This window comes from Miniopterus schreibersii (assembly GCF_964146895.1).
Source record: "Miniopterus schreibersii genome assembly, chromosome: 10".
NCBI classification, from domain to species: Eukaryota; Metazoa; Chordata; class Mammalia; order Chiroptera; family Miniopteridae; genus Miniopterus; species Miniopterus schreibersii.
In genome coordinates, this window is record NC_138110.1 from 62,114,617 (window position 1) to 62,185,069 (window position 70,453).

The 70,453-nt window shown below is 45.4% G+C and overlaps 5 protein-coding genes across 6 annotated transcripts; 3 read left to right on the forward strand and 2 right to left on the reverse strand.

Annotated features, from left to right (window-relative positions):
- Nucleotides 1–2,170: 2,170 nt before the first annotated feature.
- Nucleotides 2,171–11,288, reverse strand: REM1 (RRAD and GEM like GTPase 1). Of its 2 annotated transcripts, none has more exons than XM_081149913.1 (5): nucleotides 11,200–11,288; nucleotides 9,829–10,208; nucleotides 8,667–8,749; nucleotides 5,215–5,416; nucleotides 2,171–4,039 (listed from the first exon to the last, which is right to left on the reverse strand). In XM_081149913.1, exons 2-5 carry the CDS (start codon nucleotides 10,169–10,171, stop codon nucleotides 3,768–3,770), a joined length of 900 nt encoding a protein of 299 aa, XP_081006039.1. In that variant the 5' UTR covers nucleotides 10,172–10,208; nucleotides 11,200–11,288; the 3' UTR covers nucleotides 2,171–3,767. The 2 variants fall into 2 exon arrangements, with proteins under 2 accessions (XP_081006039.1, XP_081006038.1); XM_081149912.1 differs by having other exon boundaries at nucleotides 9,829–10,212.
- Nucleotides 10,918–17,178, forward strand: DEFB124 (defensin beta 124). The gene is made up of 4 exons (XM_081149928.1): nucleotides 10,918–11,026; nucleotides 12,102–12,248; nucleotides 14,006–14,087; nucleotides 16,978–17,178. Exons 3-4 carry the CDS (start codon nucleotides 14,030–14,032, stop codon nucleotides 17,124–17,126), a joined length of 207 nt encoding a protein of 68 aa, XP_081006054.1. The 5' UTR covers nucleotides 10,918–11,026; nucleotides 12,102–12,248; nucleotides 14,006–14,029; the 3' UTR covers nucleotides 17,127–17,178.
- An 8,513-nt stretch (nucleotides 17,179–25,691) lies between these two features.
- On the reverse strand, nucleotides 25,692–32,882 carry DEFB123 (defensin beta 123; the record flags this gene model as incomplete). The annotated part of the gene is made up of 2 exons (XM_081149069.1): nucleotides 25,692–25,837; nucleotides 32,825–32,882. The coding sequence occupies 2 exons, from the start codon at nucleotides 32,880–32,882 to the stop codon at nucleotides 25,692–25,694; spliced, it is 204 nt and encodes a 67-aa protein (XP_081005195.1).
- Nucleotides 32,883–51,598: 18,716 nt separating this feature from the next.
- Nucleotides 51,599–52,731, forward strand: DEFB121 (defensin beta 121; the record flags this gene model as incomplete). The annotated part of the gene is made up of 2 exons (XM_081148329.1): nucleotides 51,599–51,656; nucleotides 52,598–52,731. 2 exons carry the CDS (start codon nucleotides 51,599–51,601, stop codon nucleotides 52,729–52,731), a joined length of 192 nt encoding a protein of 63 aa, XP_081004455.1.
- A 10,271-nt stretch (nucleotides 52,732–63,002) lies between these two features.
- LOC308562339 (beta-defensin 119-like) lies at nucleotides 63,003–64,409 on the forward strand (the record flags this gene model as incomplete). The annotated part of the gene is made up of 2 exons (XM_081148330.1): nucleotides 63,003–63,060; nucleotides 64,195–64,409. The coding sequence occupies 2 exons, from the start codon at nucleotides 63,003–63,005 to the stop codon at nucleotides 64,407–64,409; spliced, it is 273 nt and encodes a 90-aa protein (XP_081004456.1).
- Nucleotides 64,410–70,453: the final 6,044 nt, after the last annotated feature.

Sequence of the window (70,453 nt, forward strand, 5' to 3'; positions counted from 1 at the left end):
TTATACCAGGCTGCTCCAGACTTGCTGTACTGAAAGGCGGTGCAACAGAGATGAGCCCTTAACAGCACGGGACTTAATTTCTCTGGTTCAAATCTTGGCTCTGCTATTGGCTAACTGTGCAATCTTGGCAGGGTATTGAACCTCTCTATGCTATAGTTTCTCCATCTGAAAACTGGCATGGTCATAATATTGATCAGGTTTGAAGATTTAATATATGAAAAGCGCTTAGTACAGCACCTGATACATAGTAAGAATGATGTAACTATTTGCTGTTGTTATTATTACATGACCTTGAGCAATTCATCTCCTTTCTCTGGGCCTCAGTTTCCCCCATTGTACAATGAAGATAGCAGTTTCTCCCTGATCTGAGAGTAAATCCTGACTACCCTTTCTTGCTGTGTGGTCTTGGACACATTTCTTGGGTTCTCTTGGCCTCTATATGCTCATCTGTTAAATGGTATCTACTAAGTAGATGGTTGTGGCGATGATGAGATGAGAAAATGTGTAGCAAGCATGTAGCATGGGGCCTAGCACACAGAAAGAGCTAAAACAAAGTTAGCTTTTGTGTTTTTGGTTTGTTTTTATAGATGAAAAAGAACTTTCTAAACTATAATTGGCTGTGTCCCTGGGAGGATATTGTGGTTTTCTCACATGCTTTCCCAGCCATGCCTTATTCAGACTCCTAGAATCAGAGAGCTCAGGATTGGAAGGGCCACTTTACAGATGGGCTAATTAATCCATTCAACAAATATTTACTGATTACCTATTATGAGCCAGGCACTGTTGTAGGTGCTCAGGAGAGAGCAGCATTGAGGGCCTTGCCCTCATGGAGCTTTCATTCCTGTGGGGGAGGCAGACAGTAAACATGAGTGCATGAATATATGATATAAGTTCAGATTCAATCCCTTTATTTTACATATGGGGAAACTGAGGCTCAAGAGGGGAAGACATTTTCCTAAAGTTCTCCAGTGTCATAGCAGGGCAAAGACTTCAAGCAAGTCTTCACAGCCTCAAGATATCCTGCCCTTAACAAACCCTGGTTTCCCCAAGGTTTTACTATATAATAGCAGGAACCAACATTTAGTGAATCTTCCTAGATGTAGGAATTGTTTTAAGGACTTTACACATCATAAGTCATTTAATCCTCACATCAACCCTGAGGGAGAGAATTGTCATGAATCCTATTTTATAGACAGGGAAACTAAGGCACACAGAGGTGGAGGGGAGCAGGGTTTGAACACAGACCCCCTGGTTCAGGGCCCATAACCTCAACCATATGCTATCCTGCTGTGCTGTCTGCACCCCTCCCATCCCCACCCCCATCTACACTCTTTCTTTCTTTCTTTCTTTCTTTCTTTCTTTCTTTCTTTCTTTCTTTCTTTCTTTCTTTCTTTCTTTCTTTCTTTCTTTCTTTCTTTCTTTCTTTCTTTCTTTCTTTCTTTCTTTCTTTCTTTCTTTCTTTCTTTCTTTCTTTCTTTCTTTCTTTCTTTCTTTCTTTCTTTCTTTCTTTCTTTCTTTCTTTCTTTCTTTCTTTCTTTCTTTCTTTCTTTCTTTCTTTCTTTCTTTCTTTCTTTCTTTCTTTCTTTCTTTCTTTCTTTCTTTCTTTCTTTCTTCCCTCCCCTTCCATTCCCCCAATTCTGGTCTTAGTGATTTCTTGCCCACTCTGAGGAGCCTCAGGTAAGCCCTCACCCTCTCTGGCCCTTAGTTTCCCCAGCTGTGAACTGAGTGGATTGGATTGGATTGTCTTCAGAGCCCTCTATGACCACCCTGACGTTTAGCTCCTTTTAAGTTTGTAATTATTTTAGTCACTTACTTGTTTTCCAGTCCGCTTTCCCCCAGTGAGCCCCAGGAATAGCGTTTTACTCATTCTGTTCACCGCGATCTCCCCAGAGCCTGGCACTGTCCTGCACTTAGTAGGCCCTTGATAAATATTTGTGGATGGAGAAGGAAATGATATGATAGTCCTCAGTTTTATCAGAAATAGCTCCTGTGCTCTCTCCCTGGCCCCTCTTCCTTTCTCAGCCTGCGGGGGGGCCTCCTCCTTCCCTCCTCTCTTCCCTCCCTCCCTCCCTCCCTCTCACCTCCCAGGGCCAACTCAGGCCCTCCATCCGGCCTGCATTTTTCCGGGTTTGATATCATTTTTTCCACTCTCCCGGCTGCTGCAGGCTGTCTCTGCCAACTTTCCACAACTATAGCCCCTCCCCCACGACCACAGGCTGAGGACAGCTTGGGGTGGGGGAAGACCCCCCCCTTCCCTTCCCCAAGCTGGAGTTGGGGTGGGGAAATAAGTGCCATCAGTGCCTGGCTGGCAAGACGGCTGGGGGGGGGGGGGTTGTCACAGCGGGAGGCTATGGCTTGCCTGCCCTTGCTTTACTCTTCCTTGGCATGGTGTTCCTGGCGGCAGGGACAGGGCCCACGTCGGGGCTGAGGCATCTGGAAGGGCAGCCATTTGGGGGCAGTGGTGTCAGGCATCAGGGACACGATGGTCCAAACTGTTTACATCTTGTTCTCTCAAATTAGTGACACCCCTTCACCTTAGGCTGGAAACTCCTGACCTGACCCCCAGACCCCATCCCCAGCCAGCCTGGATGCCTCACTACCTCCTACTTCCTGCGCAGACATAGGAGGAGGCTGGGCCCTGGGGTCTAGTCCTCGCCGTCACTGGCTGGGTGGCCCTGGGGTGTTCACCTCCCCACTCTGGGTTTCAGTTTCTATATTCAGAGAAATGAATGAGTTGGACTAAATTGGGGGTCCATCCTGGGGATAAACAGATTGAGTTTCATGAAGCCTAATTCTCCTCTTTAAATTGTATACAAAATTGTGTTTGAAAGTCAATTTCCCCGGGGACTCTATAGCTTTTTGTCACATTTTCCAAGAGGACCGCGGATAGGTTGGGTAGAGACTCTAGTCTGACAAGCCTGGATTGGAATCCTGGCAACTTCACTATGGCAGTTGTATGATCTTGAGCAGGACCCTACATTGTCCTGTGCCTCGGTTGTCTAATTATTACACAGGGGTTGTGAAGGTTAATTAACAGTTGTGACAGCTTTGTACACAGACAGCTCCCAACAAACAGCAGCTATTTTATTGCCAGGATGTGTGCTAAAATCCTTCCCAGATAATATTTTATGAACCTATCACCTAAAACATGGGCTACTGACAAAATAAGAGGTCATCACTGTGACAGCGCTCCACTGGGTCTTCCTCAAAAACTGGGGGCAGGGGTGGCGCCCAGTGGTTGGGACAAGGCCTGAACGCACAGTCGTTCCAATGGTTTTATTGACCGACCCTGACCCTGACCCGGTCAGCAGGCCAGCCCAGTCTGTAGCCAGTGTAATGGGAGAGTAGGAGGTGGAGACGCCTGGATGAACCCCAAAGACGTCTGGGCGTCCAGACGGGAGAACCTTCTGGTCTGTGGGTTTTCTTGGGGCGGGGGCGAAGTGGGGGGAGGGTTTCTAAGGGTTGCCCAGAGCCCAAGGATAAAGAAAAGGTTTTTTTTTTACAAAAATACATGAACCGCGTAAAAAAAAAAAAAAAAAAAAAATCTGTGCCCCGCTTGGGCTTCGGGCCCATAGTCTGTACGTTGCTTCCCAGGGCGGAGGGGTCCCTGAAGCCGTGGCTGCGGCAGATGCGCTGGCCCTCGGGGCAGAGGTTGGGTGAGGCGCACTGTGCGCGCCCCAGGTCCCTGCGCCTCTGCTCCTCGGTGGCGTGCGTGGAGCACGGTGCACCCCAGTGTCCCCCCAGCCCGGGCGCGCGGGCGGGCGGCCTCAGAGCACGGCCAGGTTGTGGCAGGACTTGGAGCGGGCCTTGAGCGCCCGGCGGCGGGCGCCGCGGGCCGTGAGCCGCGCCAGGAAGCGCCGGGCGCGCTGGCCGAAGCTGGCGCGCCGTCGGGGCGCGGGGGCTTCCCGGGCGGGGCTGTCCCGGCGGCGCAAGCGCAGTTGGCGCACCACGCCCTCGAAGAGCTCGGCCACGTTGTGCTGCAGCGTGGCGGACGTCTCGATGAACTTGCAGTCGAACACTACGGCGCAGGCGCGGCCCTCTGAGGGGCGGGGCCAGGCGGGAGGGAGGAGGAGATAAAGGCAGGAAGGGCGGGGTCAGTCTCGACCGGAAGCAGTTTTTCTTTTCCCAAAGCTGTGTGCTGGGGGCCAGGGGCTCAGAAATAAATCGGGTCTGGCTTTGAGACATTAGTTCACGGGCCAGTGACGGATACTGGTGGCAGAATGGGGCTGGGACGACAGGGAGCCTGGGACTAGGTAGGGAAGAGCCTTGAATGCCAGGTAAGCGGTCTAATCTGTGCACCAGAACTATCCGGGGAGAGATTCCGGTTCGGTAGGTTTGGGCTGTGGTCTGGAAACCTGCATTTTAACAGAATCTCCTGGGAATTTTGGGACGGCTGCTCACAAAGCACACGGCCTTCCATCTCCAGGGTGGACTTGGGCTCTGGTTTTCAGTGGCTGATGACCCTGTGGAAGTGGCCTCCTCTCTCTGGGTCTCAGATTCCATAATTTTAGATTGTTCCCTGTAAGTAGGGCCATTTTTAGATCTTTAGGAGTCCCACCTGCTATGTCAAACCTGTTAAAATATTCCCCATCCTTCTTTAAATACAAGTTATATATAACTTTAAACATTTTGGTGTGCAGTTGCTGGATGGCACAATATCATGTTTTATAGACAATTAAAGCTTTCTGAATTCATCAACTTCTCACTCTATTTTGCAGCCAACAATTGGCTTTTTCAGGTCTCAGATGTAAGCCCTTGAAAAGCCTGTAGGACTAGGCCTATCAGGCCTGGTGGATAAAGTGTTTCTAAGGGCATGGGGGAGGCAAAGGGGAATTTTTAAGCAAATAAGTGACAAGGTCAGATCTGGTTCTGGGAAACTCTGGCAGCTGTTGAAGAGAACTGATTGAGTGGGGATACAGAATGAGGGCGGGGGCTGGCCCAGGCTAGAGTGGAGATGGCGGGATGGGACAGAGGCTATGGGAATGGGGTGAATGGAATGCGGGGTTAAGGGGGGTGGACCTGACAGGGTTTTGGGATGGGTTTGGGGGAGTGAGGGAGGAGACAGGAATGGTTCCTAGCTGTCAGGCACAGGCAAGTAGATGCATAATGGGGCTGTAGGGTGGCACGCAGTCACAGACCAAGAGCACTAGAGGAGGAACAGTGACAGCGGGGCTGAGAGGAATATGGAGAAGGAGGGTTGACCAGCGGGCTCACCTTCCACGGAGACTTCCCGGCAGCGTGCCAGGTCCGCCTTGTTGCCCACCAGGATGATGGGCACATGGTCCGCCTGATGTGTACGCCGCAGCTGAATGCGGAGCTCAGAGGCGCTCTCGAAGCTGCCTCTGTCTGCGATGGAGTACACGATGACGTAGGCACTGCCCACCTGCAGGCATGACTCCTGGCTCCAGCTTTCGTCCTGTAGGGGAGGGAATCCAGGCCCAACCTCAGAGAATACCTAGGCCCTGGCTGAGAAAGGGGCTGGGATGGTCTAATGGGTGGGGTGGGGCTAAGGTTTATACTTTGGACAGGTTTGAGGAACAAATTCTCCCATAATTCCCTGTTCTCTCAAAGTAGTGACACTCTGATCCTCTCTGAGCCTGTTTCTCTGCTTGAAAGATTGGGCTAATGACACCACAAATGACACCACATCACTACATTCTCTCATTCATTGGTTCCTTTTATAGGCTGGCACTGGAGACAAAAAAAAAAAAAAAAAGTTTGTTCCTCTCTTTGCTAAGGAGGGTTTGCTGTTTAGATGTTCTGGCTTTGCCTGTTTAACGGGTTCAGTCATATTAGACAGTCCGTTTGGTCTTCTGCAGTCTCCTCAAAAGAGAAAAAAGGAAGGGAGAGAAGTGAGGATGGAGGCCGACTTCAAGGGAAAGCATTTTTTCAGAATGGTTTAAAAAATATCTTTATTGATTTCAGAGAGAGGAAGGGAGAAGGAGAGAGAAACATCAATGATGAGAGAGTCATTGATCAGCTCCTTCCTGCACCCCCCCCCCCACTGGGGATTGAGCCCACAACCCGGGCATGTGCCCTGACCGGGAATTGAACTGCAATCTCCTGGATCCTAGGTTGATGCTCAATTGCTGAGCCATGCCTGGCCAGGCTCAGTAACAACTTTGTAAGTGTTTAATAAGACACAGTTCCTGCCCTCCAAAAGCTCATGGTCTGGAAGGGAGGCTATGGAAATGGAGAGTTATAATGCACTGTGATAAGTACCCACATGCAAGTGGTTGGAGAAGCCATGGGGTTGGGGGAGGGAGGCCAGAACTCAACCTGGCAGAGTGTGGGGGGCTTCACAGTGGACCCATGAGTGGGTTTTGAAAGGATGAGCAGGTGGAGCAGGAGAGAAGTGAGTGGGTCAAGATTGGGAAATACTGACTGTGGTGGAGGAATTGTTTGTGAGAGAGAAAGAAGCCAGAAAAGTTATCTGATAACCAAATAAGATAGATGAATAGGAAAGCATCAGATCCATGGTCAATATCACTGTTAAAGGGGGTGAGTTTTCAACAGCCATATTGATTCTTCCGCAGGCCGCATAAGAGCGGGCTGAGTCAGATGGTTGAAGGTGCTCATTCTGAGATCTCAACCTTGACTATGGACAGGTTCCTTTTCCCCTTTGGGTCTCAGTTTCCTTATCTGTAGAGTGAGATGGTGGGTCTTGACCATTCATTCATTATACAAATATTTATGGAGGATTTGCTATATGATTAGGATCACAAAAGCCAGTTGCTGCATGGATTGGTGGCTAAGAATCTTTTGGGGACGTGATTAAAAAGATAGATTCCAGGATTCCACTTATACAGGCTCTTACTCATTAGGTCTGGAGGGAGGCCTAAGAATTTGATTTTTAATACTCTCTCCAGGTGACCCTGATGGTCGGCCAAGCTAGGGCACTACTGAGCCAAGGGTCCACCCAGTTCTGTCAGATTCTGCCTTGCTGACATCTAACCATCTAGGCCAAGGATGGAAGGAATGGAAGCTTATTCCAACAAGTCTGCTACTGTATGGGCGCTATTGGGAGCTGCCTTCACAGTCACCAACCAGGGAAACTGGTTCAGTTTCCTTATTTTACTTGTAGGAAAACCAAGGGCCAGAGAAGAGAAAACTCTCTCAAGGCCACAGAGCCAGTTAGACACAGAATTCCAGTTCCTGCCTTCTAGTCCAGTGTTCTGCTTCCTCTGTCTCGTGAATGGGACTCCCAGGCTGATCGCTCTTCTTAGTTCACTGGACCCTGCCCCATAGGATTCTCAACTGCATCCAAAAAGCAGCCCCTCCCTTACCAGCCTATGAGCTCCACGGGCCATAAAACATGTCTGCCTTATTTACTGCTGGGTCTCCAGTGTTCCGGCCCGTGCTACATACCATCAAATGTTTCTTAATGAACAAATGGGTGAAGGAGTGGACCCTCAGCTGGAGGTGAGAGGGTGATGCTCCCAGGGGTAGGGGGAGGGTGAAGGGACTACCCTAGTGCATAAAAGCGCAGGCTCTGGGTTCTTACAGATCTGGGTTTGAATCTCATTTGCTGAGAACTTTGGACACATTACTTAACCTCTCTGAGTTCTGATTTCCTCACCATAGAATGGGAATCGAAAGACACTCACTGTATAGTTTTTGTCTTGGCTGAACGTCATAAGTCCAGGGCTTAGCACAGGGGCTGACCCTTAGGAACAGGGTGCTCCATAAACGTCAGCTGCTGCTAAGAGAATCATCATCATCATTATGATGTTCATTTGGACCATGATTTCCTTTTATACTTGTCAAAAAGAATTGGCTACACAACTCCTTCATCCCTAGCCTCTGGGCCTGTCACTGAAGCTGCCAGTCATTTTTGTCAGTCACCCAACACTGACCTCCTAAACCTTCCTGCGGTCAGGTCCTCCCTGCGTGTTAGGGGAGGGACCTTCTCCTTAGAGAGGTGGAATCTCAGGTGGTTTTCAGATCCTTCTCTTGGTGTAGTTGTATTTCTTCAAAGTTCTATAGTGAGCATGTATTACTTGTATAGCAAGGAAAAAAGAAAATCAAACAAGGTAAGAAAAACAACAGGGACATGTCCCTGCCTGCTGCTTTCTTCCTGCTTGGGAAGGGGCTAGGGAAGGACACCCTTTGGTTTCCTTTTCCTTAGCTACTAAGTTATGATTAATAAGAATTGTCATTATTTATGATTCTTCACCCATGTTCAGCATTTTTTTCATGCTCCCAACTGTGCTCAACTCTGTGAAATTGCATAAGAACTTTTTAAAAAACCCCAACAGTTGGTAAATAAGACAGGAATGATGGACCCATTTATCAGGTGAGAAAACTGAAGCTCAGAGCAGGTAAGTCAACTGCATGCAAACTGGTAAAAACAAAGCCACACAACTGGTAAAAAAAAGAAAGAGGGGTTGAACCTCAGACATTTTGATGCTAAATTCAGTGTCCCTTCCTCTGCACAATGTAGGTGGGTGGAGTGGGATCAGGGTGCTAATAAGAGAGGGAGGCTTGCAGGGGAAGTAGCACATCCTGGGTGGCTATGGAGAGGAGACCAGTGGAGTGAGAAAAGGGGGTGAAGGTCATGAGGTTCTGTCTTTGGTTGGAAAGGCTGCTTAGGAGCTATGGATTTTGAAGGGGTCTGGTACTAGGCTTAGAACCCGTCCCCCCACATCCCGCTTGTTGTGCCATACCAGTTTCTCCGCCTCCCAGGTGTCCATGACCAGCAGTGTGGTGTCCTCTCCATCCACTGTGAGGGTCCTCTCGTACACATCTTCTGTAACAGAGGGAAGAGCTGGATCTCAGGGAGGAAGGGCAGTCCTGGGGAGGGTATGGGCCTCCCTAGCCCCTCTTTATGGTCACTGTACCCCCTCTATTTCTCCTTGAAGTGTTCACCACACTTGTGGGATGCCTGTTTCTCCAGATAGGTCAAGAAGCTCCAGGAGGAGCCCATGTCTCCCCAGTTGCCAGCATAGTATGTGGAACACAGTAGGTTCTGAGAAAGCTTTTGTTTTTGTTGCTATTGATTGAATGAGTGTGTGTGTGTGGGGGGGGGGGGTGTTTAAAGCTGGGCTGGGAATTCTCCAGTGCTGCTCTGTCCCTGGCATAGTGTATACTTCAGGCAGGTCATGTCACCCTCTCTGGGCCTCAGCCTCCCTCTCTGTCATGCCTACAGGTGCACATATGCACACCTCTCGTATGGGTTCTCACTCTCAGAGAGACCAAGCCTGGAGAAAGGGCCTGGCTAGAGTGTCCCCGCCTTCTCTCTGCGTTTAACCAACTCCCCACTCCACTCATTCTATGTCCTCTCAGCCAGTCCTGCAAAAGCCAGTCTTCACTTTCTCTGTCCTGCCCCATTCCCCATCATCCTAGAGCCCCCCAACCCTCTCAGCTCACTGCATCTCTTGGGAATAGAGGAACCCAGGGCCTAGAACTTGGAGTGTGAGAGTCTCCATTTTGGGCAGAATCTTAGTTTTGCTGCAGATCATGTTGGCCATGGGTGTTTGTCTATGGAGCTGGGATGATTCAAGAGTTGGGGGAGAGTTGGGGCTAGGGGTTTCTGAGGTAGGTGGAAGTCCACTATTTCTTTATACTTGAGACTGAATCCCATACCTCTCACACATGAAAACTGGCAAAATTCTCACTATCAAAGGAATTTCTCTCCCGTAGACCATTGCGCAGGCTGTGCCCTGCACAACTCTAGGGGGGCATAGTCACTTCATAGTCTATGTGAATGACGCCCCTTTGAGTTGAGCAGTGCACGAGCTGTACAACTGTTCTTGGCAGCTTTGTGTCCCTGATGACAGGGCTTTCACTCCTTTGGTCACATGCCAGCCCAGCTGACAGGGTTCCTACCTCCCAGATGTTCATGGAGCTCCCGCTCTTGCTTCCCTGCAAAGAGGCTGGCCAGGCTGGTCTTCCCTACGCCAGGATCTCCAAGCAGCACCACGCGGTAGAGGGCCTCCCAGGAGCCCTCAGAGTCGCTGGATTCAGAGGACCAGCCGCTGGGGGCAGGTGAAGGTTGCTGGGTGGGAGGGTTGAGGGAGGCTGACTGGCCCAGCCGAGGATGTCCGGATTGTGTGGAAGTGGAAGGTGCTGTGCACAGGCCAGGCTGGCGGCCCCGGGAGGACAGGGGCAGTGGAGTGCTGGCTCTCCGACGCAGGGGGGTCTTTGCTTCCTGCTGGGTGTTTAGTGTCATCCTTGGGAGGGGAACTTTGCTCCTTCCTTCCTTCCTTCTTTCTGTGAACAAGAAGGGGGAGTGGGCGGTGAGCCAGGTGCTCTGAGCCCCATCTTCTGTAGGGTCCTGATGAGTTGCTGAGATAGCTACCTCCAGAGCCCCCCCTTGTTCAAGTGGGAGGAGGAGGTGCCTCAGCTCCTTGGGGTGGGGGCTCTCCAGCTTCAGGCCCAGTCTCCCTGGGTGAGGCGGGGAGGGTGACACACACACGCATGCACACCCAGAGGCCGGCTCCCGTGCCTTGAGGATGACCCACTCCCCCAGACACACGCGCACAGGCCGGAGGGGCAGCGGCGGGTGGGATGTCCACACGCGCGCACACCCTGGTGGACGCAGCCCTGCCTCTCCCGTGCGGAACACGAGACCCCCGCGCGGGAAGGCGCCTGGATTGCCCCGTGCTCGGCCCCACAGGTCTCTTCCCCACGGCGGGGAGACGGGTGCGGAGCAGGGTTAAGGGCCCCTGGGGGGTCCCTTCCGCGGCCCCATCTCAAGAGCGCTGAGGAAGAGGCAGGAGTGGGTGGGCTGGCACCTGAAGGGCGCGGGGGTCCGGGGGTTCCCTCCGCCGTAACCCGAGCGCCCGGTGCTATGGGAACGACGTGTCCGGCCCGCCCCCTACGTGAAAAATTCAGCAGCCGCTGGCACTGCCTCCAGGGGCTGCTGGGGGGCGGGGGCAGGAGGCAGCCGGCGGGTTTGGGGACAGGACAAGGTCCCGGCAGCGGGTGGGGGGGGACCTCCGGGCCCGGGAGCGCATGTGCCGCTCCCGGAGTCCGAGTCCAAACTTGCCCAACGTGAGGGTCCTGGCTGGAGTTCCCCATCCGGGTAGGTTTCGTGCCCGGGACTGCCCCACCCCCGGGCCCCAGCTCGAAGGCCCCTCGCCCCGGGAGGCGAGTTCGAGCCCCCCTGCCCTGCCCGCGCCGCAGAAGCCCCCATGCGGGCGCCGGGCGGACTCCTCCAACTTCACCAAGTTGGCGGCGGGCCGCCCGGGCCTTTACCTCGAGGCGGGAAGGGGTCCAGGGTCCCCGCCCGCAGCTGCCGGGCGCTCCAGGCCGTACCACCGCTCGCTCGCAGCCCCTCCGGCCGGTCCCGCCCCGTCGGCCCCGCGGGGGCGGAGCCGCGACCCCGCCCAGCCCCGCCCCGCCCCGCGGGACAGCCCGGGGTCCCCGCCCCAGGCCCGCCGCGGGAGGACTGCGCACCGGGGTCAGCGGACTCGCCCCCTCCGTCTAGGGCGGGGCGGCAGTGTTGGGGTGGCGGCCGGAGGAGGAAGGGGGGCCTTGAGTGCCTGGGTCTGGGTCGCCTGGGCTCCAGCGGTGGGGCGCACCGCCAGCCTTGGTCCTACAGGAACCACTTGGGGAGCCTGTTGAGTGTTCAGAAGCCCAGGCCCCACCCTCTGAGACAGGGGCAGATTCAGCAGGCCGGGGGGGGGGGGGGGGGGGGGGGGGGGGGCGGGCATCTGCCTTTTAAGCAAGTGCCCAAGTGATCCTGATGCAGAGTCCCGGACCCCACTGCCGGAAACTCTGCTTTGAACGGACGGAGAATTAACTCTGGGAGGTGGGGGGAGAGGGGTCCAGGAGGTCTGCGCTGAGTTCTGAATGTCTTGTTTTTGCATCGTTCATTCATTCACCAGATTCTAGGTGAAGCCCCCATTACTGCACCGAGGGCTGTCCTGTACCTGGGAGAACGGCTGTCCACTCTTTGATTAATATTTATTGAGCACTTGCGCTGTGCCTGGTATGGTCTGAGCTCTTTGCCTGGATTAGTAGCTCATTTAATCCCGAGACAACACTAAGGTTTACCTGGGCCTGCGACTCAGGGTCTCTGCCTCTCAGTCTACTGTCCCTTTCTATCACGGTTCATGGCTTTTTAAATTTTGTATTTAAATCTTTTATTTTCCCAGGCATGTAGGAGGAGGAAAGAGACACTGTGATCTGGGTTATAGAAGAGGAGTTGGCTGCAGGGAACTGGTGAGCTTGGCCATTCATGGGACCAGGATCCAAGCTCTTGAGGAGGCTGCTTCCTTTTAGCTCATGAGGGACTGGAGCAGGTATGTATGTGAAGCCCATGGAGACTGGCTGTACCTGTGGGTGGGGCTCGTCATGGCTGAGGGGGTCCAAGTGTCCAGCTCAAAGCAACACCCACAGCAGTCTAGTCGACTGGCTGAAGCCCTTCATGCCTGGCTTCCTTCTGTGGGCCGGCCCTCTAAACTTCCCTTCCCCACCCACAAGATGGGCTGTGACTGGTGCAGTGTCATACATTGTCCGGGAGTGAGGCAACTTAGTTGAAGTCCCAGCTCTGCAACTCAATTGCTCTATGACTTTAGGCAAGTCACCTCTGTTCCTTGGATTTTAGTTTCTTTGTTTAAAACTGAAATCTGCAAATATTTGGTGATGGAAGATGATCTGACTTTGGGGGGTGGACATACAGTGTAATATACAGATCATGTATCAAAGAAATATACACTTGAAACCTATATGATCCTATTAACCAGTGTCACCCCAATACATTTAACAAAACAAACAAACAAATAAATAAATAATAAAGGGAAAAAATAAAACTGAAATCTAAACAAGTTGCACCCTTACTACAAAACTTAAACTTGTCTACACTACAAAAGCCTGAACTCGGCATTCAAGGCCCATTGTGAATAAAAGCAGGGCAAGGGGTTTGTGTGGTGTGTGCATGTGGGGTGATGGGAAAGCTGAAAGTTCTTTGATAAGTTGTTTTTTTTTTTAATTTTTATTTCAAATGTACATGGCAGTGAGAGAATAAAATATGGACCAACGCGAGCTTTTAAAAAACTTTTTATTATGTAAAAATGTAAACATGCAAAAATAGAGAAAAATGTAATGATGTGAGTTTGAAAAAGAAACTGTCCTCTGCAGGGCCATTTCCAATCTCCTCCCAACAAGTTCCTTGCTCTGGTCATGCCCCACACTTCCAGGCACATTATATTTCTTCTGCCTGGAATATTTTCCTCTACTCATCTTTCAGGATGCAACTCAGACGCTGCTGTAAGCTCTGTACACGTATGATCTCAGTGGTTCTCAAACTTTAGCAATATGTTCGAATCACTTGTAGGGCTTCTTAAACCACAGCTTGCTGGGACCCACGCCTGAGTTTTTGATTCAGTAGGTTTGGACAGAGCTTGAGAATTTTCACTTTTAACAAGCCCCAGGTATTTATTGCTGCTGCTTGCTGGTCTGCGTACCACACTTTGTATTGTTTGGTTTAATCTTCTAAATGAGCTAGGTAACCATTACTCTCTGTTTGGAGGGTACTATTACTCTTCTCATTTCCTGTGTGGGCCTAAATACATGCTGTTTGAACAGGTCAGTGGATTCTGGTTTCATCTCCTTGGCATCAGGAAGGGAATCCTCCATGTATTTAGCTTTGCAAGGGGGGCTTGTGCTCATTTCCTAGATGGCAGCCTGGGGCTCAGAGAGGTTAAGTGACTTGTCCAAGGTATCACAGCAATTAGAGGGAGTTGCTGGCAATGAAGCAGGCCTCTCTGAAGCCAAGACTTTCCCCACCCTCTCAGGTGGGGAAGCTGTCCAGTTTCTGACCCCAGACATTGCTTCAGGAAATTCTGTCCCCAGTTACAGAGCTCAGCAATGTCCGGAGTGTGTGCCCAACCAGTTCCCCACATAGCTGGCTGAGATCCAGCTACAGCCTTGGGACCACAAGGTCTCAGACTTCCACTTAAATCTCCTGCAGCCCACAGCCCTGCAGCTCAATAAAAGCTGGGCCCCAGGTAGCAGGGCTTGGTGTGCTGGGTCCTCTCCTCTTGTCTTCTCTCCCCAGTAGCCTCCCAGGAGCCCTGTGGCCATGACACAGCTGCTTCTCCTCATTGTGTCTCTTCTGGTCCTGGGTCATGTGCCGCCAGGTAACATCACGTGTGTGTGTGTGTGTGTGTGTGTGTGTGTGTGTAGAAACAAGGAATAGGTTCTCAGCTCCTGGGGACAGAGGAAGCCTAAACCAGTGTTTAAATTCTGGCCCCGTAACTGGCTTTCTGAGCAGCTTAGAGTGAACAGCTAAATCAGCCAGCACCTTAGTTTCCTAACCTTTAAAACAGGGTCCACTCAACACATGTTCATCTGAAAAATATTTACTGTGTGCCGGGCACTGTTACAATTGCTGGGGGCCCGGCAGTGAAAGAAAGCCAGGTCTTTGCTTTCATGGAGTTGATATTTTAGTTCGTGGAGACAGAAAATAACCAAATAAACATGTAATATTTCAGGTGGTCATAAGTGCTAAGAAGAATGAAGGGGTTAGTGTGGTGTGTGGGGGGGGGAGGGGGAAGAGCTGAAAGGCCTCTGGTAAGTTTTTCTTTAAAGCTTTTAACTCAAATGTACATGAAAGTAGAATAATATAAGGAATAAGGCAGGCTTTTAAAAAACCTTTTATTATGGAAAAACATAAACATGCAAAAATAGAGACAAACGTAATGATGTGAGCTTTAAAAAGAAACCTTCTTATCTGAGACAATTTCAAACCTAAATAAAAAATATGGTATAGAAAACCCCCTGTATCCATTACCCAGCCTCATCCAGGGCCAGCTTGACCCGGTCCTGTTTTGTTACTCACTGCTCCTTTCCCCCAGTGAACCATTTTGAAGTAAATCTCCAGTATTTCACCATTTTATATAAGGCATGTTTGAGCAAAGACCTGACTACAGTGAGAATACAGCAGGTTCCCGATTCACGCCTTTTGGTTACAAGGCTGATGAGGTGCTGTAGGAACTTAACTCCTGTATATATCAATTAGCCTGTGGGAAAATTGGTTTCTTTATACATTTCACTTAAAGTCACAGAACCTATTGACGAGGCTCAGTGAGGACTTACTATGTAAGCACGGCCATTCGGGCAGAGGGGGCAGCAAGGATGAAGGAGGCAGGAGGGGGACTGATAGATTAGATAGATGGACAGATAGGCAGGCAGGCAGACAGACAGACATTTTCAGGAGCAGTGAGGCCAGTGTGGCTGGAGTGGGAAGCACAAGAAGAAAAGTGGAGGGAGATGAAGTCAAAGGTATGAGGACAGGGAAGCAGATTATACAGGCGAGGATGACGCCTGGATCTCAGGGTTGTTGGCAGGTTGAAATGTGGTGATGTGTTAAGAGCAGTTATTGTAGGAACTGCCTTCACCTGGGAGCCGGGGCCTTGGGTTCTGGTACCAGACCTATCGCTTACTGGGTTGGAGAAGTTGACCAAGTCCTTTCCTTTCTTTATCTGCAAAATGAGAGGGTTGGCCTAGAATGAGCCCTGGTTGCTTCCACTCTCCAAGCTGTCATCCTGATAAGCTTACTTGCCATTTTTTGAGTATTTACGGCCTGCCAGCCACTGTGCTAAAATGATTAAATCCCCTATAACTTCCCTCTGAAAGAGAGCCGTGCCGGCGAGCACTCTGAGGCCCAGGCACTCGGCTGGGGAATGGCAGAGCTGGGGTTGGGACCCAGGTGGTCTGAGCTGGGTGAGCACCACACAGTTAATCATACTGCATGTCCTCTGCAGAGGGGGGGTTCTCTGCCTCCTAGAGGTTTTGAGATCAGCTCAGTATCATTCTAAGATTCCCTGCCTTGGCAAGATGAAAGGGTGGGCTGGTCGACAGGGCTGAATAACACCATGGGTATCATGTAAAGATTCTGTGGAATCGCCTCTAACTCAGGGAGAGGCACTCTCCCTCCACCTCCCACTCAGCCCCAGTTCTTCTGAGTTGCTGGGTCATATGTCTAGAAATATCGCTGTAACAGATAAGCCTTGTCTAAGTGGTCCCCCTCTCTCCCCATTTTCCCACACCTGCCCTAGTTGGCAATCACCACACCTTGATCATTTCCTTCAGGGCACTTACCACAACTCTACTGCCAGTGCCCCATGTTTGTTGAATGAATAAATGGAGATGCCTCCCCACCCCCATGCTGTGACCAAAGACCCTTAGAGGGGGCACAGGGCCTAGTTTCCCAAAGCCTTACCATTTTTTGTGGCCCATGGTTGGAAATTCTTTCACTAAATTTTAACATTAAACAGGTCCGTAAGTGTGTGAGGCAGTTAGTGTGAAGGTTATGAGTGTGGGTTCTGGAGCCTGACTGCCTGGGTTTGAATCCTAGCTCTGCTCCTTAATGGCCGTGTGACCTTGGGAAAAGTTGTTAATCTTTCTGTGCCTCAGTTTCCTTAACTATATGACAGGGATTGTAATAAGACCACCTATAACAATATAGTGTTGTTATGAAAAGTGCTTAGAGTGTACCTGGCATGTGGATTAACCTGGACAAGAACTTGGTTTCTAACTTATAACCAGCGGTCTAACTTGTGACCTGTAGGCTAACCTGAACTATCCGTGGTCTAAATTGTAACTAGTTGTCTCTGGTGGTCTAGTCTATTACCTCCAATCTAATCCTTGACCTGTGGTCAGAGCTCATGTCCTGTGACCTAACTTACGACCTGTGAGCTGCTTTATGACCAGTCATCTAACAAATGACTAGAAAGCGAACTGGTAGCTTATGATCTAACTTGGGCCCTGTGGACTAACTTATGGTTAGTGGTCTAACCTGTGACCTGTGGTCTCACCCTTGATCTGTGGTTAAATCTGTGACCAGTAGTCTTAACTGGAACCCATGGGCTGCTCTGTGTCTTGTGGTCCAACAAAAGACCAGAGAGCTAACGTGTGGTCAGTGGTCTAACCTATGGCCTCACCCTTGATCTGTGGTTCAACATGTTAAGAGTGGTCTAATCTGTGACCCCTCGGCTATTCTGTGACCTGTGGTCTTCCTCTGTACAGGGAGAAATGAGTTCAAACGGTGCTGGAAGGGCCAAGGCGCCTGCCGGACTTACTGCACAATGCGAGAAGCCTACATGCACCTGTGCCCAGATGCCTCCCTGTGCTGTATCCCCTATGGACTCAAGAACCAGAAGCCAGGGATCGTGTAGCTGGTTCCGGGGCTGGCACACTTGCTCTTCAATAAAATACATGCTGCCCGTTGTCTCCTCTTGCTTCTTGCCCACCACCCCTCTACCCCCACCTCCCCCAGGGCTGGGAAGAGGAGAGTGGGAAGGTCCATAATGTGGGAGAGTTGGAGGGATGTTTGGTGGAGGGAGTGAAGTGCCCCAGGAGAGTGGGCATTAATGACCACTGGAAATGGTTCCAGTCTTGCCTGTATCACTTTTGCTCTGTCCAACTCCGGAAAAATTGCTCAATTTCCGTCAGCTTCCCCAGTCTTCTCATCCATAAAATGGGGATAATTATAATATCTGGAGATTAGGACTTTATAGAAGGAATGCAAGAAGAAAGGTAGAGTTAATCATAGGAGTTAATTGTAATTATGAGAATTAATAAAATGAGTTAATTATGATAAGAATGAATAATAATAGAGTTAAAACCACATTTCTGGCATTCAGAATGAGACGGTACATTGGGCTTGAAAGACAGATCCTATGGAGAATGAAAGGATTTTTCTATGTTCCTTTATCTCCTATTTTAGCATTTGAAGAGCCTGCCCAAGTGGAAAATAAGGATTTTATGAAAGCAAAGTTTTCATATAAACAGGGAGGAGTAATAGGGAAAATCTCTGCCTCTAGGTCCAAGGAACTGTGGGGACAGCAAGTGAGGGAGAAGCCATGAGCAGAGTTGGTGAGGTGGGTAGACAGACATGCGTCCTAATCGCCCTGTGTCAGGATTGTGTTCGGCTGAAAAAACAGGAAACTCAATTTTCAGGAGCTTATTTTTCTCATGTAAAAAAATCTGAAGGAGGCGCCCTGGCCAGGTGGCTGTGTTGGCTGGAGTGCCATCCCCTACACCAAAAGGTCGCTGGTTCAGTTTCCAGTCAGGGCACATACCTAGGTTGTGGGGCGATCCCCAGTCGGGGCTCCTATGGGAGGCAACCTATCTCTCCCTCTCCCTCTCCCTCTCCCTCTCCCTCTCCCTCTCCCTCTCCCTCTCCCTCCCCCTCCCCCTCCCCCTCCCCCTCCCCCTCCCCTCCCCCCCCTCCCCCTCCCCCTCCCCCTCCCCCTCCCTAAAACATATCCTCAGGTGAGGGTTAAAAAAAAAAATCTGGAGCTTAGGTAGCAACCATGTCAGGGCCAGCATCTCTGGGTCCTCTTGGGTCACATAACTTCAGGCTCATGCCATTGTGTAAAGCAAGAAGTGGGGAGAGGGTTGGCAAGGGTTAGTTTCTCACTTTCATCAAGAAAGGAAAAACTTCCCTGGAAGCTCCCTCAGCAGACTTCTACCTACTTTTCATGGACCAGCCCGTGTCACACTGCTGCTCCTGGTGTAGGAAGGCTGGGAAAGAGCATGTAGCTGTTCTAGCCTGTATCACAGACTTGAGCTTGGGGGGAAGGGAGTTGAGAGACCCTCAGTGCTGGCCCACCTTCACCCTGGGATTGAGCCCAGGAGGGGGCAGGCGTGTGGGATAAGCTGAGAGGAACTCTAAGGGCAGAGGGCTGTTGTCCACTGTTCTTTGAGACTTTTCGGAGAGGTTTGGAGTAGACATGGAGTAAGAAAAGGGACCCTGCATGGCCAGGCTAGGAAAGGAGTGGTGACGTTCAAAATATTTACCATCAGAAGGGACGCGGAGGCTGGGGCTGGAGCAGAGTCTTGGAGGCCAGTTGCCATGCCAGGTGTTAACCCTTTAGTTTCTGGTATGAGAGGGACCCGGGGAAATGCCTGAGACAGCTGGAGTGGAGGAGGGGAGACCCAAGGGGCTTAGGGTGCAGCTCTTTCCTAGCCAGGGGAAAGCATTCAATTATTTCAATAACAAAGTGTGCCAGCTGCAAATCAGCCCTGCCTTTAAACCTCCCTTAGATCCTGAAGGGGGGTCTGGACACTGACCTGAGAGCCAGGGGACCTGTTTTAGGAACCAACTTGGTGGGGGCAAGGTGGTCATGGCATCCGGAGCCTAGAAACAGGACAAGATAAGAACCCCACAGACGGCCACAGAATCACAGAGAGCTGATGTCTCCATTAGGCCTCAGTGAGTCTGCAGGAGGCCAGATCAGTTCACCAGAAACCAGCCGTAACCGAAAGCCAGTGACAGGCCCAAGCCACCGAGATCCCAGCAGATGCCAGCTGCACCCGACCGCTGCATCCTCCCACCCTTACCCCAGCCTTCATATTGAGAGGAGCAGGGGGACGAGAGGAGGAATCTGAAAGACAGAGCAATTATACCAGAGACCAAGTCTCTCTGAACTCAAGAAACCTCAAGAGAATATTTAAATTGTTGAATTAGACCAAGTTTTCAACTAGATTGAACTCAATTTAGCTCCGCACTCTGACCCCTCCTCTCAGTTGTTCTACAGAGTGAAGGAGTTAGATCTTGTTTGCACAGTTTCAGGGAATTTGTGACTTTGTTGCAGGGAAGATGGTGATGATTTCTGGGAGTGAGGAGTCAGACAGATTCAAGTTCAGACTCCAGCTCTGCCACTTACAGGCCACAGGCCCTGTGATCAGGGCAAGTCACTTCCTGGGTCTGATGTCAGGATTCTTCTCTGCAAAGTGGGCCCGATGACAGCTCGTAACGGGGGAGCTGTGGGGTCAGATGAGATCATCTGGCCTTTGTAAGTGGTCACTGAAAGAAATGCTATAACCGCTACCGCCTCTACTGAGCAAGAGGACGCCACGAGCCTTCTCCACGTGATTTCAGACGTACAGGAAATCTGTAAGACTAGCACAGAGAATTCCCATAGACCCTTCACCCAGTTTTTTCAAATATCGACGTTTTACCACTTGTACCTTACCATTTCTCTCTCTCTTTTCTCTGCTTACTCTATTGTACAAATACAGTATAGAATACATATACATTCAAAAAAATGTGTTAATTGACTGTTTTAAACTTACACACTAGTGTGTATGTATAATATATTTATATGGGTATAGGTATCTATATATTTATATATAGACATATATAGATATTTCTCTCTAGACATGTTATATATGCATAACTTATATAAATATATCTGCATTTTTCACATGTATCTGGATTCTTCTGTTGGAGTGGAGATTAGAAGCGTTTCTCATTCTGATGACCAGGTGGCTCCCTTTGGGCTACAAGATAAGGACAAGGGAGTTACAACAAAGGCTATTGTTCAAGGTAAGATATGGGGACTCCTCACTCCCTTCCCCTACCTGGGTTTTTTTTTTCTTTTTTAGTTAATTCTCACCCGAGGGTATTTTTTCCATTGATTTTTTTTTTTTTTTTTTTAAGGGAGAGTGGAAGGGAGGGAGGAAGGGGGAGAGAGAGAAACATCGATGTGAGACTGGTTGCCTCCTGAATGCGCAGATCCAACCTGCAACCCCGATTGACCCTTGACTGGAATTGAAGCCATGATCCTTGGGCTCATGGGCCAATGCTCTAACCACTGAGCACATTGACCAAGGCCCCACCTGGGGTTTTAGTGGCAGAGTGTGAGTGGAATTGTTTATTTTACCAGCACTATATTTATGTTTGAGAGCCAGGCAACAATCACATGTGGCTCAAATTACCCTTGAAAATCTCTCAGGAATCTGCCTTTATGGAGACTGACATACATAGTAAGCTTTCCTCCATCAATGGAACACATTAAAGCAAAGGGGCTGATTGGTTATGTTTAGGGGCCATTTTTATGAAAAATAAATATCTCTCCGCAGTGGAACCCCACAGTGCAGTGTGATGCCTTCGGTGCCAGGTGCTTCCACTGCAACAGGAGCGGAGACACTTCCCATCTCCGCTCACTCAGGCACTGGTTCAAGGAGGGATTCCTTTGGCTTATTGGGACTACCGTTGCTCATATTTGCAAAATATATATCTGACAAAGGACTTGTTTCCAGAATGTATAAAGAACTCTTACAATCAGTAGGAAAAAGACAGTTCAATAAGAGTGTGGGCACATATTTAAACAGACATTTTACAAAAGAAGGTACATAAATAGCCAATAAGCCATCTCAAAATCATTAGTCTTCAGGGAAGTGCAAATTAAAGCCACAGTGGGCACCACCACACTCCTACCAGAATGTTTAAAACAAAAAAAGGCTGCCCATAGCGAGGCCTGGTGAGGATATGGAGCGGCTGGAATGCAAATACATTGCGACAGGAAGGCAACCTGGACAACCAACCTGGAAAGCAGTTACTTATAAAATGAAATAGAAATAGGTATATACAAAGACTTCTCTTTTAATGCTCATAGCAGCTTTATTTATAATATCCCATAACTGGAAACAACTCAAAGGTCCAACAAGTGAATGGGTAAGCTGGGATACATCCATAGGGTACAGTCCTATTCAGTAAACAACAATAGCAATTTACTGATACAACGTGAGCTAGTCTAAGAAACATTGTGTTAAGCAAAAGAAGCCATATACAAAGGTGTACACGCTGAATGACTCCATTTATATAAAGTTTAAGGAAGACAACACTACCCCTGGCCGGCAGCTCAGTGGTCAGAGCGCTGGCCACTCACCTCAGGTGAGGATTCACACACAAGCAAAACAAAGAAAGGCAAAACTAACCTGACTTAAAAAGTGAGAAAAAAAGTTTAAAAAAAATCTCTGAGAAACCTTATTTCTCTTCTCTCCCTGTTTTTATGAGCACCTGTAGCTGAATTTGGGTCCGTTACCTGTGCTTGGGATGCAGCTTCACTTGTCTAGAAAGAAGAGAAAATCCAAGGAGAGGACTCTGCTAATGGGCAGCTCAAAGGAGAAATACTGCCCTCTAGAGGTTGTTTTGGGAATTTGTGGACAGCATTTTTTTAAATTGTGAAAATTGACAGGGCCCCTACTGGAATTTAGTAGGTTGGGGACCCCAGGATGCCAGGTGGCAAACAATGTGTGAGACTGTCCTGGAAAATGAAGTATGAAGTATTGATTTCCCCTCCCCCAAATTCAAATATCCTGCTAGACATTTATGTAGCTGAGAAGCTCATTTATAGTTCTCTGAGCCCAGAAATCAAAGATTGTTTTGCAAGTATTTGTTGCACATTGAGTTTTCCTGAAATGAAACTGTAAATCAAGGGATGATTATACTTTGCTCTGGTTAGGGCTTTGCCCAAGACGTTCCCCATTTTGGAGAGCCAGGACACAGACAGCAAACGCTTTGGGCAGTATTTGAGGTGTGCACACAGCACACCCCTTTAAGCCTGCGTTGTAGCTATTACACTCATGCTGTGTATAGGTAAAAGATCTGACTATTTCATTAGGTTGTTAAGTGTACTTATATGTCAATACACATATTATTATAAAAGTTTCTTTTTTCCTCCTTTATATTATAGTTGGCTTTTAATTTGATTTTTCTTGAAATTATGTGAGTAGGTAGGTTATAATATTTATGAATCTTATTTTAAGGACAAAAAAGGGGCATTGCAAAATATTTATTATAAAAAGGAAGCATTTGGTCCAATAGGACCCAGTGAATGTCAAGCTCTCACCAACAGATTAGTAGGACCTCATGAGGAGATGGAGAGAGGGGCTGTCCCCTTCTCCAGAATTCCACCAAGAAGGCCCATATTTTATTGATGTTCATTTCCCTCTAAGCATAGGGGCTCAGGGTTTCATGAGGCAAAGAGCAGACATATTCTTTCCCAAAGAAGTTCATTGCAAAGATACATGGAAAAGTGAGTACATGAGACACTGTGCATGTCCCTCCCATTTATACCCTTCTAACCCTGCGAACAGCTTTGGCTGAAATGACAGGTATATGCAGACCAGGAAACCCCTGTTCCTTATGCCCCAGACACAGTTGATTGGACAAAAGGTGGACACTTTCCCAAACCAAGCTAATCCTGTAGGCTGGCCAGTGACCTACACACAAGATGGGTTGGTACAAAACATTGAACTGGATCAATCAGATTCTCTGCTACTAGGATTTGAATTGGGAAATACAGAGAATAAAGTAGTGCATAATTGGAGATGCAGCTGAAAAGTTGCCTTAGTAAAAGTCAAGGTTGAAGAGTGGGGTGGGTGGTGGGAGGAGGGGTAGAGTTGAGCATAATTTGAGGAAGCAGAAGCTATTAGTAAACATAAGCAATTGGAGGTAAGGCAGACAGCCCTCTACTTTAATATATAAAGTATTAAAGGTTTAATCCAAACATCAAAGTGTTGTGGGGCCTACCGCACTGTCTGCCTTGCAAATCTCATCTTGGCTCTCTCATCTCTTGCACACCAGGCTTTAGCCACATGCCACTCTTTCCATCTCTGGAGCAAGCCGCCCTCCTCCCAAAAGGCCCATGCACATGCTATCTACCTGGAATATTCTGCAAACTCCCTCTCAACTCTTTGCAAACGTAAGTTCTCCGATGGCAGACCCCAGGTGAAATGCCACCTCCGCAGAGAGGGTTACTCTAATAGCTCATGGAGGCCCACCTCTCTCATAATCCCCCCACCCTTGTTCACAATGACTGTACTCTTCATAGCCCTTCCATCGGATGTGATTATGAAATTATTTCTTGTTTAAGGCTTTTTCCTCCACAGCTTGTAGACGCCACAGTGGCAAAGCCCACGTCTGTTTTATTTGGCATTGTGGAGCTGGAGACTAAACATGGTGCCCGCCAAATAGGAGATGACCAATAAATATTTGTATGTGACCAAATGAGCAAGTGAATGGATGGTTTACAGGGATTGTGGTTCAGTAGGTTTAAGACATGGTAAAAAAAAGTCCTTAGCTTCACAATAGTCCCTTGCTTAAGGATGGGGTATGCTCTGAGAAACGTCTCTTTAATGCTTTCGTCATTGCGCAGACATTACCGAGCGCGGCAGGGTCAGCACAGGCCCACTGGGCTCAGGGGGAAGCCACCGCCTGTGTCCCCAGCTGTTCCACGGTCCCTCGGGCGGCGGGTGGGCGCCCACTTGCCAGCGCTTCTTCCTCGGCAACAACTGTTAGGATCAACTGTTTTAACTTAGACATTCTGATATGTGCGCGGTAATATTTTAGTGTAATTTTAATCTGCATTTCTCTGCTATTTATAAGTTTTCATGTGTTTATGTGCCACATACGTAGTTTTTTTTGGTGAAGTGTCAGTTCAACTCTTTGCTCATCAATTTGTTACTGAGTTGTTTGCTTTTTAAAAAAAATTGAGTTTTGAGAGTTCTTTACATATTTTGGAAAAAAATCCTGTAGAAGACATGTAATTGTCAAATATTTTCTTTTGTAGGCCTTTTTGACCGATTTAGCTTTTTTGTTTTTTTCTGGTATACGATTCTTAAAGTACTTAATTTTCATAGATTTTATTTCTTTTTTTTAAAAAGCTTGATTTTTATACACCAAGAAGGCAAAAATATTAGTATAAAAACAATAAGACAACAAATATCTCGAGTTCTACCATCTTGATTGAAGAAAAAGAGAATATCAGCATTACTTCTTCTAATTTCTATATTTTAGATTTAGCCATTAACTTAAATTTGTGCTTTATTGATACTTTTGTCATCTATGTCTATGTCCCTAACAAAATATTTGTTTATATGTGCACAGTTTTGGTCAAATTCTGGGAAAACTTAAACATTTTTTTTGGTTGGAATATTATTGAATCTAGGAAACAATTGATATAGAATTGGCATCTCTAAGATACTGAATCTTCCAAGTCATGAACATAGTACACCTCTCTATTGATTTAGACTTTCTGTAAGGGCTCCTAATTTTCTTCATAAAATTTTTGAATATGTTTTGTTTGAAATATTCACAGGTATTGGGACATACTTTTCCTTTGGTTTGTTAGCAGTCTAATTAAGCTCTGCTTAGATTTGATTTTCTTTGAGTCTATCCTGCTTAGAGTTCACTAAGCTTCTTGAGGCTGTGATTGGTGTCTTTTTAACAATATTTATCTTTTTCTGCGCATATCCTTTTATTTTTTTAATTGGGTGCTAGAAATCGTATTTAAAGAATTGTAGAGGCTAGAATAACTATTGCTTTCACTCAGGGGGAGCATATCCTTTCCTCTGTTAGTTGGTACTGGTTGTTAACATACCTCTGCAAACTAAGACAACAAAGTATTCTTAGTTCTTGCAGTGTGTCAGCTAGGTATAAGGAAAATTTTAAAATTTCAAAGTAATAATTTATTAGATGATAATGAGGCTACACAGAGATTAATAATATAACTAAACATAGCTAGTAAGAGCACAGTAGAATTACTGAGAACAATCTGAGTTAATCTCTAAACGTGAACACATTCATACTTTCAGCCTTCTACCTTAAAAAATTCTAGAAACATAAGAATACATAAGCACAACTTTCATTGGCTGCCAGAACAATATCATCATATGTCGCATAGAGCACAGAATATTCCACTGCACACTTGTGAGTGGTTGAGAATGAACAAGATGAATAATATTTTATTGTTATTATGAAAATAGTTCTGACATCACTGACTGCCTGACAGGGGGCCTGTGGGGTGGGGGCAGGGTAGGGCCGGGTAGACTGACAGGCTGGCACAGCAATCAGCCGGAGGTGGTCACTGATAGAACTCAGGAATCTCCAGGGGGTCGGACGCAGAATAGCTTCATCTTCATTTTTATGGCTTTAGGTTTCAGAGAACTCAGAATAACCATGCCTTCGGTTTTGGCTGGAACTTGGGCTTCACACAGCATGGTTTATTATTTATGCAGTAAACATAGATCTTTTCCTTCTTGGAGCACGTGTGACGGCATTTGCCAAGAAAGTTCCAGCATCTTTGGGTGCCACCTGACACAAAACATGAAAGAAGAATGGAGATGACGTCAGTCCTCAGAAGAGGTAGGTTCTGGGTTTGAAAGGTCTATAAAAGGGTTAAAGCGGACGTGATAGGGAATTCACATCAGTTTCCCCTGCTTTCTCTTTTATTCCTTCCCTTCTTTACAAAAATTGTGGTAAAATACAAATAACATAAACTTCACCAGTCTAAGCATTAAGTACGTTCACAATGTGGTACAACCATCATCACCATCTAGTTCCAGAACTTTCAGAATCATCCCAAACAGAAACCCTGCCCCCATGTATTCTTATTTCCCCTCCCTCCAGCCCCGGGCAGCCACCAACTTGCCCTCCTTTCTATAGATTTGCCTACTCTGGATAACTTATGCCAATGGAATCATATAATAAAATATGTGGCCTTTTGTGTCTGGTTTCTTTCACTTAGCATAATATTTTTAAGGTTCATCCTGGGTTTTTAAAAATGTTTGTGTGTTTTTGGTTAACATTCCATCACTCTCTTCATAATCTTATTTTTATTTGGTTTTGTTTTTGCCAAGGCCTCTCATCAAGAAGGTGGCTGTACTTAGGGTTTTTAAAAAAAATTGTGGTAAAACACCCTTAACATAAAATTTACCCTCTTAACCATTTTTAAGTGTGCAGTTTAGTGATATCAAATACATTCACACTGTTTTTCATTCACCATCCCGTCCATCCCCATAACTCTTTTCATCGTGTAAAACTGAAACTCTATATCCATTAAACATTAATTCCCCATTCTCCCTTCCCCCGAGCCCCAGGCAACATCCCATCCATCAGAAACAATGTTTTTGGTGCCTTTCCTGTCCCAGCATCTTGCCTGACCAATGGGCTGCAGGGCCTGCAGCAACAGTGTTCCAAAGACCTGTTCTGAGGGTGGTGGGGGTGGGACTGCACAATTCCGTCAAGCAAGAGGCACAGGAATCCGGAATAGGTCCCAGCTACTCCAACCACAAGTTTTGCAGCAGTTAAAGATGAAATCTGCTGCTTGAGCCAAACAATGACATTACCCTTCTCTTCTTTATTCTGTAAAAACTCCAAGCCTGCTCGGACTTGGGTTTTCAGGTGCTCCCTAATACCCATCAGCCGAATAAAGCCTGTAACCTCTGTTTGTCTCAGTTGAACTGTTTTCTTTAGACAGTTTGGTGTCATGACCACCCTCTATTTCATTAATTTATTCTTTGCTGTTTCCTTCTTTCTGCTGAAGATTTAGACCAGGTTTATTTTGTGATCAGGAGTAAGTTTTCTTAGAGGTGACCTTTTGACCAATGTGAGGGAAAATCTGTGCTCAGTGGAAAACTATGCGTTGTCTGGAGCAGTGCTTTCAGCTGGGTGATTTTGCTCCCCAGGAGATGTTTGGCAATGAAGTGTCTGGAGACATTTTTAGTTGTCATAACTGGTGGTGGTGGTGGAAGTGGGTTTGCTATGGCAATTACTGGGTGGAGGCCAAGGATTCTTTTGAACATCCTGCCGTGCACAGGACAGTCACAACAAAGAATTATCTGGCCCAAAATGCCAATGATTGCCAATAGTGTTAACAGTCCCGGGTTTAGATAGGTCACAACCTTCAGAGCTCTCTGATTTTGATCATGTGGGAGCTATTTTACAACTCTGTGAGCTCTTGATAAATGACAGTAATGCAAAATAATTATTTTTTATATCTATGCAAGTATGTTCTGCTCCATAGAGGTTCTATAGACTTCTCCCCTTCAGCATGGGTAGAAAAGCCAGTTTTTATCTATTTGTAAATTCATTTCAACATTCCTTTACTCCATATATATATACATTTGTGCTTTGACCCAGTTATAAAATGTGCCTTGTACTGTCATTATGAGTTAAATGAAATCTTTAACACATGTTCATTTTTATATAGCCATGAGGGCCAAGGGTTTACTTTTTGGAAAAAAAATTACCTTTTAAAACTTCTTTGGAACCTTGAGCAAACTGAAATCACAAGCACTAGATTTTGAAAAAAACATATTGAGAGAAATTAGGGTGTTTACTTCAATCAGATGTATTATGAAGACACCTGGTGTTTCTGGAGTGACTGAAATGGAGCTTGGTGCAAAATCTGACCCATCACAGCAAAGAATATTTAAAAACTATTCTAAGACAACCTTGGTGGAGAAGTTTTTATTTTTTGGAAGACAAACATATTTATTCCAGCCCAGGTTGGAGGAAAGCTCTAGTATTTGTCCCACCAGCCAGTTTAATGACCCTGGAAAACCAGTGAAGGTGGAACATGGAAAGGAAGCACCATCTCCCGAAAGCTCAAGGATCCGCATATGGACTTACTACTGTCTGCCTTTTCTGTGAAGGACTATTTGCTTTTCCTTGCTAGAAAGCAAAAGCATTTCCTGTGGCTAAAAAACAATCCTTGTTTGTCTTTGCTAATTCTAGAGAAGGCCAAACTAAAGTGACGGAATGCAGATTAGTGGCTGAGGAGGTGACGATTGCAAAGGGGCAAGAGAGACCTTTTCTGGGGTGATGGAAATGTATTATACTGATCGTGGTGGCAGTTACCTGAATGCATGCGTTTGTTGAAGCTGATACTGTATGCTTAAAATGTGGGCATTTTATTTTCTATAAATTTGAACTCAGTAAAACTGATCAAAAAAGAAATAGTAAGAGAAAAATTCTATAGAAAGGGACAGATACTGAAGATAAGCAAAGGATTCTACACAGAGACAAGAAGAGATCTTGAGAAAAAAAAAAGCAGAGCAAGATATCAGAAATAAAACTCAACCATTATTCAAGATGCTCCTAAATAGCAGATGACTTGGAAAGGCTGAAAGATGGTGAGACCGTCTTTCCTCTCTCTCTCACCAACAGTTCATCTTGACACCCTTGAATTTAAAATTGAGTTTATTGTAATGGTGGGGGGAAGGGTTGTAAAGTGTACACTGTGCACACTGAGTCACAGTGTGTCAGAGTGTTGGTGTGGGAGAAGGAAAACGCAGAAGGAGCAGGGAGCAGGCTGAGCCCAAGGCCCGCAGTCCTCGCTTTGAGCAGAGTGTATGAGTGTGAATTCACGAGCTATTTTACAGACATTGAAGGGTGTTGATTCTCCCTCCAAGCTCAGGCTACTGAAAAGATGAAGAAAGGACCAGTTTAGTAGCATTGACTATCTCTAGCAACTAGGTCACAGCTCTCACATACTATTTCCCTATTTAAAAAATCAGAGTTTCTTAAAGAAATGGCTTTCACGATCTGTGCCTGGAATTGTACAAGATGAGCCTAGAATATCTTGTCACACCAGATAACCAGATACATTCTAAAGCCAGAAAGGGGTGAATATGTAACCAGTCAATTAAATAACCTTAAAGGATGTCAGATTTTAAAAGTGGACATGATAAAAAATGGGTGTCTAGGGATGCATCCTTAGCAATGAAACTATTAAGAAATGCAAAGAATTGATTGCTACAAAGGTCAAGATATTGCTTAATTTGGGGGAGGGAGACAGTTGTGATGGGGGACAGGTGGGGTTCCTTTGGGTCAATGTTCTATTTATTGACCTGGATTGTGGTTACTAGGTTGTGTGCTTTGTAACAATTCATTAAGCTGTGCATTCGTTTTCTGTGGTTTTCATAATCTGTAATTCTGTGTTTTACTTTACAACCCTTCCCCCACACAATTACAATAAAAATCTCAATTTTAAATTCAAGAGTGTCAAGATGAACTATTGGTGAGAGAGAGGAAAGATGGTCTCATATACTTTGCTTTCACTCCTCGGAGACTACTTAGCAATGGCTCACACATTTTAAAATTGGGCACAGAATTACCTAGCAATTCTCTTTCTAGATGCATATCCTAGAGAAATACTCACATGTATAGACAGAATGTAGCTGTATTAGAGATACAACTAGAAACAAGTTAGAGATAGACACTGCCCTCAGAGAATTTCCAGTCTACTAGGGGGGAAATAGCCATTAAAGAAATAGCTTCTCAGACATTTGATTGACTAGAGTTGGAATGAATGTTATAAAGGAAGAACTCTGGGTGCTATGAGGAGGTATACTGGAAAAGTAGATGACATGTCCCACCTAAACTTAATATTGGGTTCTCAGGCTTCATACATATGTCCAGGGTCTCCACAATTAACCTAACTTTAGTAGTTTGAAAATATTAAAGTAATATATATTTCATTCCCTTTTAATTTTGGTTGCCAAAAAGCAGAATCAGGCTGTTTCTGGGCTTTAGAGAAATGGTAAAGAACAGTTAGAATGACAAAGTCATTGCTCAGCTTAAATGAGATGAGTAGTTTTAGTTCATAGCAAGACAATGATTTAAAAAACCAAAATTTATCAAGAACATTCAGGATTTCCAACTGCAAAGAGCTCCTTTACATATTGTTAGGTGAGCCTGACTGATTCAGATAATACTACCTTACCATAAGCCACAGGAGGCAAAGGCTGAGGGTCTGGCTAAAGAGACTTCCCCACGAGATCTCTGTTACCACCATCACACCACAGAAAGGGGAAGGGGAATGCTCTCCCTAGGGGAAACTGGGCCCGTAAATCCACTTCCTGCAGCAACAGCAGCCGCCACAGGCCTGAGAGCTCCACTGGAACCCCATACCTCACCTCGGCCAGCCAGGGTGGTGGTGGACCCGCCAGCAAGCTAGGGACCAAGGCTCTCCGCCCCTTCCCCACTCCTGGCCTGCTGGCCGACCTAGGATGCAGCGACAACTAATGTGAGAAAAGCAGGGGCGAGAGAATCTTTTGCTACAAACACCCAAATTGGTCTGGACAAACTGCCAGCATTTACCCCTTACCTCTTGGAGCACGGCCCTTGGTTTGCTAACAGATTAGACACAGCACATCATGGTGCCACTTGGAGGAAGATTAGAAATGGCTGGGGAAGTGACTGAGCATCTCCTCTGCTCTCCTGTGGCATAAAATAGGTCGAGAAGTCCCACGGTGGAGACAGGAAAGCCAGTGAGAAGCTAAGAGCCTGGGTCTGCTTGTCAAGAATAGACCTCTATGCATAAGGCAGTGGGAAGGGGAGTGAACAGCCTAAACCTAAGGGCCAGGTGGAAGATTTGGTGAGATAAAGGGCTGGGTCAGTGGGCTCTCGACAGGACTGAGATTTCATCAGCCACGGGATCCAGTAGCAAGTGCCAGCAGGGCACTCACTGACCATAAACAATGAAGAACACTGTCCTAAGGACCAGTGAAGGTCCAGCACAGGGCCCTATCCCAATTCCTTATGCTCCTGCCCCAGGGCCTTTGCACCTGATGTCTCCCCCCACAGCTTGAATGTTCTTCCCCACAAATCCACATGGCTTATCCTCCCTCAGGTCCCCCTGAGCCATCCCATGAACACACCTTTAAAACGGCAAACCCACCCCCTCATATGTGCTTTCCCCCTTTCCTGTCTATGCTGCTCATTATGTTTATCATTTGACATTCCACATGTTTCATTTACTTTAATTTTTTTCCTGTCTCCCTCAATAGAATGTAAGCTCCAAGAGGACAGAGTTTGCTTATCTTGTTTTGTTCTGATTTGTTCACTGCTCTACCTCCTGCACCTATCACATTGCCTGGAACGTGAAATCTAGTCAACCATGTTTACTGAATGAACCAATTAATGAAATTATGATATATCAAGTTACTTTCTCTTAAACCCAGATGCTATCCTGGGAAGGAGAAGGGGAGCATAAGAAAGGAAAAATGCTGAAAGACTGAATATTTATTCAGAGACAGAATGAAGTTGGTAACCATTTTAAACCAGGAAAGATGAATATTTAACTGCCACGTTCATGTGCAGCTCCTGCGCCCCCACCCCCGCCCGGGGTCCCACTCAACTGCTCACCAGCCGGATGGAAGTTGCAGGGAAAATTCAGACGAATTATACAAAATAGAGAAGCTACATTTTCTTGCACGCCAGAGCTTCAGCGTGTTCACTGTTGTTCCCTCAACCTGATATTGCTACGCACACACTATTTAGCAGCTTGAGGCACGAGGAAGTTGAAACTCTGAGCAGCTGAGCTGCTTGCTGGGGGTCAGAGTTAGAAAATCCTGGGGTAGCTTCTAACCGGGCTTCTGGGGCTTTCCTCTCTACCCCAGGTGAGAGGTTTCAGGCGTTTTCCACAGGCAGGTACAAGGGCTGAGGTCAGCTTGTTGGAGGAAATTCGCACATTTTGACACCTGGGAAGGTTACACGAAAGCCTGGGGGTGGGCAGAAGCTTCTGGCAGTTGAGCAGGAGGGGCCAGGCAGCTGGCGCTGGAGTTGGTGGAATGGCAAGTCCGATTACGGTCCTCTGCTTAAGCCTTCCCTTGGCTCCCCCCTGGCATTCGAGGCCCAGCCTCAGCCTTACCTCTCGCCACACCCCTAACCCACGCCTCATTTGTGCCAGTTCCCCGAAGGCACCATGATCTCTCCCACATCTGGACCTTTGCAGAAGCTTATTTCTGCCTGGGACACCCTTGCTATTTCCACCTCTTTTCCTTCCCCTTCTAACTTCTACACACTTTTCAGGATGGGGGTATCCCTCTGGGAGGACTCTCCTGGCCCCTGGGCCAGGCTGGTCCCCTGCATATGCATGTGGTTCCCTCTATCACAGCTCTTGTCACTCAGAGTTGTAAATGTTATCTATCATCTCCCCCAGGGCCATGTCATTTATCTCTGTAATCCTGGCTCCCAACACAGGGTCTGGCACAGAGAAAGCAATAGTTAAATAGGAGCTTTTCTCACTTGTTATGGTGGCTGTGACCTTTACACAGCTTAGATTATTTTGGGGGCTATTTTGCAAAAGGGTCACTGCTGTTCTCTCCTCTTCCTGCCTGTCTTGCCCACCCTGTCTGTTCTTTCTCACTGAGGCTAGGCCGCCTGGGCATGTTCCTTGGGGGAGCAGTGATGGGGTGGCTAGCCAGAAGTTCTGGATGTCGTAGTTGGTACCTGAGACCTGCACCTGCTGCTGGTGACGGTGCCCTCTCTACGAGGCTCTGAAAGGTGACCTACCTGCAGTGAGCTGGGTCAAGAGCAGCAGTGCAGTCAAAGTCAGCAAAAGGAGCTTCATGGCTGGAAGTGGCCCAAGTGAAGTGCAAGTCCGGCGGGAGGGCAAAGCTAATGCGGGAGAGCGCTGGCCTCTCTGGTTTGCGCTCCCTTTGACCAATCGGAACAGCTGCCACCCACACGTGCCCTCAGCTGCCCACGGGTACAGCCCCCGCGCCCCCCGCGCCACAGTGTGCAGCCAGGCACCCTCAGCTGGCACGCCTCCCTCGGGCATTTAGGTCAGCAGGGAGAGGTCGGCAACAAGCAAGGCCCTGGACTTGCACAGGTCCTTCCACCCAGCTCTAAACGGAGGGACCACAGGGGGGCGCCACGATATGGAATCCAGGAGGGGGGTGCAGGGGGGGGGGTGGCTCTGGGAGGTGGGGGTAGACTCACAAAGGAGGTGCCATTGAGCAGGCAGATGAGCCGAAATGGTGTTCCAGGCAGAGGAAAGTCTGTACAAAGGCTTATGTTGGTGTTGAAAGTGAGAAACATGACACAAGTAGAGCTAAAACTGGAAGAAAAATGATAAGAGATGAAGCTCCCAGCACCAGCCTGGCTGTGCCCTCTCAGAGGCAGCAGCCGCAGCCCTGCCCTCTGAGAACTAACCATGCACTAGGCCTTACCCACAGGGTCCTGCCTCTGGGCACCAGGCTGGGCCGTTCTCAGAGATCCAAGAACCAGCTATTTGGGGTTTCTCCTCTGAACTCTTAGGTTTTGCCCTGAGGACACCTGCACACTTGATGCTTTTGATGGTCTAGAGGTGAGAGGAAGAGAATTCGAAGGCCAGGGCCCACTCTGGGTGAAGTTCAACAAGAGATTCTGCCCTCACATAAAGCTGGGACTGCAAAGGTCTGCGCATGAAGAGTAAGGGTGAGCCATGAGGAAACCTGGCTACCCCTGCTCAGATGTGTTCGTTGTTGTTAAGCAGAGCAAGACAGAAAAGTCATTAGGATGTTGTAACTACCAGCTAATCTTCAAGTGTTTTTGTTGTTCAAATACAGTACCAACTGAATTGTAAAACAAAACAAAACGAAAAATCCCAAGCCTTCTAGGTATGAATTTACTTGAAAATGTTCCCAAACTGCAAATGTTCCAGGCATTTGACAGAAGCAAATGTGAATGCTCGCTAAAGGAAGGCGACATCATCTAGGCCCCCAAGAAGTCACAAATAAATTCAAGGACAATTAATGGTACATATTCAAAGATTATGAAGCACACAGAGAAACAAGGCACCATCAACAAAACCATACCTACAAAACTTCATTTATTAGTATTATCAGTGTGTGAGTGTGCGTGTGTGATGTTTAATATAACATTTAATCAGACGTCTAGGAGGAGAGGAGAGAAAATGGTTCCCAGGTTATTTCAGAGAGTTAATGGTTGAGAATTTTCTAGAACTGATGAAATATATAAATTCACAGATTCAAAAAGCTCAGTGAATCTCAAGCAGAATAAATAAAAAGAAACCAACCTTTAGACATGTCATACTAAAATTGTAGAACACACACACACACACTAAAAATATCTTAAAAGCAGCCAGAGGGAAAAGACAGATAACCCCCAGGAAGCAACAGTTATGCTGACAGTTGACTTTTTTAAAATAATAATAATGGAGCACAGAAGAGAGTAGAATGATATTTTCAGTGTTCTAAGATGAAATATCTGGCCCTCTAGAGCTATATAATCAGAAAAATATAAGAATCTGGGTGAAATAAAGACATTTCTCAGCAAATAAAAATTGATCAAGACTAGTACCAACATACCTTCACTAAAAGAAACATTAAAGGATATACTTTATGAAGAAGGAAAAATAATCCTATGTGAAAGGTCTTAACTGCAAGAAGAAATGATTAGCAAATAAAGCGATAAGTATAAGAGTAAACCTAAACAATATGGAAGCCACCTACATGTCCATCAACAGGCAATTGGATAAAGAAGATATGGCACATATACACAGCAGAATATTACCCGGCCGTATAAAGAATGCAAACTTGCCATTGGCACAATATGGGTGGACCTAAAGGGTATTATGCTAAGTGAAATGTCAGACAGAGAAGGACAACTACCGTATGATTTCACCTATATATGGAATCTAAAAACAAAACAAAGGAACAAGCTAAACAAAACTGAGCAGACTTGGAGAGAACAAACTGATGGTTGCCAGAAGACAAGAGGATGGGGGGAGGGTGAAAAAGGTGTGATCTTAAACACCATATTGACAAAGAAAATCCAGAAATATGTAAAAATGTTAACACTGTGACTAGATTGGGTTTCATTCAGAAATTCAGGTTTGATTTAAAATTAATAGTTTTGGGTTAAAAAACTAAATACAGAAATCAATAGCATTTTTAGGCATCAGAAATAAACAATATACTTTTTAAAAACACACTCTTGGGCTTTTGGGTAAAAATGGTGGGTTAAATACACACACCTTTAGTCATTCACTTCCCAAACCACCCTTAAACTATAGCAACTACAGAGATTAAAAAAAATTATAACTCAATAAATTAGAGGAGAATGAGATGGAAAACATACTAACAATTTGGAATCTTGAAGCAGATAAATGGGTTGGAAATAAATCAGCAGACTAAAGAAAGCTGAATTAAAGCTTACAGTGGGAAAGAAAGCCCAAGGTGAGTAGGAGGAAGGAAATAATAAAGATCGGAGCAGAAATAAATGAAATAAAGTCTTTAAAAAACCATAAAAATCCTTAAAGAAAACATAGGTAGTAAATTCTTGGACATTTTTATAGCAATAGTTTTTCTGATATGGTTCCTCGGGCAAGGGAAACAAAAGAAGATATAAACAAATAGGACACAAATCAAACTAAAAAGGTTTTGCGAATCAAAGGAAACCATTAACAAAATGAAAAGACAACCCACTGAATGGGAGAACATATTCACCAATGATACATCTGATAAGGGGTTAATATCCAAAATTTATAAAGAACTTATACAACTCAACACCAAGAAAACAAACAATTCAATAAAAATGGGCAAAGGACCTAAATAGACACTTCTCCAAAGAAAACATAAGATGGCCAATAGAAATGCAAATTAAAACCACAATGCAGTATCACCTTACACCTGTCAGAATGGCACCATCAATAAATCAACACACAACAAGTGTGGTTTAAAGTGGTCTTGGTTGTAGGTCCTTGTTTTTCATCTCTTTGAATATTTCATGTCAATCCCTTCTTGCCTAAAATGTTTCTGTTGAGAAATCAGTTGACAGTCTTATGGGAGCTCCCTTATAGGTAACTAATTGTCTTTCTCTTGCTGTTTTTAAGATTTCTCTTGCTGTGTTTAACCTTTACCATTTTAACTATGAAGTGTCTTGGTGTGGGTCTCTTTTGGTTCATCTTGTTTGGGACTCTCTGTGCTTCTAGAACTTGTGCATCTGTTTCTTTCACCAAGTTAGGGAAGTTTTCAGTCATTATTTCTTCAAATAGGTCCTTGATCTCTTGCTCTCTCTCTTCTCCATCTGGAATCCCTATGATGTGAATTTGTTATGCTTCATGTTGTCCCAAATGTCCCTTAAACTATCCTTATTTAAAAATTATTTTTTCATTTTGCTGCTCTGATTGGGTGTTGTCTACCAAATTGCTGACTCAATCCTCTGTTTCATCCAACCTACTGTATATTCCTTTAAGTGTATTCTTTATTTCTGACAGGTTCATCTTTATGGTTTCTATGTCCATTTTTATACTTGCTATCTCTTTGTTGAAGTTCTCACTAAGTTTCTTGAGTATCCTCATAACCATTTTTTAAAACTGGTAGATTGCTTGCCTCCATTTCATTTAGCTTTTTTTCCTGAAGATTTCTCCTGTTGTTTCACCTAAGGCATTTTTCTTTGTCTCCTCATTTTGGCTGCCTTTTTGTGTTTGTTTTTGTGTATTAGGTAGATCTGCTATGTCTCCAAGTCTTGTAGGGTGGCCTTATGTAGTAACTGTCCTGTGGGACCCAGTGGTGCAGTCTCCTTGATCACCTGGGGCTTTAGGACTGTACCTTATGTGGATTATCTGGGCCCTCCTGCTGTAATTCTGTCTTGATTTCTATTGGCCCATTCGTGTGTTGGGTCAACACTCAGGTTGACTGGCTGTGAGGATCGACCTGTACCACAGTGTAGAGCTGCTATGCAGGTGCTGACCACATGAAGCAGAATTTACCTCAGCAGGATCTAGTGCCTGCTGAGATCTCCCTTTGGATATGCTGCTTGTGAAGCTAATTGGATCCTGCTCTGATGTTGTCTAAAGCTCTTCAATGGGTGTGTTGGTTCTGGGGCTTCTTAGGAGGAATTCTGTTGCAGGCCAATGTCAGATACTGCCTGTCCTGAGCAACCTGTTTGGAGCTATAAATTGATCCACAATTTGTGGTTGCCTCTGCTGGGCCTGCGTGTGTGCAGGAAGGACCAATCTATGAACCACGGCTAGCTTTTACCAACACTGCACCCGGCGGCAGCTCAGCAAAAGTCCCAAGACACCTCAAGATCCACCTCCTTCTCCCTCTGTCTGCTGGCTGCCTGTTAGGCTCAGTCACTGAAAGAGTTTTTGGTGGCACTTGAGTTGCATGAGGTAGGTTCTCAGTGAGTTACCAGGAGGGGTGAGTGATGTTCACCACATTGATAAAGGTACAAACTCAGTGCCAGTGCTGGGTCTGAGGCCACTCAGCAAATTTCCCAGGATATGCCAAGTCTGCTACCACCTGACAGGTAATACAAACCTTTGTGGTGGGGTGGGGTCTTAGGGAGTTGTCAAAGTGAGGCCAGCAGAGTTTATCAGGCACAAACGTTTTTCAGAGTTTATCAGGATTTGGCCATGTGAAGAGAGGGTTCTGTACTGGTCAAGCATGTGAGGGAAAAATGTCCCGCATCCTAGAGCCATGCAACTCAGTCTGTCCAAGATACTGCTGGGAAGCGAAGCTCAGCAGGGCAGGGCCACCAGGAGTTGGAAGGATGGGGCTTCTGGGAGTGCAGAGGGTGGGGCTAGAGGATCTCACATGAGTGGGAGATGCCAATCAGATTTACTGAAAAGTGGGGGGAATGGCCCCTGCCCCAAAGCCACACCACTAAATGACTGACATCTCCTGAGTCTGCGCAGACCTCTACACCTCAGCCCAGGCAATGGACTCCTCAGCAGGGTGTGAGTTCCACAGGGTGAGGTGACAGGGAGTCCAAAGGCTGGGACTATTGCATTCTCCCAGGCTGATGTTATAAGGAGGGGAGTGCTGCACCCAAGAAATATTGTGTCTGCAGTGTCAAAGAGGGACTCAACACAGGGGTCCTGGAGACCTTCAGCCTTCTCCCCAGAGCTACCAGTCCAAGTCTCTCTTCACATGACTCTAGTCCTCTCTACCCTCCCTTTGCCTGGAGCCCAGGGGGAGTGGCTGTGAATGAGATTTTGTGCTTTGGCCCTTTGAGAGGACTCTTATGTTTCTAGAAGACTCCTGCCTCTTTCTGGCAGGCAGAATCCCCACTGATTTTCACAGCCAGATGTTATGTAGGTGCCTCTTCCCAGCTCTGGTGCTCTGGGCTCTGGCATGGGTTTGAGACCCCAACTCCTCAGGGAGAAACATTATAGTGGAGATATCCTCCTGGAATCTCATCTGACTCCCATGGGAGCGGGGCCAGTCTTTTTCACATCTCCACCCTTTCTACCAGTCTCAATGTGGCTTCTTCTGTAAATCCTTGGTTATGAGACTTCTGATCAGCTAGTCGTCAGTTGGTTATGCAGGTTGATTGCTCTATATTTTAGTTGTAATTCCAGTTTGGTCCTGGGAGGAGGTGAGTGTAGCATCCACCCACTCCACTGCCATCTTGGAACCTCCTTGCCTTTAAAAACTAACAAATACATATTATCATCCAAGTCTCTCTTATAAAAAATAGACATTGAACCAAATTGAACAAAGCACTCATGGAGTTTCTAATAAGCTTTGCAGTACACACTCAAATATGAGTACATAGTTCAGGATCATTAGTCATATGATCCTTGATTAGAGAAAAATACCTCATTTAAAACAGACCAACCAACAACATATAGGAAATAGATTATGTAGGGAGGAAAATATCATTAAAATCCTCAGAGAAATTAGAGAAGCTACTACAGCCATGAAACAAAAATAAGATGCTATAAAAGGGAAAGTTCAAGCAATAAGTAAGAACTCTTAGAAATCAAAAGCCTGATAGCATAAAATAGAAAATAAAGATTAGTAGAAGGGTTGGAAGATACATTTGTTGAAATTTCTCAGAAACTAGAGGGTAAAAAATCAAAGGAATGGAAAGTAGGAAAGAAAATATTTTTTAAAATTAGAGAATCAGTCCAGGGAGCTCAACATCTGAAAAATAAAAATTCCAGAAATAGGAAACAGAAAAAGTAAGACAAAGGAGAAGAAATACTAAAGAAATTCTGTAGAACAATGGACAAAAAGATATATAAAAGGACAAATCACACCAAAAAATAATAAAGGCACTTAAACATATGAAAATATGTTCAATTTCACTCCTAACAGGAATTTTTAAAAACCATCTATTGTGGGTTGAATTATATCTTCCCCCACAAAGGTATGTTCAAATCTTAACCCCAAATAATGGTGAATGTGACTGCCTGGAAGTAGAATCTTACCATGTAAGAACAGGGTCATCTATGATTCCTCATTTTTACCCCATGGACCCTAGCCCCAAACAGCCTGGTGTGGTGAGACCCATTCAAGGATCCTGGAGAGAATATTAAGGCTTTTTAATAACCAGAGCGAATCTTTGTGAGTTGTTTATACAAGAGGCAGGCCCAGAGTGGAACTGTGGTTTGCAAACGCCATATAGCATATTGGATGTCAGTAGCAAAGGAAGAGACCTCTGACCCCAGTGTGTACAGAGTTGGAGTCTGATGAGGGCCGCCTTGAGAATCCTTAGGTGTAAACTCAATTAGCCTGGTCTGTGTTGGTGGTGAAAATGCACAGCACTCCATGTTCTGTGCCTTTTCAGCATCCAGGGAACCATAGCATACTACAGCCCATCTGTTCCAATCTGCTCACTGGTGCCGTTAACACCCGGAGGGAAAGCGACTCTCCCAGGGTCACATAGTCAGTGGCACAGTCAGCAGAAGGAGCTGAATATTTTCAACCCTTCCCTCTCTCACTCTCAATGACAAAAATCCTTCTTGTAATTGAACATTTTAGACAGTGGGGACTTTTCTCTTAGAGAGAAAATAATCAGATAGATACATTCTTCCCAAGGTCTGAATGAGTGTCTTTCTCTGCTCTCAAAATGGAAAATTATATTTGAAAAATGAGTTTGCCTAATTTACATTAAAAACACAGTAATGGGGGATCTCTAGACTAGATAAGGTAGGGCTTTGGAGGGCGTAGTAAAGATTGTGCCCTCCCCCCCAATGTGTGATGCAGAGTCTTGGAGGGTTTTGAGTTATAACAAGGGCTGACATTTATTTTTTTAAAAATCCTTCTGGCTGTTGTATGACTTCTCCCGGGCGGTCCCTAAAAGGTGAAGATGTATAGAAGGAGATGGATCAGCTCGGGGGTGTGATTGGCGGGTGCAGGGGCATTGGGATAGTGACTGAGAAGTGTGGGGGAGGCAGGCTGTTTCAGGGCAGACTGTACCCGTGGGCAGCCGAGGGCACGTGTGACCCTGTGGATAGTGTCCCAGTTGATCAGAGCAAGCAGAAGAGTCTAGAGCTCTCGTCCACTTGCTTGTCACCTCGCCAGACCAAAGACTACTCCTTGGGCTACCTGAAGTCATGAAGCCTTTTTTGCTAACTTTGACTGTGCTGGTGCTCTTGTCCCAGGTCATTCCAGGTAACCTAGACCTCTTCAGGGGAGGGGTGGGGGTGGACAGTGGGTCTCGGTCAGGGAGCTCCAGGGCCTGAGAGGAAGGACTGGTAGGTGACAATGTGTAACACCACTCACCTGGGGAAGAGGGAAGAGCCCCCAGGTACTGGGTCAGACCCTGCCCCACTGTTTAAATGACTTGGCTCCAACTGCTTTCAGTTTATTGATTTATCAATTTGAAAGAATAAGTCAGTTGAGGAATCAACATGAACACCCTGGGATTTTGGTGTGTAACAAAATGTAGCTTCTTTATTTTCTAAGCCCACATAAGAAAGGATCTGGCACCCAGACAGCCCTCTTAGCCAGGAACAGGTGCCATCTCTTAGGAACCAACTGTATCCCCCAAACTTCCCTCAGCCACTCCCTCAGGCCGTGTTTCTTTGGTCAGCTCCAGGGATCAGGGACAGGAGGTCCGGTGTGCAAGGAGGAGTGGGGCCGTGCAGGGCGAGACAGGAAAGAGTGGGGGCAACAGTGACCCTTTCTGCCAATAGTCCCTGGAACTGGGTTTTGCACTGTTCACAGCTGCCTTAAGGAGACAGAATCTCACAATTACTGCTGCCTGTCTGTACCAGTCCCCGCACCAAAGCCATGGAATAACTTTAAGTAGAGAAGGGCCCTCGTCAAACTTGCCCAGGCCAAAGTGCCAGCACCATCGCCTCCTCAGACAGGAGCTTGCCCCCTGCTGCTCCAGGCATCTCTCTAACCTACCCACAAGTCAGGGTGAGTGGATTGCCTGGAAACGCGGGCCCCAGAGCTTGTGCCTGCTCATGGTAGACACAAGGATGAAGCACCATTCACCTCCAAATCCTGGGTTAGAATTCACTCCATTGTTTTTTTAAAAATTTAATCTTTATTGTTGAGAGCATTACAGATGTCTCCCCCCCTCCCCCCCAATATCCGCTCCACTCCAATCCCGCCCTGCCCCAGGCCTTCACTGCTTTATTGTCTGTGCCCGTGGGTAATACATATAGGCCTAAAAGTTCTTTGGTTAATCTCTCCCTGCCTCCTCTCCTCCTTCCTCCTGAGATTCGTCAGTCTGTTCCATGTTTCCACGCCTCTGGTTCTATTTTACTCATCGGTCTCAATGTGGCTTCTTTAATTCTCTAGGTGGAGGGCTTACATTCAGCCAGATTTCAGGCAGTTCTGAATGATGGCTGTTCTGTATTTTAGTTGTAATTTTGATGTTGTTTTGGGATGAGGCGAGTACCCCATTTATCTACACTGCCATCTTGGTTGCCAATGCCTCCACTCCATCATTTTTCAGCTCTATGGCACCCAGCAAGCCGTTTGGCTGTTCTGAGTTCTAATTTCCTCATTTATCAATTTGCAATAATATGTTAGCTTGAGGAGTCAACATTGAATACACTACAATTGTTGGTGTGCAACAAATGGAGCTTCTCTATTTTCTGTAACTCATCTGAACTTTCCCAGGAATGTCCATTCTGCTGGTGGGAAAGCTGGAGGTTAGAAAGGCCACAGGGGCTATACATAAAAATCAACAGATAATTATATTAATCTTTTCTGGTTTAAAACAGTCTTTTAGATTAATTCATTTTGCTTCAGGTAAATGTTTCATTTTTCAGTGTTTTTCCTTTCACCCTTCCTTTCTCCTTCCACTGATGGCAGCTGGTTTAGAGGACAGTGGATATGTCATTGCTTAATTTAATAATTCATTTATTCAATAAATATTGTTGAGTAGATTCCATGTACCAGGCACTGTGATAAGTGCTGGAGATAGAGCAGTGAACCACCCACCCATCTACCCACCCACCCAACCAACCACTTGACCATCCAACCAACCAACCAACCAACCAACCAACCAACCAACCAACCAACCAAAACTGTGTCCTCTTGGAGCTTACATTTTAGGCAGGCAGGTAGGCAATGAGCAGAGTAGGCAGGAAAAGAAGAGCAATATCAGGGGGAGATGGGTGTGAAATTTAAAAAGAGAATAAGCTCACTGAGAAGGTGACATTTGAACAAAGACTTGAAGGAAGTGAGGGGGTGAGCCATGCAGATATGTTGGGAGGAGCATTAATTTATCAAGCTGAACTATTTATAAAAGAGATGCTTCCCTTCACCTACTTGGTTACCTTGGGGTTTAGAGAGTTTGGAGAGGAAAGGCAGGCTAAACGCTTGACTCTACCTTTGCCTATCAGTTTGCAAGAGAATGAATTTTTTTTCTGTTCCTCTCTAAGGTGAGCAATTAGTTTTTCCTAAAGATTATTTTGAACTCATGGTTCTAAGCCAGGAGCCCAATGTGTTGCAGTCATCCCTATTGAAGTACAAGTTTCCCTGTTCTTGACCAATGGAATTCTTTAGTTAGGTTCCTGGTATGACAGAATGTTCTTAAGCTCATTTTGCAATTTCTTGTCCAAGCACTGAAATAAACCACATCTACAAGAGACCCTGGCTTCTTTTATTTTACTGGGAAATGGTATTTTAAGACTGCAGTATGGGTGCTAGGGATAGTAATTTCTGTTGATTGGTCAATGTTTCTAGGGTTTTTCAGTGATGACAGTTGGAAAAAATTCTTTATCATCTATCATCTATCTATCTATATCTATCTATCTATCTATCTATCTATCTATCTATCTATCTATCTATCTATCTATCTATCTATCATCTATCTATCTGTCTGTCTATCATCTATCTATCTATCTATCTATCTATCTATCTATCTATCTATCTATCTATCATCATCTATCTATTTAAAAACAAAATACCTATGCACTTCCAGTTCAAATTAAGAACTCAGATTCAGGCCTGACCAGTGTGGCTCAGTGCTTGATCTTGGTTCAATTCCTGGTCAGGGCACATGCCCGGGTTGCAGGCTCGATCCCCAGTGGGGGTCATGCAAGAGGCGGCCGATCGATGACTCTTTCATCACTGATGTTTGTATCTTTCTCCCTGCCTCTCTCTGAAGCTGATGAAGACATATGGGGGGGGGGGAGAGAACTTGAATTCAGAACCAAAGTTTTCTATATCACATCAGTATTTTTTTTCTCATACTGAGATCTCTGGTTCTCAAGGTCACAGAGCATGATAGAGTGAGAACATCCCATCACTGCTCATTTGAGTGATCCCTCATTACCTATATAATAGTTTCAGTATAATAATACCAGTACTTCCACAGAAACATGATTACTCAAACTAGTTCAAATAAAAATTTTATGCATATACTCTCACCATATTCTCCCATTTTCATATTGTATAGTCTTTATATTATCAGGATATATAGCCATTACATAGTCTCCTCCTTCCTTTTTAACCCTCATTTAATCCTAGTCCTATAAGTAACTTTATATTTCACACGTATTACTAGTCCTATGTCAAAGCCACTCTCATTTGGTTGTCTAAAGCTCTTTCCCTAGTGGATTCCTTAGGAAAGGCTCATGGGAACATTTCTTGAGCTTCAATATGTTGATAACAGTGTGTATCTGTCCTTTGTACCTGGAAGTCAGTTTTGCTAGGTATAACCCTCTTTGCTTGCCTTTTCTTTCCTTAAGTATCTCAACGATGTGACACCATTATTTTTCTGGCATAAAGCAATTGTCAAAAATTCTAAGTATAATTTAATTTTCTTTCCCTTACACCATTTTGTGTTTTTTTGGCCTAAATGCCCAAAGCATTTTTTTTTTCTTTTTCTTTGATGTCCAGGAATTTTACTAGAATATATCTTGCTTTCGATCAATATTCTCATGTATGCTCTATACTTTCTCAGTGTGTGTTTTCAAATCATTTTCTGTTTTGGGGAAATTTAGTGAGCACCGTTTGTAGTATGCTGTTGCCTTGGTTTTATTTTCTTCTTTAGTGCTTCGTATTATTTGTATGTTGAAGTTCTGCTGCTTGTCATCAATATGCAATTTTCTGTTGATTTCTTTTTACCTCTTTGTTCCTTTCTTTTCGATGAAAGTAACTTTGTGTTTCTCTTAAGCCATGATCTGTTGCATTTATTTGCTCATGTGTTCCTTCCAGTTTAGACTTTACTTATGAAATGTTTTTTTAAATTTATAATTCTTTTTTAGGTCTTGTCATGTCATATCTGAATTTATTTAATGGTTTTTAGAGACCATATCATTTAATCCCTACAACAACTCTCTGAAGCAGCTGCTATATTTTCTTTTTAGAAAAGAGAAATTGATGCTCTGAAAAGGGTAATAACCTGCTAGAGGTCTTCCAGTTGGCTTGTGGTGTAGATACATTTCAAATCCAGATGTATGGGTCCCAACAGTTCATGCTCCTAGGCATTATGACTCACGGAACCTGTGAGAGAGAACATTCAGGAAGGGCTGGAATTGAAATGGGTTGTCCAGAAAGGATGTGAGACTCTACCACCACCTTAAATCTAGAGGTGACTCCTCCATCTTCTATGGCTCCCCTTTCAGCCCGGCTGTTAGCCTTCTCAAGCCAGGACTTAGTTCCCCTTGGGACTGACTTTGGCGCCCTTCTTTTTGTCTCTTTGTATCAGGCAGCACTGAAAAGTGCTGGAACTTGCATGGCAACTGCCGTCAGGAATGCATGGAGGATGAAAAGGTCTATGTGTTCTGCTTGAGCGGTAAACTGTGCTGTCTGAAGCCCAAGTTCCAGCCATCCCTGTTACCGAAGTCAGTTCCAAGTTGAAGCCCTAGAGCACAACCATGACGATAACCCTGCCCTGAGTCTGACCACACAGATTCCTGGGTTTTATTAAAAAACCTTCTTTGGCTGACTTCTGTGTTTGTCTCTTCTTTTTTAAAAAATATGTTTTTATTGATTTCAGAGAGAGGAAGGGGGAGGGAGAGAGAGAGAAATATCAATGATGGAAGAAAGTCATTGATTGGCTGCCCGTTGCACACCCCCTACTGGAGATGGAGCCGGAAAGCCAAGCATGTGCCCTGACTGGGAATCGAACCATCACCTCTGGTTCATGGGTTGCTGCTCACCCACCCACCCAACCATGCTGGCCAAGCCTGTGTTTGTCCCTTAGTAAACCTAACTAAACTCAAGCAGAAGAGGTGTGGGTAAGGGAGTATTTATAGGAGAGGAAATTGGACCTACACATGTATTACCTCATCTATTCCTTTCAACTAACCTAGTAAGTAGATATTGTCATCACTTTTATTTTATGGCTGAGGCTTGGACTGGTGAGTCATTTTGCCCAACATCACATAACTAACCGGAGGAGGTGCTGGGATTAAATACCAGTCTGCATATAAGCTTGCAATTAGCTCCTTGTCTCCTGGACCATTGCTAATATAAATAGATATGTGTATTGTATTCATTTGACTATTATGAAGTGAAAAGCCAGGGACAGACAGCGTTACATTGAGATCCTACTTTCTGGGATTGTTGTAGAAACTGAAGAGTTAAGCAGAAAACTGTTTATCCTTATGCCTAATTCTTACTCCGTTGCTTCTCTCTCTATATTATTATTTTTTTAATATTTAGTTTAAATTTTCATCAAAACAATACATCCACATGGTTTTAAAAGTAAGCTTTGAATAAGAGAGTATAATAAATTATAGGAGTCACCCATTTCCCTTTCTCCATTTCTTGCTTTTCAAAGAAAACTATTTTCACACCTTTTGGTGTTGTTTCTTTGGATTTTACTTCTATAAGTAATATGCTAACTTATATTGTTACTTATTAATTTTTGTTTTTCAGTTTAGGTATTACCCATTAAATCCGTACTATGGAAGGTGAGAATTTGGTTCTTTCATCTCCATTGACTATGTTTAGAATCATTAGGTATTTTATCAATTTTATCTTCTTGGAGAACTCTTTCCTTTGACACTGGGACCTGCTCCACTCTGAACTCATTGTCTCTACACCTGGTGACCTGCTAGCATCCTGGATCTCCATTCACATCATCTGGGAGAATCTCTTTGATTTTCTCCTGAGATAAATGCCCTGCTTTCTGAATCCTGGGTCTTTCTTGATATACTCCTTTATTTTTGCAGAACACCTCCTGGTAGCTTCCTGAAAATGTCTGACCTAAATGTACTAATCCCTCACTTGGTTAGTAGTTTGGTTGCTCATTCCATACTGTGAATGATTTTCGCTCAGAATTTTAAGGTCATTGTTCCATTGTCTTTCAACATCTAGTGTCACTGTGGAGAAATCTAAAGTCATTCTGAATCTTGTCTCTGGGTATGTGACCTGTTCTTTCTCTCTGAAAGCTTATAAGATTTTTCTCTTTGTCTACAGAGTGTTTGAAATTTCATGATGATGTGCTTAAGTTTCCTGTAGGATTATTTTAATTTCATTGAGTACTCACTCAATGGGCCCTGTCTATCTGGAAACTCATGTCCTTCAATTCTAGGACATTTTTTCTTGATTTATTTCTTTGATGATAGATATCCTGCCCTTTCCCCCCCCGTTTCCTATTTCTGGAATTCTTATTTTTAAGATGTTGAGTTCCCTGACAGATTCTCTTATTTTCTTATATTTTCTCCACTGCTTTTACCTTTGTCATTTTATTCTAATTTCTAGAAATTTCATCTTCGTACTTTTATTTTCTAAAGTTTTTCTCATTCCTTATCTTCTTTTCTTTTTGAAAATAGCATCCTGTTCTTGTTTCATTATTTCAATAGCTTCTCTTATTTTTCTGAGAACTTCTATGTTGAAATCCCAATTCCCAGTGTATTAGGAGGTGGGGCTTTGGGGAGGTAATTAGGTCATGAGGGTGGAGCCCTGAAGAATGGGATTAGTGCCCTTCTAAAAAAGACCCCACAGAGCTCTCTTGCCCCATCCAAAAAGTAAAGACACAATGAGATGAACCAGGAAGTGGGCTCTCACCAGACACCGAATCTGCTGGTACCTTGATCTTGGACTTTCTGGGCTCCAGAACTGTGAGAAAAAAATGTTTATTGTGTAAGCCACCAGTCTCTGGTAGTTTGTTACAGCAGTTCAAACAGACGAAGACACATGGTATCTGTGTCTTCAGGTATTTCCTCTGAGATTGGAGTTCCCTGGGAAGAATCCTCCACAATCCTTCTTGTCACTGTCCTCAAAGCTGAGATGGGAAAGAAGGCTGGGTCTTAACATTAAGTATATGAAACTTCACTTAACTCTCCTGTGTTCAATATAATATCCCTGCTCTCAATGGCATCCTGTCCCTTGTCCTCTTATCCAGAGACTCTTTGTATTAGCCTTCTGAGACATTAAAGCTCTAGTTATAAGCTGGGATAGGAGAAGGATGGTCACTAGAATCAATGGGGGAATCTGCTGGGCCTGACTACAGAGATCAGACAGAGATGGAGGAGGGAGATGGGCTTATAGCAACAATGCTCAGATCTTGGTGGCCCACATTCCTGATTGCAACATAGCCTAGGCAGGAATTTCAGCCATCAGCTCTGCCCATCTGCAGAGCTGAGCTGGTGACCCCATCTGCCAGAGAGCTCAGCTGGCAGATTTGGGTCCCCAGACAATGAGCTGTGAAGCCCATTTTATGGCTGCCCAGGCAGGGAAGCAAATTTGCAGTCCTGCACAACTGCTGAGTATAGCCTACAGTCCTGCTGACCAGGACTCCTGATCAGAGAACCTGGGCAGCCACAGAGCTCATCCTGACAACCAAGCCAACTGCCCTGCCCAGCTGTTAAGTAGAGCCTCTGGCCCTGCATAACTGGAGAGCCTGAACAGTGATCCTGGACAGCCTTGAAATTCAGCCTGTGGTACCGTCTAACAGTGGAGCCCAGCCTACAGCGCTGCCCTGCAGCCCAGCCCAGACTATGGCCTTGCCCAGCTGCTGAACACAGCCTGTGGTCAAGCAGAACAGACTCATGAATGAAAACAATACAAACTAGTAATGAATCAAAATGAAAATATATATTGCAGTAGAATGAAACATAGGGACACGTTTGTACATTAGGAGGTCATTAACGCCTTTCATCAAATATTTCTGGCTTTCTGCCTTCTAGGCCTGTGGTAGAATTGGACTTCTTGGCCCTCTTGTGGAATGGGGCCTTGTCACTGTTGTAGCCAGTGAGTTAAGAGCTACACATCACTTTCAAGGTCAGGGCATATATAATGGCCAGCTCAAAATCCTTCAGAGCTCTCTTTTCTTCTGCTATGGTGATGAACAATTGAGGGGCCATTCAGTCAGTCTGGGTTCCAGAGAGAGAAGGTACGGAGCAGTGTCTCCAGCCAAACCTGGAATGACTATGCAGCACATGTGAAGAATAAACCTTTGCTCTTATGACCCACCCGGATTCTTTTCTTTGTTACTGCATCATAACTTGGTTTATCCTAATATAGCCGACTATTAGGGGACTGTATCCTAGAATGCTCTATATTTTTGGTGCTCAGTAGAGTACCTGAACATTGTAGATACTTAATCAAGATTTGATCTATTTGGCAAACATTTCTTGAGGGTTTTTGGAAGGATATAAAGTTTATTTAAAAATGATTGATTTTCATTTTCCTAAGGAAGCTATAAGCATTTCAAGGACAGAAACCCTTTAGACAGTTCTGCTACCATCTCCTCAGCACCTCAGGAAACTTAAAATGGCCTAGGTGGTTTTGAAAGTGGAAGGGGAGGTTAGAGAAGGACATGCTAGGAGAGATGAAAACATGACTGACAGGGACAGAGCAAAGGCTGGTCACTGGGAAAGTAGACACATGAAATGAAGGACTCAGGGAAAGGACAGCTTCTGAAAAGTTTAAGCAACAGTAAAGGGTGAAGACATCCTGGGGAGGCACAAGGACAGCTTGGAACAGCGATAAGCTTGGAAACATGCTCCGATACAAAGTTGGGAACCTTCTTTATCATCTCTCACCAGAGCTCAAACAGAGTTCCATTGTGTACACGCCAGACACAGGGGAGAGAGATCTGTCCTGAGCTTGGATTCTGGGTAAGCGCTCTGGGTCTCAGAATAGAGACTCAAAGTTTTGAAATTTTCTACCTTAATTTGAAGAAACACAGTGAGCAGAGAAGTCTCTGAATCACTGACAATCCTTGTCCCTTTTCTTGAATGTTGACTATGTTGACATGGAAGGCGGGTCAGGAGAGCTTTAAAACATGCTAAGAAATAACAGTAGATTGCTGGGATCTCTTAAGGTAATTTACCTGAAATGCAGTCTTACTATTGTTTCCTGATTGCAATGTGGTTTCTTTCCTTACCAAGAACATTCTAGAATTCCCAGCACTTATAAGGGGCCAAGCAAGTAAGGAACCTTGAACCTTCATGAGATTCACAGTCATTCACTCTGGTCTACACCCCACCAGCAGTACATGAATACTTCTCTATCCCCATTTTTCCCGACATTATTTAGCATTGTTCAGATTTCTAATGCTTGCCAGTCTAGATTCAGCCTGCTGCCTGATTTTGTATGGCCCAGGAGCTAAGAATGCTTTTTACATTTTTGAATAGTTGGGAAAAATAAAAAGAATAATATTTAGCGACATGTGTAAATTATATGAAATTAAAATTTCAGTGTCTATAAAAGTTTCATTGGAATACAGCCATATCCATTTGTTTACATACTGTCTACGGTGTTTTCACATTACAGATGCAGAGTTGAGTAGTTGTGACAGAGGCTGTATGGCCTACAGACCCTAAAATATTTACTATCTGGATATTTAAAGAAAAAGTCAGATGACCCCTGGTCTGGAGCATTAATTTTTCTTGGAGACAATAGTCCTTTCCCATATGAGAAAGAAGATATTCCTCCTGTTAGTATACTTTTGTTTCAGCCCGTTTTGGAATACTAGACCTTGCCATTATTGTGCTAAAAAGTACTGGGCTCTTTTCTGATCCACCTCCTGGTTTTCTGTATAAGTAAGTCATTTCCGTGTAACATTCCACTCCAAAACTCAGTGGCTTAGAACAGCAGTCTTTTATGGTTGCTCATGTGTCAGCAGGTAAACTGGAGTCTGGCTGGATTGCTCTGTTTGAGGCTGGGGTGTCAAGGGCAACTCCGTTTCTCATTGCAGACCTGCAGGTCACCTGGGATGGCTTAGCTCCAAGTATCTTGCATTGTCTTTGAACCACTGGGGCATATTCTTCTCATGGTGATGGCAGAGGCACAAAGGGCAAGTGAAACAGTCACCACCTTTTAAAGCCTGAGCTCAGAACTGGCACACTGGCACTTCTGCCCATATATCATTGGCTAAAAAAAGTCACACAGCCGAGACAAAAGTGAAGGGACCGGGAAGTGCATTCCTCCCAGGATGAGACCGTGACAAAAATGTGGATTCAAGTAAGGGTGAAGAGCTGGGGTCAGTAAGACAGCCTACCATACCGTATATGAAATGCCACAATAGTAGTGAAGGCTTTTCCTTTGCCATCTAGGAGGATGCTATTTGTTCTTAATAAACATGAGCTGTGAAAAGCGAGCTCTGTGGCCTTCCTGCTCGTCGGACTCCACAAATGCTGACATTTTAGTTTCCAGTGGTGACAACCATGGAGCTATCAAGGTATTTCCCTCTGCTTCTGCCCTTTAGTATTCTTAGAATGAACCACCAACATTTGGGACAATCCTAAGATGTCCTTGCTGGAAAGAACCCAAGGAACAGAGAAGCATCACTTCTCTCTCTCCCTCTCCCTCCCTCTCTCTCTCTTCTCATTTACCAGAAATGAATTAATAGTTAAAACATTTCCCTTCTTCTTGGTTCAGTAGTTGTATTATAAAACTCTTCAAAGATGAGGCTGTGTCTTCTCTTTGCGAACTTCCCTTCTTTCCACCCCCAGACTCCTCGGAAGTGCCGAAGAGGGTGAGGTATCTGGATATTAGCCATTCAACCAGTGTGGTTGATTATTTGTCTGCCCATCTGATCTAAATGACTGTTCCTCTTCTGGTTCACTGATCATGGCTCCACCATGCTCCTTGAAGCAATAAATACCAGTCTGGACTGCCCAGGATGGAGACCTCTGTCTGACTTGCCAGTCCAGAAGCCTCCTGTCTTCTCCCATCATTCATGAAGCTCATTCTTCTGGTTTTGACTGTTATCCTGCCACTGGCTCAGGTCCACAAAGGTAACCAAGATCTCTCCCAAGGGGCAGTGCCTCAGGGAACCTCATTTCTATTCGGGGAACGCTGGGGGCTCTAACAGCTTGGGCTGGGAGAAAGACCTGGCGGTCTCCACAGAGGCCTTTGGATGATCTCTCTAGCCAAGGGAAGTTTGAGTTGTTTGGTACCAAATGATCCTTCTAGTGCCATTACTTGGCCATCCTGAACCACTATCTCTGGAAGTTGAACATGACCTGGGGAGCAGGGTACAAGGAGGAGACTTGGGCATGGAGCATAGAGAAAATGGGAGCTTTTCTGAAACATTCCTTGGGGCATTTGAATTTTGATCTCTCATTGCCTCCATGAAAATGGTTCCTGAATTTCTGATCGTTTGAGGATTCTGATTCCACTCTCTCAGGCGGCCTTAATTTATCTGGGCTCCTTTAGGTAGTAGGTTCCCCCGAACAATCGTTTCTAATTATCTTGGTTGGTTAAGACCAGCAAAAAGCTCCAAGATAATTGTGGAGAAGGAAGTATGACTTGCAGATGTCCAGATGGGTGTATTTCAGATACCTGTCCCTTTTCGTTGACATGGTCAGAAAGGTACTGAGGGACAAAGGGAAAGGTAACTAATTGATACTGGGCACCTGGGTACTTTATAATATGAGTGAGATGAAACCCTGGAGAGAGAGGGACCTCTTGACTCCCCCAAGGGAGATTGCCAGGGGAAGCTGCCTCGTAAGTTCCAGGCCACTGAGTGGGGAGGAATTTGAGGCTGTGACTGGGGACACAAGTGGGAAGTGATCTATAGTCTCCCCTAAACCTGAAGGATGCTTTATGAGGGTTTCTTCCCCACATACCTCCTTATTTCCCTTCTTACTGTCTTCTCTACTTTGGCTTCCCCCTTCCCCAGTGCTCTGCTTTATTTCAAGCCTCAGCTTGCCCCCTCTTTCCCTTTTAATTCCAGCCATGAAGTGTTGGAAAACATTGGGAATGTGCAGAATCACCTGTGAAGAGAATGAAGTATTCTACATATTATGCAGCGCTGAGGCTAAGTGCTGTGTGAATCCGAAGTTCGTGTCTACCAACGTTAAATACTAAAACTCAACTGGAAGCCTGGGATAACCTTCTGCAGTCTGACAGCTCGTATCCAAACTCGAGTCTAACATCACTGGATCCCACAGCTCTATTAAATCATTCTTGGCTGTACCCTGTTTGCATCTGGCAGTTCCACTGAGTTGTACTTAGAAATAAATAGGACCCTGGCTGGTTTGGCTCAGTAGTTAGAACATCAACCCGAGGACTGAAGGGTCACAAATTTGATTCCCAATCAAGGGCTTGTACCTCTGTTGCAGGCTTGATCCCCGGCCCTGGTAGGGATGCGTGCAGGAGGCAACCAATTGATGTGTCTCTCTCACGTCCATAGTTCCTCTCTTTCTGTCTCTCCCCCTCCCTTCCTCTTTCTCTAAAGAATCAAAGGAAAAGCCCGGCCGGGCGTGGCTCAGTGGTTGAGCACCAACCTAGGACCCAGGCGATGGGGGTTCGATTCCTGGTCACAGCCCATGCCCGGGTTGCGGGCTCCATCCCCAGTCGGGGGCGTGCGGGAGGCAGCCGATCCATGACTCTCTCATCACTGATGTTTCTCTCTCTCTCTCTTCCTCTCTCTCTCTCCCCCTCCCCCCCCTTTCCTCTCTCTGAAATCAATAAAAATATATTTAAAAAAAAGAATCAAAGGAAAAAATATCCTTAGGTGAGGATTAAAAATAAATAAATAGGAAGAAAGGTGTGTGGGGAGTTAAGGAGAACGGGACGGGCCAGTGCGGTAACAATCTCAGCCACGCACAGAGCCCTAGTCAGCTGGCCCCACAGCGGGTCCTACGCGCCCCCTACTGGGGGTCAAGCCCAACCCCAGGCATGTGCCCCAGCTGGGAACAGAACTGGTGGCCTTTCGGTGCGTGGGGTGATATTCAACCAACTGTTCAGCCGCAGTCCAGGGCTGAACACTTTTTTTTTTTTAACTTGATCACTTCCAAATTCATATCTCTAACCCCAGACTTTCCCAAACCTCTAGACTGATATATCCGCCTTCTTAAGTCACATTTCCATTTGGAAGCTTAATGGAACTTCTGGTGGAGACCTCACTTCCCCAAGCCTTGTTGCTACCTTATTATTTCCCTTTTCAGAAAATAGTAACAGCACACAAGCCCAGTTGCTCCAAACTTAGAAGGTAGCTTTGGTTCCTTCCTTTGCCTCACCCCATTCAATCTCTCAGCATGACCCGTGGCTCTGTTCTCAAAACACATCTCAAGACCATCCATTTCTTTCCATCTAGTTCAAGCCATTGCCATCTCAATCTGTATTTCTACAATAACCTCCTAACTTGTCTTTCTCATTTAATCTTCTAATTTTCCACGTAGCAGCTCTGTTTAACACCAAGTAATGGCTTCCTGTTTCACCAAGAGGAAAGCCTAGGCTCTTCACCACGGCCTTGAGGCCCTCCCGGCCTGGCCTTGCTTACCCCTGGGGCATCTTCCCTCTTCCTTGTGCTCGGGTCACTCTAGTCCCCTTCCTGCTCCTTCATGGCAGCACCCTCTTTCCTGCTCCTGAGCTTTGCCACACTCCGTCCCTTCTGCCTAAGAGGGCTCTTGCTCTGACGTCTGCATGGTTGTTTTGTCCCATCCTGCAGGCCTTAGACGCCATCCTTGATGATTACATCTAAAAGAGTCCTTTATATCATTCTACCAATTTCTTTCTTAGCACTTTTCAAAACTCAGTCATTATTTCGTTTATTTACTTGCTTGTAGTGTATCTGCCCAGGAGAATCTGGATTTCAGGACAGCAGGGCCCTCGTCAGTTTTGCTCACTGTTCCCTCCCGGGTGCCTGGAACACAGTAGGAATGTAATACAGACTTGCTAACTCGGGGGGTATTTGAAGGCCAAGAAGGCTGAAGACTCAAGTAGGTCTCTCCTCCCAAATGCTCCCGCGTTACCATTGTCTGAGACGGAAGGCTTCATGAAGCTTTTCTCCTCATTTCTCATATCAAGCCAGCCATCGAGGCCCCTTGGTTCTGCCTGTGTACTGGCTTTGTACAAACCCCACTTTTCCTCACTGTTTTCAGAGTCGCTCTCTCCGCTCAGTCCCTCGTTAGCATCCTCCCTCCTACTTTCTCATACTGCAGGCCTTTAACCCGGAGTTTGGTACTGATCCTTTACTCTCCCTGCCAGGTCAGATTGTCCCATATTCTGACATTCACTCTTACAAGGGTTCTTTATTAAGTAGAGCAACATCCCCTCAATGATGGTGAAACACCTTACGTTTATTATTAGTGTGATGGTCAGAGTTTATCAGAGACCAAAAGGGCAGAAAGGGAATTTCCTAGGATAGAACTAACTGTAAGTCTAGACAACTGGGCTTGGAAGGAGCAAGGGGGGGTGGGCAGCAGGAATAAGCTGGGGGGTCCACCAGGATCCCACCACCTGCATGGCCATCCTGGCACTGGACAACGGCATCACACCTGAACTCTTGCCATTGCTGCTGCCACCATGTGAATGTTTTTTCACCTTCCCTGTGGTTTAGATTTAGTCTTTTAAGGTTCAAAGTCCTTTGTTAGAGCATCCAGTTGGCTGAGCCTGGGTCATGTGCCTGCCTGCTAATTCCGAAGGTGGCACAGAAGAATATTTGTCTTTAGTGCTTTCTGTGGTGGGAGGTCATTCCTCCTTTCCATCAAGACCCAAAATAATGGCAGATGGAAAGGGGTTCAGATGCTGAGTATCCAACAGTGCAGCAAGTGACCACTACCAGGGATGCCCCAAAGCCTTTCCCTTCCCCTGGAGTGTTTTCCCTTCCACTTTGACCTTTCTGATTGCCAGGGACAGGACTAGGGTGAGGAGAGGGAGGTGTCCATGATGCAACATCTAAGGAGGCACTTACTCTTAGGGTGGTGCAAGTGTTTCCTTTAATGTTGCACCCTGGCACCTCCTTCGCCTCACCCTAGTCCTGACCCTGCCAATTGCACCCTGCACTTCTCCTTTGCAGCACCCATCATACCTGTACTTACATTTGTTCAATGTCTACTTTTAGGATAGACTGTAGTGTCCATGAAGATCACGGCTGATTTATCTTCTGTTTCCCAGAATGGAAATTGGCAAACATCGGGTATTCAACCGATATTAATCAAGCAATTGTCTGACTTAATTTGAAGAGACATATGCATCCATATGTGCATTGCAGCATTATTTACAGTAGCCAAGATGTGGGCGCAGCCTAAGAGTCCATCAACAGATGAGTAGATAAAGAAGAAATGGTGCATTTTTACAGTGGAATATTACTCAGCTATAAAATGAACAAAATCTTGCCATCTGCAACAACATGGATGGACCTAGAGGGTGTTATGCTGAGTAAAGTAAGTCAGACAGAGAAAGACAGATGCCATATGATTTCATTTATAGGTGGATTCTAAAAAATGAAGTAAAGGAACAAACAAAACAGAAATAAATTCATAGATACAGAAAACATTTTGATGGTTTCCAGATATGAAGTTGTTGCAGGGATGGGTGAAAAAGGTGATGGTATTAAGAAATACAAATTAGTAGTTACAAAATAGGGGATGTAAAGTATCATACAGAGAATAGATGTAGTCAATAATATTGTAATAACAATGAATGGTGTCAGATGGGCATTAGATTTACCTGGGTGATCACTTCGTAAGTTATATAAATGTCTAATCACTAAGCTGTACACCTGAAACTAATATAATATTGAATGTCAACTGTAATTGAAAAATAAGAAATTATTTTTAAAAAGCTATATATATATATATATGCATGAAATTAAATAATGTTATTAACCAATGTTTCCCCAATACATTTTATTAAAAAAAGATAAAAAGTACCTGGCCTATGTGGGACCCATGCGGGAACCTGATAACTAGTTTCTGACCCCACTGTGGAATTCAGGCTGCAGGGGGTCAGTGGCCCTTTAAAAACTTAAAAAAGCAACTGCACAGATTTCAGGGGGTGGGTGCTGCTGGTCTTAGACAACTGGCCAGGCCAGGCCAGGCTGTACCCATGTGGGAGGCATTACGAAGGCAGAGGCTACAGTCTGTTCTGGCCTTGGCAGGCCCCAGGAGATAGCACACAGTAACCAGGGGACACCTTGGCTCTCAGACCAAGGCTGCCACTTTCCCTGTCTCCAGGCCTCTTCTCTCAGGGGCTTCTGCTCATTGGCTACCTCGGTCGCGCCTCCTCCCTGTCCCCCTTCAGGCACTTCCCTTAGCTTTGGCCCAGATCTACCAGCTTAACAGGAAATCACCCTGTAACTGCCATGTCCCAGAGTCATAGAGAGTAGGGCTAGAGGGGAACAAAGGGGCTGAACTGGACAGGGCTCTCGGCCATGGCATTTGATGGCCTGAGAACAAATACACCTGCAGATACGTACTCAAAAATATGCAAGCACACACCCATACACCAATGACATGTCTATACACAACTATATGCAAGTATAAACATACTTGCACATATACCTACAAAATACATACAAATAGCACATGCACACAAAATATACATAAAACACACAAAATCTGAGCATATACATATATGCAAAAGTTTACACACATACACACAAGTACATATAAACAAAATGCAATAAAAATATAAACCCAATCACCCAAACATAAATGTGCTATAGCAATTAAACCATCTTTTTAAATTTTTTCTTATCTCAGTCCAGGTCATTTCTCATTCCTTGGGCAATCTGTGTATATAAGAATTTGTAAGGGGGCTTATGAAATATTGCAAAGAGTTGTAACAAGGAAGAGCCTGACAACTCCAGGTTGGGAATTTCTGGTTTATTGCAATGATAACATGGCAGTCCCTCAGTGTCAGGTGTCGTTCTAAGTGCTTTATGTGTATTTACTCATTGGATCCTCGTTAACAACCCTATGAAGTAAACACTATTATTACCCCCATAATATACCTGAGGAAACAGGTTCAGAGTTAATGAAACTTTCCAAAGTAACACGGAGAGGAGGCTAACTTCAGAACACAGGCTGGCCAACATCTGCTATGTTGTCTCAGTCAATGAGTCCTGCAGACACTGAAGGACCTCATCAAGGACACATGGCTCCCCCAACCCTGACCGAACCAAACACCTGGCACCTCCACTGCACTGCTGGGTAGTGCTCCCCAAACTCCCTCATCCTGATCAGCAACACTGCACACAGAGCAAATCCTCGTGAACACCTTGAGTGACCTTAAACACGGAGAGGTTTACAGTGCTGCCCAGGTAGAATTCAAAATAAAACAACACTCAGCTCTGAAATAAAATTTTACTTCTGTGAAACGATAAAAAACATTCTTGTAGGCTAAAATTAAAATGGGTTTTTGAGATTTTTCTGACTTTATTTTTGACCCATGCCTTGCTGGGGTCCTGAGTACACATTCAGTTTTCCTATTGGGCCCTGCAGCCCTGATCACAGGTTTTACCTTCTCAGCTCTGTGTCTATGGGTAATTCTCTTGTGTCACCTGTAATGGCTTTTCTAGACTGTCCATTTTCTTCAAGCTCCCTCCACCCAACAGAGGAACTTAGCTCTACTTTCACTAAGACAGTAGAGGTCAAACCCACTCAAGGTTCCCATTCCCTTCTCTCACCCTTCAAAACAAAGAAATTGTAGCTAAAGTGAACTGAGCACTAACTATCTGCCTGGCACTTTGCTACACACAAGATAGACATTTTATTATCACTTAAATGTCATAAGAAATAATGAGTCCTGGCCAGTGTCACTCAGTTGATTGAGTGTCCTCTCATGCACCAAAAGGTCGCTGGTTTGACTCTTGGTCAGGGCACATGCTCAGGTTGCAGGCTCAGTCCCCAGTAGGGTTCTATCTCACATCAATGTTTCTCTCCCTCTCCCTAAAAAGAAAAAATAAATAAAAAATATTAAAAACAGAAAGCATGAGGCAGATACTATTATTACCCCCTAAATTAAACAATTTGTCCATAGTTCACTGTATCAGTTAGAATTTTTAGCAAAGAAGCCCTTTGGCTATTTGGCAGCTCAGGGAATGCATAATCAAGCTTAAAAAATAGGTTGGAAGGTGTGTAGGTAGAGCCAGGGTGAAAAATCACCCTGAGATCCAGTTCAGGGTGGACACAGCTGTCGCTGAACCCCATTGCTTGGGACTCTGAGCTCCCCTCCTGCTTGTTCTGCTTCCCTGCTGCCCCTGGATACTGGATGTCACTGTGGGCTCTTTTTTATTTTATTTTATTTTAAAAAATATGTCTTTATTGATTTCAGAGAGAGGAAGGGAGAGGGAGAGAGATAGAAACATCAATGATGAGAGAGTCATTGATCGGCTGCCTCCTGCACGCTCCCTACTGGGGATGGAGCCCAAAACCCGGGCATGTGCCCTGACCAGGAATTGAACCTCCATTTCCTGGATCCTAGGTCAATGTTCAACTGCTGAGCCACACCGGCCAGGCGCTGTGGGCTCTTTTGCTGAAATAAGTCTTCCACTGTTCCTGCTTCTTGGAATCATGAGCGTCTGATTAAGAAAACAGAACGGGGGCATCTGACTGGCTGAGGCTCTGCTGTGTGCTCACATCCTAGCTGCAAGAGAGGCAGAAAACAAGTATTTGAACTTTAGGAGGCAGCACTGTCCCTCCCTAAGGCTTCGGTGGTGAGGGGGTTTCCCCAAAATGGGAAGGCGGATACAGATGGTAGACAGACAACAAGAAAAAACAAAACAAAACAAAACACAACAAAACAGATAAATCTCTACAGCAGCCACATAGGTAGCAGAAGCAGGATTTGAATTCAGGTCTGTTTGACATACAAGTTTGAGGGTTGTTTTTTTAAATATGTTTTTATTGATTTTAGAGAAGAAGGGAGAGGGATAGAGAGATAGAAACATTGATGAGAGAAACATCGATTGGCTGCCTCCTGCACACTCCCTATTGGAGATCAAGCCCACAACCTGGGCATGTGCCCTGACGGGGAATTGAACTGGTGACCTCTTGGTTCATGGGTTGACACTCAACCACTGAGCCACACCAGCTGGGCCAAGTTTGAGGTTGTAAGGACAGGGCTATGCAGTCATTCTATAAAACCCCTTTGTTCTCAAAAGAAAGCTCTCTCTGTTGAAGTCCAGTGTTTCCATTTAATTCTTTGACTCCACTCCCTTCTGCTTCCCTTGGCTTTTTCTCTATCAGCAAATCCTTTTCTCTTTTATATTTTCAATACCTCTGTTACAGTGTATTTCTTCTCAGCTTAAACAATGTTACATCTCCCACAGCTTTACAAATACATTTCCTCAGAACCTTCTCCTTGGTCTGGGCCCAGAGTCCTGCATTTGAATCCTGGACCCCTCAGTGACCCTGGTTCAGTTATTTCATCTCTCTGAGCCGCAGTTTCCTCCTTAGTCATATGTATTTCCTTGTGAGGATTAACCCCAGATAACGCCCAATACATAGTCGATGGTATTATCATAAACATTTTTCCATCACTGCTGGGGTTGGGAACGGGTAGTGACTACAAATTGGCATGAGGATATTTTTTGGGTGATGGAAATGTTCTAAGATTGGACTGTAGTGATGATAATACAGCTCTATGAATTTATAAAAACTCACTGCATTGCACACTTAATGAGTGGATTTTATGGCATGGAACATACTTCAATAAAGCTGTTATAAAATTAACAAAGGTCACAACCCAGTGTTACTCCAATCTTAGTCCCCCCTCTCTCTGTAGAGACTCCTCGAGTTTTTCTAGCCAAGAATCCCTAGAGGCTCCTTTCGAACTGACTTCCCCATGGAGCTGGGGCCTCTGCTATCCCAAGTCTGAAGAAATAGGAGGGAGCAGGGTTATGAGTAGAAGCACCATACTGGGAGCCAGTCAGACCTGGGTTCAAACCCTGGATTCCTCATATGGTCACCTGGGCAAAAGTTAACTCTTCTGAACTTTAGTTTTCAAATCAGTACAGTGGGGGAAACTCTTTCTGGTTGTGAGGATGAAAGGAGACTCTACCTGTGAAATACTTGCCACCAAACCTAGCAGAGAGTCAGCGCTCACTAGCTGGTTGCTATGGCTACTTCCACAGCTTGGGGGGTCCCCTGCAAGGGTCCGGCTTTCAGGGATGTTTTTCTTCCTTCGCACTCTTATGTGTCTGCTCTCTCAGCTACACTGCAGGCTTTGTAATTCTCCCTCGAGAGAAACAGCCTCCTTACTAATCTTCCCTCACTCTCCTCTGCCCTGGTAATTATCTCCAGCACCGGCTGTCAGATTTTTCTAGGGGAAAAAATAAAATAAAAACCTGGCCTTGCCACCGCCATCCTCTCTACGAGCCCTTACCACTCCCAGTTGCTGAGAGGATGGACTCCGAGGCCCGGGGCAAGGCTTTGGTGGCCCTCCCACGATGATTTGGCGTCTGCCTCACCTGCCTCAACGGCTCCCCTTCCGTCACAATTGTTCACAGTTGCAGCTGTTTACCGACCACTCTCCTGACCTCCCTCTATGGAAATCGGCTTTCTCTTGTCCATCGGTCCCCCCTCCAGGAAGGCCCTTGAGCAGCTCGCTTCACCTGACTAAGTCTCAGTTTTGTCATATGTGCGTTGAAGGGTTATGATTTCCGCTTCTGAGGGTTGTTCTGAAGGTAACAATAATAAATATGAGGATGACAATAATAACAATAATGAAAAACAACAATAATAATAGTTAATAATTATTCAGCACCAACTCTGTGTCAGCTACTAAGCAATTTAGGTAAGCTGTCCCATTTACTTAAATCAGGCACGGTTATGATTGTATTTCATCATAGGAGGCTCAGAAAATTTACCTTACTCAAGGTCAGCAGGCACTAAGTGTCAGGGCCAGCACTCAAATCCAGATCCATTTGGTACCAAAACCTGCTCTCTGATCCTACTATTCTAGGGTTCTAGAATTATCTTCTTTCTTCGTCTCCCTCTGCCTGAGGCCCAGCCCTTACTCAGCGTCTTAAGAAGCTCAGCTGCAGGGGCAAGCTCACATGCTTTCTCTACACTCTAGAAGGACTTGGGTTGCCTCCCCGTTAGGCCACTTCTCACAGCCTAACTAGATAGATGCTATTTATTAAGTACCTGCAGTGTGCCAGGTGTGTCAGAGATTTCTAGCTGTCCATCAGTAGCTGTCTTCCCCTTCGTAGTAAGACAACCCCTGAGTGTTAGCTAGCCATGGTCGCCCAGAATAAAGAAAATATTTCCAGCCTACCTTGCAGCTAGGCGTGGCCATCTGCATGAGCCCTGGCCAAGGGCCTGGGGTGGAAGCGATGCGTGCAGGTTCTGAGTCGGGTCCTCAGGGAGAACCTTCTTTCTCCTCTCTCTGGTGGCTACAATGGGGACTTGCCTGTGAGAAACGCAGCAGCCTCCTGGATCAGCACATGAAGCTGCTTGTTGAGGATGGCGGAGCATCCAGCCAAAGGAATCTTGCTCCTGCTGTATTAAGTGCAGGTGAAGCTATTACACTTAACTGCTTGTCCAGACTTACATAAGAAAGAAACCAATGTCTGTCTTTTGGGATCACTGTTTGGGGAAAAATATTTGTTAAAACCGTCGAATTAATATCTTAATTATACTCTCATTACACTTAATGATACCAGCTGATGTGATGGGCATTGGGGTTCCAAGGTAAATCTCTGACATTCTAATGGGAGAGGCAGATATTAAACATGTAAAATAAATTTTAAAAAACCTGATAAGTCTTTGAGGGTCACAAAAACAAGTCATTATGATACGGAGTGACTGCAGGTGGGAGTGCCGCTATCTAAGGAGACCGGAAAAAGGAGGTGACATTTGGGATGAGACTGAACGTTGAGCAGAAGCCAGCCTTGGGGAGGTCTGAAGGAGAGACTTTACAGGAAGAACGAATTCCCTGAGCCGGGAATGAGATTAGAAATTCAAGGTTCAGAAAGGATACATGTGCCTATCCTTCTGTTTAGAAAGCTGAGACAATAAAAAAATAAAAATAATAATTAATTAAAAAAAAAAAGGAAGCTGAGAATGTTTTTTTAAATGAAATGTTTCTTGCTATATGCTTATGTGTTAATTAAACAATTCCCTTGCGGGCCTCAAGAAGCCACACGGCTTTAATCTGCCTGCCCCCTTAGCAGGAGGGAAGGCCTCTTTGGCACGGCCGCCGGCCAGCTCCCCCCAGTGCTCATCTTGTGCTTTGCTGCCGCATCTGCTACACACTGTTCTCCGGCCGGCTGATCTCACAGAAATCCTTTCCTGCCATACCTCACTGCCCACAGCACTGCCAATAAAAGCAGGCCCATCGGCACTGCCGAGAGCTGTTTCCATCCCCGGCAACAGGGCCGCTTCCTTCTCCTGTCACCTGCCACCATGAAGTCTCTGTTCCTGCTTTTTGCCGTTCTTCTGGCTCTCGAACCAGTGGTATCAGGTAACTTGGGTCCCTCTCAAGGACCTGGGATCCCGGTCATGAACTTCTTTTCTTCCCCTTCCTCCTCAGTGTGGGCAGCATCTGAAGCTTTTCCTCATTTCATGTGACTTTGGGAGGGTTTCCCATAATCATCTCATGTCTACAGCTCTCCCTGATCTTTTCTGCCGAGATTGTGGGATGGTAGATTTTTGGAGCATCTGGCATTTCAGGGCGGGATGGTGGGATCTTGGGAGCGGGCTCCCAAGTGAAGGGTTGGGTGGTAGGTTGAAGATTTTTGGGGGCTTTGGGAGATTAGATTGAAGGCTGGGGGTGAATTGTGATGGGGGAGAAAGACCTTAGGGTTGGAGTGAGAGAGGGGAGATTCAGATGAGCTGGAGGTGAGGACTTGGGCTTCGCTGATGGGCTGGGGTAGGCTGGAAAAGGGATGGGATTTGGGGTGAGTGGAGCTGGTGTTGGGGATTAGCCTGGGGGGTGGGCTGAGTCTGGGAGTTGGTACTGGATGGTGCAGGGTATTTATTAGAGGTTCAGCTTGGTGGGGGACTACTGCTCAGACCTGCGGTTGGCGACTTGATTAGATTTGGGCTTGGCTTGGAGTTGGGGCTCAAGGGGCACTGAACTGGGTAAGGCTGGGAGTTTTAATTAAGATTGGACTGGGTTTTGAGTTTGAACTGGCTGACTATGGGGTTAAGGAGAATTGGAGATTGGGTTATAGCTGGGGCTGGGGCTTGTCGGGCTTAAGTTAGAGAGGGACAAGATACTGATAAACAGCCGGCTCCGTGAAATGCGGGTGGGCCACCTTCCTTCCCTAATGTTATAGGTGTTTCTGCCCTTTCCCATTATTCTAAAGCTCCATTTGGTGCAACTTTCACTGGCAGCAATTGATCCCCAAATTAGGAGTAAGAAGTTGGGGGATAGGATGTTTAAAAAAGGCTTTTAAAAATAAACCTTGGCATTCCCAGTTTTGGAACAATTGTTTCAGCTCTTTCCCCTCTCCAGGTCTCTTTTCTCCTGTCCTGGGACTGGCCCCAGCATAACTGACTCAACCCTCCCCCTCCCTCCTCCCCCGTCCTGTCCTTCTCGCTTCCTCCCGTCCCTCCTCTTGGGGGTAACTAACGCGATTGCTCCTATACCCAGTAGCAGAGTGTTGGATGAATGGACACTGCCGGTTGGTGTGTAAAGACGGTGAAGAGAATGTCATACGCTGCTCAAATCGTAAACGGTGCTGTATCCTTAGTCGTTACTTAACCCTGGAACCCATAACAATTGATGGAATACTTCCCTGGACCACTGCTCAGCCGATCAGAGAAGTAGAACATAAGCCCAGAGTCGGCAACAGAAATCGTGGATAGAAATGACTCTGCTTCAAGTTTCTTAGTTTCCACATTCCATTAAAACTCACAAATCTGTCTCTTGTGCCTGTCAATCATGAGAAAGGATGCCCCAGATGGATTGAGGGAGAGGAAACAGCAAGGTAGGGGCTAGTAAGTCTCAGGGAGACATCACGAGGCTGGGCCACAGCCGCGGAGAGGTGGTTGGAGTTCTGAAGGTGGTTTCTCACCTTCCAGCTGCAGGAGAGTCTGTTGGGTCAGGAGTGGGCTGAGCAGCACATGTGGAAACCTGAGATTGAAAGGCACAGCAGACACCTAGAGAGTGGGAGAGCCCGTGGGCTGGGACAGTTGGCCCGTTTTGGGGGTGAATGGACTGGGGGTGGCAGGGACCTAGCCGAGCCCAAATCCTTGGATTTCTGGGTAAGTTGACTAAGAGACTTTTTGATGCTCAAGGATCCACAGCCCCAAGGATCAGAAGATTTCTAAGTACTAAAAAAGATAAAGTACACGAATTTACTAACTTATAAATGAATTCGTTTGATAGTCTTTTTTTACATTCTTTCCTGGATTCGTTTACTCATTCACTCCCCTCCGCTCTGCCCCTCACCACTGTCAGGCTCATGCACACACCTCGCAGAATGTCGGTTTCTCCACCTGTAAAAGTGGAATAGACGCTGCCTCAGGGTGCGGGAAGAAAGTGAGAAAATGTAGGGCACCGCCCAGTACACAGTAAGATCTCAATAAGTGCTACTTGTTCCTATTGTTCACTGATTTAAGGCATTTAAGGAATATGTGCTGTGTCTTCCAATTGTGTTAGGCTCTGAGGGACATAGAAGCTTGTCTCATTTAAACTAAGAATTTAGCCTGGGAGAAGGCTCACCCGTGGGGAAGGTTCAAGAATTTTGACTGGGAATATAGAGGATTCTAGAGGTGTCTTCCCAAGCATTGTTATCGTAAATCCCATTCTCCAGGTTTCATTTATCTAACACAGAGAACAGCACAGTGTCCTGTGCAGTGGGGTCAGAGGAAGGACTGTTCTGTAAAGCGTGGTGCAGGACATAGGGCCAGATCGAAGGAGTTCACTCTGCCCTTTGGAGACAGTTTGCTCTCAGTTCAATATTCCCACGTTCAGACTCTGCAAAGAGCGACCCCTCTCTCTCATCCTATCCCACTCTAGGCTTCCTCTGGCTAAGTCCCTTCCCTTGGGGTGAGGGGTTACTGGGGACAAGGGAGATATATCCACCTAGGAACAGTGGCCTCCCCGCGCCCCCACCGAGCTTCCTAGACTATGCTTTGAGTAGCTGGGGCCTGCAGTTTTCTGCCCGAAGAACCCTTGTGCCTGCTTCCAGGGTCTGCGTGGGCCTTTTCTTAGGTCCACCCTGCGGGATGAGGCTCACTGTGTGCGCATCCTTACACAGGAGGAGTGTCAGGGCTGTGGCAGAGCTTGGACGTGCAGGCTGGGGTGCCCGTGTCTGTGTGTATGTCTGTCCATGTCTGAGGCCCCTCCCAGTGTAGGGCAGAGCTGGGGATGGGCGGGAAGAGAGGGGGCCTGCGGGCTGAGGCAGCCCCCTCCTGCTCCCACGTTTCTGCATGGAACTCTGAACCCAAAAACTGTAAATTCACACCTAACCTTTCAGGTGATCGTGAAGGGATATTTCATAAAGGGCAATAGGATATATTTTATTTATTTTGTTAGCTTGATTCATAACTGTTAAATATTCGGGCATACGATTTATGAGCCTCCATTTGTATTTGCTCCAGGACCCACCCATGTTAGGGTTGTGCCTGGAATTTGGGACCTGCTCTGACTCACAACCCATCTCCAAGCCCACTTCAGAGGCAAGAGATGCGTAAACTGCTTTCAGACTTTTTTTAAATCATTTTTTATTTTTCAATTACAGTTGACATACATTATCACATTACTTTCAGGTGTACACCCAGTGATTAGACATTGCACAACTTACTAAATGATCGTCCCATAAATCTCACACCCACCTGGGGCCATACAGAGTTATCAGAATATTACTGACTATGTTCCCTATGCTGTGCTTTACATCCCCGTGGCTATTCTGTAATATGTGCTTTCAGTCTTTTTTTTTTTTTTTTTTAATATGTCTTTATTGATTTCAGAGAGAGGAAGGGAGAGGGGGAGAGAGATGGAAACATCAATGATGAGAGAGTCATTGATCGGCTGCCTCCTGCACGCCCCCCACTGGGGATCGAGCCTGAAACCCGGGCATGTGCCCTGGCCGGGAATCGAACCCGGCCCTCCTGGACCATAGGTCGATGCTCCACCACTGAGCCACACCAGCCAGGCTGTGCTTTCAGTCTTGGTGGCTGCCTGTGACTGGGCACTCGCAGGCTGTAACTACCTGTGCCTGAGGCCCTGGGTGAGACAAAAACGCTTCCTTGATGGCCTCCCTGCCTCCGTATTTTCTTTGAATTAGTCTCTACTATCAGAGGGGTCCATCTGGCCATGACGTCACTGTCTGCGGATCTCCCGTGGCTGCCACTCGCAGGCTGTCTCTCCGGCTACACTAGCCCTCCTCCCCCCCTTCCCCCCCCCATGCTGCTGTTGTTCATGGCTCCCGTCCCCTTGGGCTCATCCCCAGGCTCGTCTCTGTGAGGGACTCCTCCTCACCCTTCAGAGCCCAACCGATGCCCCTACCCGTGAAAACCTTCACATAAGCTCACTATTTTTAAAAATTATTTTAACTTATTTTATTTTGAAATAATTATAGATTCACCGAAAGCTGCAAAGACAGTGCAGAGTGTCCCATGTACCTTTCATGCAGTTTCCCCCAATGGTTATATTTTGCATAACTATAGTACAATATACAAACCCAGAAACTGATATTAAGGCAATGTGTGTGCATACTTCTATGACATTTTATAAAAAATCTAGTAACTACCACCAATGATCAAGATTCCGAGCTATTCTATCACAGTAAAGATCTCCCTGACGCCACTCCTCTATAGTGGCACAGACTCTCCTCTCTGCCCTCGCCCTCGGCCACATCCCTAACAGCTGGCAACCACTAATCTCTACAATTTTGTCACTTTAAGACTGTTGTATAAATGGAATTATATATGATTTAAATATATATATATATCTTTATTGATTTCAGAGAGAGGAAGGGAGAGGGAGAGAGAGTTGAAACATCAATGATGAGAGAGTCATTGATCGGCTGCCTCCTGCACACCCCTGACTGGGGATCGAGCCCGCAACCCGGGCATGTACCCTGACCAGGAATTGAACCGCAATCGCCTGGATCCTAGGTCTATGCTCAACCACTGAGCCTCGCCCGGCTGGGTTATATGTGATCTTTTGAGATGGGCTTTTTTTTGGACTCAGCATTATGCTCTTGAGACCCATCCAAGTCGTGCAGATCAGCAGGTTTTTCCTTTTCATTCTGAGTAGTTCTAGCAAGTGCATTAAGGCAAGAAAAAGAAATAAATGGCATACAGATTAAAAAGGAAGTAATATAACTATTTTATATAAAATCCCAAGGAATCTACAAAAAAAAATTAAGTGCTAGTAAGTTCAGCAAAGTCACATGATAAAAGGTAAACATATAAAAATCAATTGTATTTTTACATGCCATCATTGAACATGTGAACACTGAAATTAAAAATATAATATCACTCAGAATCATGTCAGAAATATAAAATGCTTAGGTATATATTTAATAAAACATGTAAAGAAATTGTATGCTGAAAAATACAGAATGTTGTCAAAAACCAAAGATCTAAATGAATGAAGAGACATGTCGTGTTTGTAGATTGTAAAATTCAACTAGCAAAGATGTCAATTCTCCTCAAATTGATAGACACACTTAACATAATTTCTATCAAAATCCCAGCAGGCTTTTTGTAGATATAGACAAGATTTCTGTCAATATCTTGTGTGCAAAGAAATCTGCAAAGAAAAGAAAATAGCTAAAACAAATTTGAAAAAGAAGAATGATATTGGAGGAATCATTCTAACAGATTTCAAGACATATAGTTAAAGTAATCAAGACCTTGTGGTACTGGTGGAGAGATAGACAGATAGATCAATGGAACAGAATAGGAAACCCAGAAATAACCCCACACAAGTACAACCCATCGATTTTTTACAAGTGCACAAAGCAATTCAATGGAAGGGAGATATTCTTTTCAACAGATGGTGCTGGAGCAGTTGGAATTTGTAGGCAAAACAAAAAACTAAACACACACACACACACAAACAAAAACCCACAAACACCCCAATCTAAACCTCAAAACTTATACAAAAAATTAAATCAAAATGGATCATAGATTTAAATCTAAATGTAAAAGTATAAAACTTCTAAAAGAAAACAAAGGAAAAAACTTTCAGATGTAAGTGAAAAGTTCTTAGATATGAAAAGCACACTCCATCAAAGAAAAAAATCAATTAACTGGTCCTAATTCAAATTTAAAACTTTTACTCTAAGAGAGGCTCTGTGAAAAGAATAGATGAAAAGACAAATTACAGACTGGGAGAAATATTTGCAAACCATGTTTTTGACAAAGGACTTGTATCTGGACTATACAGGCAACTCCCACACCTCAACAGTAAAAACAAACAATCCAATTAGAAGAAAGTCATGAAAAGATATTTAATTGAAGAAGATATACAGGTGGCAAATAAGCACATGAAGAGATGTCCAAAATCATTAGCAATTAGAGAAACACAAATTAACGCCACCATGAGATTCAACTACATATTTATTAGACTAGCTAAGATTAAAAATAGTTGCAACACTAAATGTTGGCAAGGATGCAGAGAAACTGGATCTTTTATACATTGCTGGTGAGAATATTAAATGATGCAACCACTCTGGAAAATAGATTGGCAGTTTATTTTATTTTTAAAAAAACAAAACAAAAACATACTCACCATACTACCCGCCAAATACGCTCTTGGGCATTTATTCCAGAGAAATAAAAATTTAGTTTCAAAAACTTGTAGGTGAACGTTCATAACAGCTTTATCTCTTTTTTAAGGGATTTCTTTTTCAAAAAATATTATTTTTTTAGACTGGTTTGAGGTTCACAGCAACATTGAGAAGGTACAGAGATTTCTCACATACTCTCTGCTCCTACTCACGCACAGCCTCCCCTCTTATCAGCATCTCCCACCAGAGTGTACATTTGTCACAACTGATGAACCTGCATCGACGCGTCTTAATCGCCCAAAGTCCGCAGCTTACATTATGGTTCCCTCTTGGTGTTGTACACTCTGCGGGTCTGGACAAATGTGTGACGGCATGAATCCGTCATTACAGTGTCATAGTATTTTCCCCGCTACCCAAATCCTCTGGGCCCTACCTGTTCACCTCTACCCCCACCTCACCCCATGACAGCAGCTGATCTTTTTATTGTCTCCATAGTTTTGCCTTTTCTAGAATATCGCATCATCGGAATCACATAGCATGAAGCCTTCTCAGATTGACTTCTTTCTCTTAGTCATATCCATTTAAGCCTCCTCCATGTCTGTCTCTAACTTGACAGCTCTTTCCTTTTTGGTGCTGAATAATATCCCATTGTCTGGAGGCCCCAGAGTTTATTTATTCACTTAATGAAGGGCATCTCGCTTGCTCCCAAATTTGGGGGACTACGCGTAAAGCTACTATAAACACCCGCGTGCGGATTTTTTGCGTGGGCATCAGCTTTCAAGTCCTCTGGGTAAATACCAAGGAATGCAATGGCTGGTTCGTATGGTTAAAAGTCTGTTTAGTTTTCCAAGAAACCGTCGAACTGCCTTCCAAAGGGCCTGCCGGCGATGGATGAGAGCGGGGGCTGCCCCAGTTCTTGCCAGGATTCGGTGTTTTCAGTGTTCCAGTCGTGGTCACGCTAATAGGTGTCCAGTGGCAGCTCGTTAGAATCTCAGCCCTTTGGATTTTTACTGTGCTCCCCGGCTCATTAGAGCTATGCTACTGCTAAGTGGAAATTAACTATTTGTTCTGTTTATTTGTTTATTTCGGCCAGGCAGACATTACATGCTTCGATGCATGGGTAACATGGGGACCTGCAGGACTTCTTGCAGAAAGGCTGAACAC

Excerpts from the sequence above, each read along its gene's own strand:
- REM1 (XM_081149913.1), bottom strand. The coding sequence starts at position 10,171 with ATGACACTAAACACCCAGCAGGAAGCAAAGACCCCCCTGCGTCGGAGA. Across the intron at positions 5,417-8,666 it reads CCTGGGAGGCGGAGAAACTG|GACGAAAGCTGGAGCCAGGA; the intron begins GTATGGCACAAC and ends CCTCCCCTACAG. Across the intron at positions 4,040-5,214 it reads CCGGGAAGTCTCCGTGGAAG|AGGGCCGCGCCTGCGCCGTA; the intron begins GTGAGCCCGCTG and ends CCCGCCCCTCAG.
- DEFB124 (XM_081149928.1), top strand. The coding sequence starts at position 14,030 with ATGACACAGCTGCTTCTCCTCATTGTGTCTCTTCTGGTCCTGGGTCAT. Across the intron at positions 14,088-16,977 it reads CCTGGGTCATGTGCCGCCAG|GGAGAAATGAGTTCAAACGG; the intron begins GTAACATCACGT and ends TCCTCTGTACAG.